The following is a 72,089-nucleotide window of genomic DNA, read 5'->3' as shown; positions in this document are numbered from 1 at the left end:
GCACCCGTCTTCGGGCGCAGGCACCCACAGGCCTTATCGGACTCGGGTGACCACGACGGGTATCGCGTGGCCGGGTATAATTCCCACCCTATGGATAACACTATGATTGTCACAATACATTGGAGTAGGCTCTGGAATGGAAACACCCATATCTGCAAGTAACTCATGTAACCAAACTATCTCAGCTGTCGTAGACGTCATAGCACAGTACTCAGCTTCAGTGGATGATCTAGATACAACAGTCTGTTTCTTGCTCCTCCAAGAAATAAGAGAAACACCCACAAATACACAATAACCTGTAGTAGACTTACGATCTATGCGATCGCTCGCCCAGTCTGCATCTGAATATGCTCGCAAAGTCAAGTAAGAAGTCGATGAAAGAAGTAGACTTTGAAAGCAAGTACCTCGAAGATATCTCAGAATACGAAGAACAGCTGCCCAATGAACTGTAGTAAGTGAACCCCCAAACTGACTAACAACATACACAGAATATGCAATATCTGGACGAGTAATAGTGAGATAAACCAAACTTCCAACAATAGTACGATATAGTGTAGGATCTGCTAAAGGAATACCATCTGTAGAAGAATAACGAGCATTAGACTCGATAAGAGAGTCGGCTGTCCGAGTTTCATTGATACGAGCACGCTCAAGAATATCCGCATATATTTGGACTAGGAGAGAAGATAACCTTGTGAGGTAGAGGCTACTTCAATCCCCAACAAATAACAGAGAATGCCTAGATCCTTCATTTCAAATTAGCTAGCTAAGTGCAACTTCAAAGATGCAATACCATCAAAATCATCACCAGTAATAATCAAGTCATCAACATACATTGACAAAAGAATGCGCCCTCCAACACTACATTTGACAAAAAGAGCCGAATCATGATTGCTAAAAGCAAAGCCGTGAGAATTTCTCAAACCAAGCTCGCGGTGCCTGTTTGAGACCGTATATTGCTTTCTTAAGCTTACAAACTTCTCCAGGTTTATGTGGAACACCAGGAGGAGGAGTCATATAAACTTCTTCCTGAAGATCTCCAATTAAGAAAACATTTTTAACATCTATTTGAGAGATATGTCATTGATGAACCGAGGCAACTGCAATAAGCATACGAACTGTAGTCATTTTTGCAACCGGAGCAAAAGTCTCCTCATAATCCATCCCATACTCCCGCGAAAACCCCTTAGCAACTAGTCTAGCTTTGCACCGCTCAATAGACCCTTCAGACTTTGTTTTAATTTTGTATACCCAACGAGAACCAATGGTACGTTTACCAGAGGGCAAAGGTACCAAATCCCATGTATCAGTCTTATGCAAAGCAGAGAGTTCTTCAGCCATTGCATTTTGCCAAAGAGGATCAACAACGACCTCTTTATAGGAAGAAGACTCAGAGTAACAATCAATAGATGTTAAGAAAGAAGTAAAAGAAGGAGAAAAAGTGGAATAAACAAAATCAGGTAACTGAGTGGACTTACAAACACGATGAGGATAACGGGAAGGTGGATGTGCAATCTCATTAGGAGGTTGGTCAGCCGTAGGGATTGGAGGGACATCACAAGTAAGAAGAACATCAGCAACATCAGGTGCAACAGGTTCAACATGACCATTAGGAGTATCACAAACATCAGAAAATGGATCAATATGGGTTAGGTTAGAGGGGGTCACATCATGAGCATTAGCAGGAATAGAAAAATAAAGTATATGCTCTAAAAATAACAACATGACGAGAGACATAAAATGTATGAGTTACTGGATCATAACACTGATAACCCTTCTGACCTTCACCATAACCAAGAAACACACACATGGCAGAACGAGGAGATAACTTGCTACGCTCACACGAGGAAGAAAAACAAAACAAATACACCCAAAGACTCTTAAGGACGAGTAGTAAGGGGCATGCCCTGTCAATTTTTGGAATAGAGACAAACTTGAACAATGAGAAGTTAGAATTCTGTTAATTAATTTTATCGCAGTGAGAACAACTTCACCCCAATACTCACTAGGAACAGAGGCATGCAATAGCTAAGAACGAGCAGTTTCAACGATGTGTCGATGCTTCCTTTCAGCAACACCATTTTGCTAAGAGGTATTTGTACACGAATATTGATGAACAGTTATATCCATAGCAAGCAATTCACGAAACCTATTTGAAGTATATTCCCCACCTAAATCACATCTAAAACACTTAATGATCGAAGAATATTGTGTTTTAACTAAGGCTCGATACTGTTGATAAACATCATAAAATTCAGAACGATGTTTCATAAGAAAAATCCAGCAAAAACGAGTGCAATCCTCAATAAAGAAAACATAGTATCGAGAACCTCCTTTTGTGGGAACAAGAGAAGGACCCCATACATCAGAATGAACTAAATCAAAAGGTTTAACTGAAATAGACAGACTTCGAGTAAAAGGTAAAGCGGGAAATTTTGCAAGTTTGCAATCACTACAATCAGAAATGTTCTTAACCTGCAAATCTCCTAATGCACCAGTAGACACTAAATATTTTAGCATAGATGCTGAAACATGACCAAGACGAAAATACCATAAGTAAAAACTAGAAGAGGAATGACTCAAACAGAAGGATGACAAGTCAGGAGTGGAAGCAACATCCGGTACTTGTAACTCCTTTACAAAATATAATGCCCCATGCCTACGACCTGTCCCAATCAGCTTATGAGATTGTACATCCTGCACGTAACAACTAATGGAAGAAAATAAAACCAACCATCTAGAATCACACAACTGACTAATAGAAGCAAGATTTGAAGTAAGCTTGGGAACATGAAGAACATTCTGAAGAGATAGATTAGGTGTGACACTAAAACCAATACCACCTAATGACATTGGCGTGCCATTAGCGGTTCAGACTGGAAGATCATATATATGCTTTAATAAAACAAAAGATGATAAGTCAGGAGACATATGACGAGAAGCTCTAGAATTTAAAATCCAAGTTGAAGAAGGCATACCTGAAGAAGAAGAAATAGGAGAAAACAAACCTTCAGAAGAGGACAAGGCATGGCTTTGCATGGCTAAGAATCTCTAAAACTGATCTGAGAGTGAGTCTAATGTAGTACTAGAAGACTTAGAAGTTAAAAGCTAAAGGGCCCTGTGGAACAAATGTGGACATAGCATGTGGGTGCATAGCAAGAAATTTCTGATACATTTTAAATTGATCAACCACATTATCACTTTTGGGCACAAAAGAAGATGAGCCACTAGAACCAGACGAGTCAGATGGCGGTATAACTGCTGCAGTGTTATACTGAAAGGACTTCTGAGGTCTCTGACTATGTTGTGACTTGTTCAATCTTACACTAATAGCTTGCAGTGAATCATCTTTTTCACTCTCCATTTTCTCAATTCAATACCAAATATAACCAAGAAAACAAATATAACCAAGAAAGCAACACCAAACAGACTAGCTAAAGAAATACGAAGAAGAAGAAGAAGAAGAAGTAACAATACCAGATCTACAATGAAAACATATGAAACAACTGGTTTGTGTAAGAAGATAATTTCCGACAGCAGCCAAACGGTCCCTTAAAGAGTATAATTTTCCTGCGGCATACAAACGAACCCTCAAGAAGAAGAAATTTCTCAGCTGAAAAACTAAACCAAACGCACCCTAGCACCTCTTTGCTTCAAAACCACCAACCAGCTCAAAACCGCCTCTTCCTTTGCACTAAAACAAATTCACCAAATCCCAAAATCAAAACGCCCAAAACCACTTTTTCAAATCTCCAAAACCACCTTTCCTTTGCACCAAATCAAATCCACCGAATCCCATAAACCAAAACTACCTTCATTTCCTACCAAATACTGCCTCTAATTCTCTTCATCAAAACTACCAACCAAATCCCAAAACCACCTTCTCCTTTTCACAAAAACAAATCCATCAAATCCCAAAATCACCCAAAACGTACCAATTTTCAAATCTCTAAAACCACCCTTCTCTCTAATACTCTCAAATGATGATGAAGCTTTCCTTCCTTTAAGATCTTAAAGGCTCTAATACAATATTGAGATCAATAAATAAAAGAAGAAGAAGGAAACACACTAATGGAGGCTTATTCATTAGTTAAACTATGTTTACAAGATAACAAATATATAGTAAAGATAAAAGACTAAAAAACCCTTAAAGGACAAATTATTAAACAACCCATAACTATAATATATTACTCTAACAATTTCATCATTACCATAAAAAAGCAGTGGAGACGGTTTTCCAAATTTCTCGTGCAATAGGTGTACGAAGATAACGTTTTATGGTATCATGAGACATAAACATTAAAAGCCACCGTTTCACTTTTTGATTTTCAGCATACCACTTATCATAACCTTTATCAGATTCAGTAGGTTGCGTAGTGGTACCCATGATGGAGCCCAATTTTTCTCATTCAGCAATATGCAATTCCATCAATTGCGACTAGATTGATATTATGGTCTTGGAAAGCAAGAACATAATCTAGTTTGGTTTTGATATAAGAAAGGGTTAGGATTTGAGATTTGAGTTTTTTTTTCTTTGAATAACACTATGGGTCTATGTTTTAGAGGTTTTCTTCCCCTTCTTTTTTTCTCATAGTAAACTTGGCACAGATACCATGCTTAAACACGAACGAAAGAAAGAAAGAGGAAAAGAAGAGAAAAAGTTTGTTTATTGTATTGTGTTTGTATGTGAGCAATTGCAATTCTTATACGAGATAGTTATCCTTAATTGAGAAAAATAACTCTAATAACAAATAATGTGATAATATATTGGTCATTTGTGAGCAAAATATCAAGAATATATCATTACCATATATTCTTGATTTTAGTAACAAATGTAAACGGTGGTAAACTATTAAATTAACAAATCAAAAAATATACTGTATATAACAATTAGTTATGAGTTGTTACGGCGTGGTACCTAATCATGTGGTTGAAACCTATAAACAATACATTTAAGGTTTGTTTGACACGTGACAAAAGTGGGTAAGAAAACGGATTTTCCTAAGAAAATCAGTTTTCTGCTGTTTGATTGGTCTTTATGAGTAAGAAAACCGAATTCTCATGAAAAAAAAAAGTGGGGAAAAAGGGTGTTTTATTTGCCCACAAAAAAGGTGGGAAAACCTAATTCCCACTCTCTCCCAAAACGCGCTCTCCCTCCTCTTCCAGTCTCTGTCTTTCTATCTCAAACTCTCATTTCTCTATTTCCATGGTCGAAGCTCCATCTCCATCTCCATCTCTCATGGCTCCAAGAACACTCAAGCTCCATTTCGCCGCGGTGAACAAGATCTAACTCTTTATCTCTGTCTACGATCTCTCTCTCTCAGGCAACTAGATTATCTCTCTCTCTCTGTCTTGCAGCATCTCTCTTGAACTAGAAAAATGGCAGATCATCTCCTCTCTGAAATTGCAAGTCTTGGAGCCCTAAATCTCGATCAATTGACGCTCAGATCAATCACCTCTCTCGTTTGTAGATGAGATTGAACCAGAAAAACCCTAAATCCCAATATATTCAAATCCTCATCCCAATCTGTAGAAACCCTCATCCTAACTTGTTTGAACTAGAAAATACCCTAATTCATGTAACCCTAATTTTTGGAGATTTATCTTCATAACAACCATCAATTAAAGATCAACATCAGGTTGGTGAATTACTCATTTCCTTTTTTTTAATCACAATTGGGAAGAAGATTCAATGGATCAAAGTGTTATCTCTTGTTGCTTCAAATTCTTCAACCAATCCTACTGAAAGTGTCAGAATGAGAGAATTAGTTGGAAGATTGGGAAGTATCACCAACTTGATGATGATCTTCTTCGTTCCAATCTAACAGCAGCAAGAAGATCACAACGAATTTTCATGACAACGAATTCTCTATAGGCACCCTCAAGGATTGGTATATAAAAGAATTGATCATGAATTTTAAAGACACCCACCATCTTCTTATAACTGCACCAAACACTTGAATACTCAATTAACATCAGAAAATGTTTGAATTTCTTACTCACATGTTCTAACGTATCAAACGGACCCTTAGTTCCTTAACATGTAGTATTAAGGGGGGGGGGGGGGGGGGGGGGGGGGGGGGGGGGGTAGTGGAGCAAGACTTTCGCGGACTCTTGAGAGTCCGCGAAAGTCTGAGGCATTCAAATCCATTCAAATCCAGACATTTGAGAGTCTACGAGACATTTGAGAGTCTACGAAAGTCTGAGGCATTCAAATCCAGACATTTGACAGTCCACGAAAGTCTGAGGCATTCAAATCCAGACATTTGAGAGTCTATGAAAGTCCGAGGCATTCGATTGTAGACAAAATATGTCCCAGACTTTGGTGGACTTCATAGTTTGATGAATTTGTGAAGGATTTGGGACAAATTTGGAAGCCAAAATGTCTTTCAAAAAACAAGAGACATTTGAAGTCCATCATGTGATCAAAAAACAATAATAATATTAAAATAATAAATGTCTACCAAATGTCCATCAATGTCCACAAATATTCACAGATGTTTACGAAAGTCGAAAAATATATTTTTGAAATGTTAGTATAAATATATTATTTCATGTGATTAAACAATAATAATAATATTAAAATAATAAATGTCTACCAAATGTCCATCAATGTCCACAAATATTCACAGATGTCTACGAAAGTCGAAAAATATATTTTTGAAATGTTAGTATAAACATATTATTTCATGTGATTAAACAATAATAATAATATTAAAATAGTAAATGTCTACCAAATGTCCACAATATTTACAGATGTCTACGAAAGTCGAAAATATATTTTTGAAATGTTAGTATAAATATATTATTTCATGTAATTAAAAAATAATAATAATATTAAAATAATAAATATCTACCAAATGTCCCAATGTCCACAAATATTCACAGATGTTTACGAAAGTCGAAAAATATATTTTTGAAATGTTAGTATTAATATATTATTTCATGTGATTAAATAATAATAATAATATTAAAATAATAAATGTCTACCAAATGTCCATCAATGTCCACAAATATTCACAGATGTCTACAAAAGTCGAAAAATATATTTTTGATTAGCACAAATATAATATGCATTACACATTTTGTCAATGGACTCAAGATCTTAAAATGTCCCCAGGACATTTTGTCTATGGATCAAATATCTTGAAATGTCTATAAAGACATTTTGTCTACAAACTCTCAATGTCTTGAAAATGTCTATGAACACATGTTGTCTATAATAACTCATCCGAAATGTCTTGAAATGTCTACGGGACATTTTGTCTGTGAAAGTCTGTGAAAGTCCCGCTCCAATACCCCGTGAGATTATTGGAAAGAAGAACTCACTTCTTGTAATGTCTACTATACATCATTTATAAATGAGGGGTTGGGCAAAAGGCCCAAAATCAGCCCAACAATATGTATCAGGCCCACTGCAGATAAAGAATGAGGGGCAGGTCCAAAAAAGTCAGGCTAGGGGTGGAATTTCCGAAACACCCTTCTTCTTTTTGAAATTTACGAAACGACCATCGAAAAATTCCCGAAAAACTCGAAAATTTCTGACAAGTAATCTGACACGCCTCCCATCAGACTGTGTACTTTCCATAAATTCACAAAATTGCCATCGAAAAATTCCCGGGAAATTCGAATTTTTTTGGAAAATAGTCTGACGCACCTGACATTAAACCTTGTACTTTCCATGAATTTACAGAATTGCCATTACAAAATTTACCAACTTGCCATTTTCGTTCTTTTTTCCAGATTTATTTCTTATTTCTTTTTTATTTTCTCCCACACATATTTCTCTCTCCAATCTCAACAAATTTCGTTCTTTTTTTCCAGATTTATTTCTGATCTCTTTCCAATCTCAACAAATTTCTTCATTTTTGGTAGTATTTCATTGATTTGTATAAAGAAATTTTCTTGTGTACCGGGAACTATTTAGTGTACTGGTCATTTTTTAGATATGTACTACACATTTTTGTACTGGGAATTTTCTTGTGTACCGGGAATTGTTCTGTGTACAAGCCATTTGGTTATGTACTAGAAATTTTTGTAGTGGGAATTTTCTTGTGTACCGGGAATTGTTCTGTGTACTCGTCATTTGGTTATGCACTAGACATTTTTGTACTGGGGAATTTTCTTGTGCACCGGGAATTGTTCTATGTACTGGTCATTTGGTTTAGTACTGGACACTTTTGAACTGGGAATTTTCTCCTGTACCGGAAATGGTTCTGTGCACTGGACATTTGGTTATGTACTTTGATGTTTTTAGAGATGAAGAAGATAAAATGTGAAACAAATAAGAGTGATGAAGAAGAAAAATAAGAACATAAAACTTTTAGAGAGAGAGACAGAAAACTTTGATGTTTATAGAGATTGAAAGAGATGAAGAAGATAAAATGTGAAACAAAATAAGAATGATGAACACCCAAAAATGAGAACATAAAACTTTTAGAGAGAGTAAGAACAGAAAATTGATGTTTTTAGAGATTGAAAGAGATGAAGAAAATAAAATGTGAAACAAAAAAGAATGATGGACATCCAAAAATAAGAAAATAAAACTTTTAGAGAGAGAAAGAAAAGAAAATTTATGTTTTTAGAGATTGAAAGAGATGAAGAAGATAAAATGTGAAAAACAAAATAAGAATGATGAAAAGAAGATTTTTGGATGTATAAATAAGAAGAAAGAAGGAGTTGAAACAAAATATAATGGGAGGGATCCAAAAAAATTGGCTGAAATTTCGTCAAAAAATGGCGCCATTTTTGAATTTTCAGAAAATCTGAATGTTTCTCTGACATGACGTCATGTACGGGGAATTAATTGATTCGCTGTCGTCCGTCAGATTGTCAGAAAACACAGAAATTTCCCGTGGAGGGGTAAAAGAGGGATAAATAAAATAAAAACCAGGAAACTGTGAGCTGTCCTGACAATTTGGACTGGGTTCTAATTTTTTTTTTGGGCTGGGGATAATGCTTATTTACCCTCCATTTTTTGGGCCTCTCCCTCAAAAATCCTTTATAAATTCCTCAACTACCATGTCATAAAATTTGAGTAAATATTCTAGCAATTTGGATTTAATGGGACCCTAATATCAATTCATAGATTACAAGAGTCATGAATATCAAAAATAGGGGAAGTTATTAGCTCTGTATAATCTCTCTCATAGATACCAAGAGAGTAGATATGCAGTTCTTTTCTGTCAAAATTTACAGCAAAGAAGAGTAGGTGTTATTATTATGGAGGTATCCCCAAAAGCTGCATTTACTTCGTTCTCTGCTTGAGTTAGACAGACCCTTCACCATCTTGGATCCCACTCCCCTATTGGCCATTACTTTGCTTTCAAGTCCTATCTTTCTTCCTTTTTCTTTTTGGCCTTTTCTCAAACTTTATACCTTCCATAAAGACAAAACCAATTTCCTGTATTCTACTCTTCTCTCTCTATCTATGCTTCTTGTCTTCTAAAAATTAATTTCCAGAACAACACAGAGGTTTTGAATCTCTGGGTTGAAAAGGGTATTCATCATTTGACATGGGTTCTCGGATTTCAATCCAAAAAACCCCAGAATCAGAAAAGAATTTCCTATCACAAATAGATTCTAAGAAGCCCATTAATCTCACCAACAAACAACCTGTGAAAGAAGAAGGTCCCATTGTTCAGAACCTGGGTATGTATGTATAATCAAAACAAATTCCCCAATATATTGATTCCTTAATTTTTACCAATATTTTTCTGCTACTGTTGCTTTTAGTTCTTTCCCTTTTTAATACTCCACCAAATAGCTTAGTTTTGAGTATTTTTCTGCAAAAAAATTGGGTTTCTATCTTATCTGTTATGTGGGTTTTGGATATTAATTACTTTGATTGCAGATTTATAATGAACTCATCTGTATTGAACATGAACATTCATTCTAAATATAGCATGACTTTAGGTAAATACTCAGTTTCAGATATCCTAAAAGAACAAAACCAATCTGAGCACTTAGATCCCGGGTTCCAAATTTTGAACCATGTTTCATATTTAAACAGTTTAGTGCTTAATATGAAACATGTCTTTCGCCGTTTTTCAGGTAGTAAAGAGGAGAGTTTCTTCGACTCTCAAGCTTGGCTAGAATCAGACTGTGATGATGATTTCCTTAGTGTTAATGGAGGTAAGGAAGATCACTATTGAATATTCGTATCAACTTCTATAATCTGTTTTGTACTCTCTCCATCCATTTCATTGTTGTTATAGTTTGAACTTGTTTTCACACAGATCTTACTCCAGCTCGTAACAGCACTTCGAACAACTCAATAGGAATTACTCAGTTTCCTAAACCTATTTTGTTGGATGGAACACTAGAATCTATAGGTGAACCTTTCCCAATTGAGAAGAAAAAAAGACTATCCGAGCTTTTTGAAGAGAGTTTCATGGGTAATGACTTATACGATTTCGATAAACAAAATAAGCCCAACACAAAGGCAGAAGTTAGAGAACCCGAACCCAATTCTCCACCTGAAATTACAAAGAGATCACCCTTTTCGAGATTAAATTCTTTATGCAGTAGTGAAAGAAGTCCTCATAGACATTCCAAACGAGCTAAAGAAAAATGGCTCAAATCTCCCCAGTGTTGTCTGCCGATGTTGCAAACTAGCCGTAGCTTCAACGGAAGGAAGATGAGGCTGAGCCCTTGACTACACCAGCTAAATGTATCTGTAAGGTGACGTAAGTGGTTTTCAATTTTTTTGTAAAGAAACATCGAACGTTTAAAAGATGATATATTGTCGTTCAGTTTACTTATCTATGAAAATTGTGTATGTGTTACGTGTTTTCTTGCATAATGGTCTTACTTGTTCTTGCTTCTTCTATTACTGCATTGATTCGATATAATGTTCTTGGATTGTATAATTCTGGGGCATTGTTCCAGACCAACTTAGCTTCATTAAATATGGATAGATCATTGACATGTTCTCTACCATGAGGTCATGTTGAATGCTACACGACCCGCCTTGTTGCTGTACGATAAACTCAAATTGAGGCATTCACACGTCTGTCTTTTATTGTTTGTTGCCACATCAACTCGATGTAAATAATGTCTTTTTTCAGGGTGATTTTGATGAAGAAGTCTATATGAAGACTCCGCCTGTTTTTCCATTAAGGGAGAGTCTTATTTTTCGTTTACAAAAATCTATATATGGCCTTAGACATGTCTCTTGTCAATGGTTATCGAAATTCTCATTTGTCCTCATTTCTAAAGGATTTCTTCAATCTAAGAGTGATTATTCACTTATTCACTCTTTACGTTCATAAAGGACTCGACTTCTATCTTCGTCCGTAAATCTGTGGACGATATCATTGTAATAGGAAATAATGAAAATGCAATTTCTTCACAAAAAATAATCTTAAGCAAATTTTTTCTTTCTTAGAGACCCTTGGTCCTTTAAAATTTTTTCTCGGACTGAGGTCTTTCGTTATCTTTTTTGACTTTTTTGAAATTTTATGTCAAATACATCATTGGCATTGTAAGAGATTATGTTCTTACAGCCTCAAAACCTTTTTCCTTCACCATCGAGCTCAAACTACGTATCTTTCTCCTTCTGATAGTAATATTTTATATGATCACTCTGTTCATCGACTTCTTGTTAGCTGACTAATCTATTTAACCGTTACATGACCTGACATTCCTTCATTGTTAACAATCTGAGTCAGTTCAGGCAACAACATCCTCCACTTTATATTGATGTTGCTCATCGAGTACTTCGTTACTTGAAAAGTAGTAACATAAAGGGCATCTTTTTGTCACCTTCTAACTTGTTAGTACTAAAAGTCGCTGAAGCTATCGAACCTATCCTAGAAATTGATCCGATTATGAAAATTAATCGAAAAGCTAAGCCAAAACTAAATATGCAAACAGAATTTAACGAGGTTCGGCTTAAAGCCTACGTCCTCGGACGAACAATAAATCTTTATTGAAGGATAGATGAAGACGACTCACACAACCCGCAAGTTCGTCCCAAGATGGTACCGTGTAGAAATTAACCTTCTATACTAAATCTTCGACGACCGAGAGATTAAACACCGCTCAAAACTATGAACAAAATTTCTCTCTCACTTGCTCTCTCTTTAGCTTTCTCTAAAGAAGAGTTGTTGTTGAGTTGTTGTGTTGATGTGTTTAACAAAGCACTCAAACCCCTATTTATATATATTATAAGCCGACTCCAATTGAATCCAAAATTGGAAACCATCTAATTTGGAAACCCAATTGAAACAGCCATCCATCTAAACCGCCTCTATCCACATTCAAAAACCGCCACAAGCCAAGCCATGAAACCGCCTCTTACAATTCTCCACCTCGTACATAATTTGATACACTTCAAATTTTGGACGAACACCAGGATACTCCTTGTAAGATATATCTGCTTCATCCCACTGCACCATATGACTATGGCTGCCTACGTACCCTTTTATAGGATCAAGCCTACCGTAGTTCTACCAATCCTTCACATAAAGTTTACCTTGTCGCCATTACGCCCTTTCGGGCAACGTAACACGAGCCGATTTGTAGCAATTCCAGGCAATGCTGAAACTTGCTATACTTCACCACTTTAGTCAACATGTCCGCGGGATTCTCATCTATGTGTACCTTCATGAGAGAAACATCACCTTCTTCTATGACATCTCGTACAAAGTGATACCTGACATCGATATGCTTAGTACGAGCATGATAAACCTGATTCTTCGCCAAGTGGATCGCACTTTAACTATCACACCATACATCTACGAACTCCTACTTAATCCCTAGATCATCCAGAAGACCCCACAACCACAATGCTTCCTTCACACCCTCGGCCATAGCCATATACTCGGCCTCCGTAGTAGATAACGCAACTGTAGATTGTAACATCGATCGCCAACTAACTGGAGCACCATGTACCCTAAATACATAACCAGTAGTAGATCGTCTTCTATCTAGATCGCCAGCATAATCCGAGTCAACATAATCGCTTACCTGACATGTGTCTCCACCAAAGCACAAACCCGTATCAGCGGTACCTTTTAAGTATCTCAAGACCCACTTCGCAGCTTCCCAATTTGTCTTCCCCGAGTTTGCCATAAACCTACTAACCACACTGACCGCCTGTGAAATATCCGGACGAGTAAACACCATAGCGTACGGTACACGATCCATATGATCCTTCTCCATTGTAGTAGTGGGAGATTGTCTTCCCGAGAGCCTGAAGTGTGGTGCCAAAGGTGTTGACACCGCCTTCGCATTCTGCATCCTGAATCGAGAAAATACTCGTTCGATGTAACCTTTCTGATTCATGTACAATTTCTTACTTGATCGCTCTCTCTTAATCTCTATTCCCAGTATCTTCTTTGCAGCGCCCATGTCTTTCATCTCAAACTCTTGACTGAGTTGATATTTCAACTTATCTATCTCCACCATGCTTCGAGAAGCAATAAGCATGTCATCCACATACAAATGGAGATAAATAAAGTCACCTTCACGAAGTTTCTTGATGTATACACAACAATCATAATCACTTCTGCGAAACCCATGCTTTAGCATGAAAAAATCAATTCGTTTGTACCATTGGCGAGGGGATTGTTTCAATCCGTAAAGAGACGTCCTCAAACAACATACTTGATTTTCTTTACCCTCAACCTTGTATCCCTCATGTTGAGCCATATAAATTTCTTCTTCCAAATCTCCGTGCAAGAAGGCGGTTTTAACATCGAGTTGTTCCAGCTCAAGATCACTGTGAGCAACAATACTCAATAGAACCTGAATATATATGTTTCACGACCGGTGAGAAAATCTCACTGTAGTCGACCCCTTCTTTCTGTGCATAACCCTTGGCCACTAGTCTTGCCTTATACCTTGTACCCTTGATTTCGGAAGAATCCTCTTTCTTCTTGTACACCTATTTACAACCAATAACAGACTTACATTCGGGCAATGGGACAACCTCCCATGTCTTGTTCTTGTGAAGAAACTCCATCTCTTCTTGCATAGCAACCAACCAACTCTCTCTTTCCTCCGCGATGATAACTTGTTTGAAGGTGACCGGCTCGTCGTCTTCCACCGAGAGTGCATATTCAATCACATTTGTCTGCCCGTAATGCCTAAGAGGTTTGTCTGACCCTAACCTCTGTAGCAGCTTATATAACCGTTTCGGCCTAGTGTATACCGAAACATCCTGCTGCTGTTGTTGTAAAACTTGTGTACCTTCTGAAGGAGTTGAAGGAGATGTCCTTCGACCAAGGTAACAATGCGAACAATTTGTCGAATAGGACAATTGATGTGGAAGATCATCAAGTCCGATTGATTTAGGGATCGTAGAGTTGTAGCTAGAGACCAACTACTATCGTCGAATTACGAAGTAATTCGGGGCTAACTTCGATCGGATCCTACAACGGGTTAGACATAAGGGTGTCAAATTGATCTAGGATATGACTAGTGGGAGTGATATATAACAATGGGAATGTCCCATAAACATATCTCATAGGCCTAAAAAGGAATTAGGCAAAGATAGTACCAATTTTGCCTTAGCCGATTCAGGCACTTCTAGGGCTCGGATTGGGCTGAAATTTTGAGGGGAGATTTATGGCATATCCAGTAGTATGCATGAAAAATTTCGTGGTGTTTTTACACCTCCTCATTAGGGAATTGAGAAAATATCAATAGTTGCTATTTTCGACTATTTCCCTAAATCTTATTCTAAAGGGTGTTTTAGGAAACCTTTGAGGAGGTGTATTCTCATTAGGGTTCTATATAAACACTTTTAGGGCATATAATGAGGTGTGGAATTTCTCTCTAAGCTTTCTTACTCTACCATATCAAGTAGAGAGGAGAAAGTGCTAATGCCCATTAACTATCTATCTAGTCAAGAAGAAAGGAGTTCTTCTTCCGACCACCATTGGTGTGCTAGCTAAACAACAAGGTGGGAGATCAAGTTGATTGCTCGTGTCCCAAGTAGAGGAGCTACGCTTGAAGCTCTTGGTCTTCTCCTAAGCAATTGGAAAGGTTCGAGGGAAAACTAGCGAATAAGGTATTTATCTTTCTAGTTTTACTTGGTATTATTATGGGCTTATGCATGTGATCCTGGGAATACTAGTGTAGACATTAGATATCTTATTTCCGCTATAAACACTAGTAGAAGGGTGTAAATCCCAACAGTGGCGTCAGAGCCTCTTGCAATTAGCCTATCTTATCTAAGTTTTGGACCAATTCCATGCTTTTCTAGATAGATTATTGTGTTTAAAAGTGTTTTGAACACAAAATTTTGATTAATTTTGAATAAGATTCAAGTATTTGTCAAAAGATTTCAAAATTTGTTCTTGAAAAGATTTTCAAAACCTAAAATTTTGATCCAAATTGGTGTAATTAAAAGAGTTGTTTTAAGTTTTTGGAAACTTGTGAAAACCAAAATTTGGAAATTTTAGAATTGTTCTAAAAGAATTTGAGATATTTAGAAGTGTTTCAAATTTTGGAAATAGCAATTTAGAATTGCAACACAAAAAAAAAGGAAACTATTGAGTTTTAGAAACTCAATAGGTCCGACCAGGAAGCTTCCAGGCCGGATCAGTAGCCTCGAGGACGCGTCTGGAAGACGCGTCTTCCAGACGCGACCAGTAGCTTAACCAGGACGCGTCTGGGACGCGTCCAATAGCTACCACCAGACGCATCCTGGAGACGCGTTTGGGGTCCTGGGTGTCTCGGACTAGGTCCGAGACACCTAGTGCTGGTCCGGTCCAGCACCAGATGCGTCTAGGACACGTCTGGTGCATGGACTAGCGTCCTGGCTCCGGCCAGGACGAGATCAGACATATTGGCCTAGGCCCAGACATGCCGGCCCTATGGGCTGTGCCTTGTCCGAGCCCTTTTGTGGGCTTGGGCCGGGACTTGTCCCGGGCTTTTTCAAGGCTTTTCGGACCACGAAAAGGGATCATTTTTCGAGTGGGAGTTTTATCCAAATTTTCTCCCGATTCCAATCCAAATATTTCCGAAATTAACCCGAGCCATTCAAGGCCCAAACAGAATTTCTCTTTAAAAATCAGATTTTAAAATCAAACCAAGACGCACCATTAGTCTAATCCTTTGATGTAGATTTAAGGTCCGTGCATGACATATGGATGTCGACAAAAGCATCTCCCGAATAAACATGCATATATAATTGTTAGCCTTGAAATATTTTATATGATTGCATGTGATGTGAATGAGGAAACTAGTATGACCATAGAATTTATTTCTTATTCTTGTTTTAAGCACAGATGGGTGCATAATTTGTAATAATTTTAATTTCAAGTTTACACGATCTGCTAATTGTTTGAGTCTTGTAATTAGAGTTTAGGGTTTATGAGTCCATTGATGAAACTCAAGGAGGAAATCCAAAGGCCAGTGGGAGAAATCAATGGAGGTTCAAAGATGGAGATCTAGACGAACTAAAAGGCGAAACGAGAAGCAAACCAAAGGAGATTAGATCTTCTAGGTTAGGGGCCATACTAGGATCCATATGTGTTTGATTTACTTTCTCGCGCGCATTTACTTAATTTTTACGCTTTATGTCGTGGATGTTAGTTAGGCTAATTAGTTCACTAAAACAAGCGCCAGACTAGCGTAAAAGTCCCTAAACGTAATTTTGAGTATAGTGCCTATCCAAATTAAGACACTCCTTGCGCCCTTGTTCGAGGAAGGTGGGTCGGCCTTCGCAGAGTACCTCCTCTACCTCGGGACATTGCGGGTAGGCCTATAGAAGAGGCCTACATGTCTAAATGGTTCTACTCAACGAGATCAGCAAGAGAGTCTTGGATACTCGAGGCAAAAGGATGGATTTTACACTAAACATGTAATCCATCAACCGAGAATCATATGGTATGATCAGTGAAAGTGTTCACTCACCTAAATCAATGGGAATTAAGGGCAGGGCCCTAGTCCGCTTAATCCTTGAGAGATGGGATCTCGGAATCGCATTATTCATCTAGGGACACGTTTTATCTTGAATAATGTGGCAAAAACTTAGGACTTTTTGCAAAAATTATCGAATGTAATACTTAGCAAAATCCTTTTTTTGTTTCATGTAGTTTTACTATGGCAAAAATCAATCTTTTCAACCTATGTTCAATCCTCGATGAGGACAAATTGAACATGGATAACTTCCTTGATTGGGAAAAGAGATTGAGCAGTGTTCTCAAGTCCAAAAACAAAGAAAGCGTACTAGATACCCCTATTCCAAGGATAACTGTGAACTCAAAGGTTGAGGAACAAAAACAGGCCAAAAGTATCCGCATGAAATCAATTTCAGTAACTTGCCTTATGTTGGCCACCATGGAGCCTAATCTTCAAAAGAGATTCAGGAAAATGGATGCGCACATAATCATCCGTCGATTAAGGGACATGCCCCGAAACAAATCACGGTTGAGGAAGTACGGGACTTCCAAGGCAATCCGGAGTGGCATTGGAATGTCTGAATCAAAGAAAGAACTTCAACTGATTCAGAAGAACAAAGGGAAAAAGGAAGGAACTCACGGTTCCGACCAAGGTATCTATGTTATCGAAGTTAACTTAACAAATACATTTGATTCTCAATCCTGGGTATTTGATACCGGATGTGGTGCTCATATCATTTCTGATGTGCAGGGCCTTAAGGGAATCAAGTATTTATCTGCAAGGGAGCTTGTCCTACGAGTAGCAAATAGAGCAACGGTTGCTGCGAAAGCTGTAGGAACATTCAGTCTACCTTTAGAAACTGGTCTAGTTTTAGAACTTCATAATTGCTATTATGTACCCTCTATTTCTAGAAACATTATCTCTGTCTCAGAATTAGACAAAGAGGGATATCACCTATTAATAAAAAACCAGCGTTGTTCTTTATATAAAGGTGAAATGTTTTATACCAGTGCTAAGTTATACAACGGTCTCTATATTACGGATATTGAGAACGAAGTCTTTAACATAGAAACCAAAAGGCTACGGTCAGATGATTCAAATCCAGGTTACCTTTAACATTGTCGTTTGGGTCACATTAACATGACACGCATGAAGAAGCTCCATAAGCATGGACTTCTAGGATCGTGTAATTTCGAATCATATGACACATGCGAATCATGTTTAATGGGTAAAATGACGAGGTCTTCTTTTAAAGGAAAAGGAGACCGAGCCAAAGAACCTTTGGAACTCATACATACGGATGTATGCGGACCAATGAGTACTCCGGCGAGAGGTAACTATGGCTACTTCATCAAGTTCACGGATGACTCCACTCGTTATGGTTACATATACTTGATGAGGCATAAGTCCGAATCGTTTGACATGTTCAAACAATTTCAGAACGAAGTAGAGAATCAACTTGGCAAGAAAATAAAAGCCATTCGATCCGATCGAGGTGGTGAATATTTGAGTCAAGAATTTGACGATCATCTTAGGAGTTGTGGTATAGTATCTCAACTCACTCCGCCGGGAACACCCCAGATGAATGGTGTTTCCGAAAGGAGAAATCGCACCTTGTTAGACATGGTTCGATCTAGGATGAGTTAAGCAAATCTTCCAAACACGTTCTAGGGTTTGCTCTAGAAACGGCTGCTTTCACACTTAACCGAGCTCCGTCAAAAGCTGTAGAAAAGACGCCATATGAGTTATGGTTTGGAAAGGTTCCAAAGTTGTCTTTTCTCAAAGTCTGGGGATGCGAACTTTATGTAAAACGTTTACAAGGAGATAAACTCGCACCCTAATCAGACAAATGTCTCTTTGTGGGTTATCCAAAAAAGACAAGGGGTTACTACTTCTACCACGAATCTGAGAACAAAGTGTTTGTTGCTCGAGATGGTGTCTTTCTTGAAAAGGAATTCCTTTCCAAACAGACAAGTGGGAGAAATGTAGATATCGATGAAATTCGATATGAGCAACAAATAAACACGAATATAAAGATATCAAGAGGTTTACCGGCTCCTATCTATCCACAAAGCATGGAAGAGGAAAATGAGGTCGAGATAGAGAAACTCGTGGAACCTCCCGCACAAGTCGAATTAAATTCGCAGGAGACATCTCAAATAGTTGAGAACACTCCAAAAGTTGCTCAGTCCCCTCGTAGATCTCAAAGGCTCCAGGAATTATCTCAGAAAACAGATGTACTACTGTTAGAAGATAATGAGCCGAGTACCTACAACCAAGCTATGACGAGCCCCGACTCTGAAAAATGGCTAAAGGCCATGAGATCGGAAATGGATTCCATGTCAGAAAATCAAGTATGGGACTTGATCGATTTACCCAATGGAGCAACTCCAATCGGATGTAAATGGGTTTTCAAAGTAAAAACTGACAAAGATGGAAACGTTAGCGTTTTCAAAGCTAGACTCGTGGCAAAAGGATACAAACAGATTCATGGTATAGATTATGATGAAACCTTTTCACCTGTCGCAATGCTTAAATCCATTCGGATCATTCTAGCAATTGCAGCTTATTATGATTATGAGATTTGACAAATGGATGTCAAAATCGCCTTCCTGAAAGGACACTTGGAAGAGGTATGTGTACATGACACAACCCGAAGGTTTTGTAGATTCCAGAAATGCTAGAAAAGTTTACAAGCTTAAGAAATCCATTTATGGACTCCAGCAAGCAAGCCGCAGTTGGAATCTTCGATTCGACGAGAAAATCAAGGAATTTGGATTTCTCAAGAATGCAGAAGAGTCTTGTGTTTACAAGAAGGTTAGTGGGAGCAACCTAGTTTTCTTAGTCCTTTATGTCGATGACATATTAATCATAGGAAACAATATTCCGATGTTGGAATCAGTTAAAGACTGTCTTCGGAAATGCTTCTCTATGAAGGACCTAGGGGAGGCAGAATACATATTAGGAATCAAGTTCTATAGAGATAGATCAAGGAGGATGATCGGACTTGGTCAAGAAATTTATATAGATAAGATTCTTCAACGGTTCGAGATGACAAACTCCAAAAGAGGATTCCTTCCCATGACACATGGCATAGTTCTTAGCAAAGATTAGTGTCCTAAGAGTCCTGATGAGCTAGCACACATGATGAAAGTACCATATGCTTCGGCAATAGGATCTATCATGTGCGCCATGATCTGCACTCGCCTAAATGTCTCATATGCCTTGAGCATGTGCAGCCGTTACCAATCAAATCCAGGCAAAACGCACTGGAATGCCACCAAGAATATTCTAAAGTACCTGAGAAGGACTAAGGATCACTTCCTGGCATATGGCGGGGAAGATACTCTAAAGGTTGTAGGCCATGTGGATGCAAGCTTTCAGACGGATAGAGATGACTTCAAATCGCAGTCTGGTTACGTCTACTGTCTGAATGGAGGAGCAGTGAGTTGGAAAAGTTCCAAGCAAAGCACAATTGCAGACTCTACCACTGAAGCAGAATACCTAGCGGTCTCGGAAGCTGTAAAGGAAGGAGTTTGGATAAAGAAGTTCATAATAGAACTTGGTGTCTTACCTGACATAGAAGAGGGAGTGACACTCTATTATGACAACAATGGAGCGATAGCCCAAGCCAAGGAACCAAGAGCACACCAAAAATCCAAGCATATCCAAAGGAAGTACCACTTGATTAGAGAAATCATAGAGAGAAAAGATGTGGTCATTTGCAAGGTTCACACGGATGACAATGTTGCAGATCCGTTGACTAAACCGTAACCTCAGCCCAAACATGATTCACACATGAGGGGCATCGGTATAAAGCGCATTGGGGAATGGCAACAAATGTAATTTGGATTCATAAAAGAGTTTATGTACCGAATTACTTGCATTCGATAACTAAAATAAAAGGAATTTTATTTTTGTCCTTAAAATTTGGTTTGGTATTTAAGAGACAGTCCGTAGATAAAGAAAGCACTCCGAGTAGGCTTGTCAGATGCGTGATCTGATGAATGAAACCCTACTAAGTGAACTTGGAGTGATTCATTATCAATTCCCTAATCCAGGTCATTGCATGGACAACAATGACTCACGAAGACTAGTATGGGAGTCGATGGGATAGCGCAGTTTCATGGGCTATAGGAATAGTGTATTTGATTCGACTACGTGAGTGCATAATAAGGATTATACGCTGGAATAACCCTCAACATGAGAAGTTCATCCAAAGAATGATGAATCGTCAAACTTCTCATAAAGACAAGATTGAAGATATTCCTCAAAACATGAGTGTCCAGCTCATCTTATGTAAGGAATGTCTGACTTTGGTTCCGTTAAACGCCGCGCCGTAAAAGGAAGTTATAAAAACGGATACTGGGAAGCACAGGATAGACATGAAGTTGAGTGTGAGCGCAAGAATGGATTATGTCCTCCTAACCATGTTAGGATACAGTGTCCTCGGGTCACTTGACGAGCAACAACTGAAAATGCATAGTCGTGCTCAAATGGATTAAAAGTTAATCATTTGTTTTGACAGTTGTACTCGATATCAAGAAAGTCTGAATGACGTGACGTATCAGATGGGATACTAAGTGACATGGGAATCGAGCATTGTACTTGTTCTAAGTCCAAGTGGGAGTCTGAAGGAGTTGAAGGAGATGTCCTTCGACCAAGGTAACAATGCGAACAATTGGTGTGGAAGATCATCAAGTCCGATTGATTTAGGGATCGTAGAGTTGTAGCTAGAGACCAACTACGATTGTCGAATTACGAAGTAATTCGCGGCTAACTTCGATCGGATCCTACAACGGGTTACACATAAGAGTGTCAAATTGATCTAGGATATGACTAGTGGGAGTGAGATATAACAATGGGAATGTCCCATAAACATATCTCATAGGCCTAAAAAGGAATTAGGCAAAGATAGTACAAAAAGGCCAAAAATAGGGTTTTTGGGCCTTAGCCGATTCGGGCGCTTCTAGGGCTCGGATTGGGCTGAAATTTTGAGGGGAGATTTCTGGAATATCCAGTAGTATGCATGAAAAATTTCGTGGTGTTTGTACACGTCCTCATTAGGGAATTGAGAAAATATCAATAGTTGCTATTTTCGACTATTTTCCTAAATCTTATTCTAAAGGGTGTTTTAGGAAACCTTTGAGGAGGTGTATTCTCATTAAGATTATATATAAACACTTTTAGGGCAGAGAATTAGGTGTGAAATTTCTCTCTAAGCTTTCTTACTCTACCATATCAAGTAGAGAGAAGAAAGTGAACTAATTCCCATTAACTATCTATCTTGTCAAGAAGAAAGGAGTTCTTCTTCCAACCACCATTGGTGTGCTAGCTAAAAAACAAGGTGGGAGATCAAGTTGATTGCTCATGTCCCAAGTAGAGGAGCTACGCTTGAAGCTCTTGATCTTCTCATAAGCAATTGGAAAGGTTCGAGGGAAAACTAGCGAATAAGGTATTTATCTTTCTAGTTTTACTTAGTATTATTATGGGCTTATGCATGTGATCCTGGGAATACTAGTGTAGATATTAGATGTCTTATTTCCGCTATAAACACTAGTAGAAGGGTGTAAATCCCAACACCTTCCCCTTGAACCTCCTCATGATCGGGTTCATCAATTTTCTCATCCTGAGTATTATCCTGATGCTCCACCTGATCATGATTCCTAGAAACCCGTTGGTCTTCGGCTTCTACTTCTACTACTTGAGCTTTAGTAGACCCAACATCACCACAACTAGGCACCGTAGCTTTCGCCATAGCTACAATGGACGACTCATCAAACACCACATCTCTGCTGATTAGAAACTTCTTGTCTTCCTACACCATAACCGATAACCCTTGACTCCTGTAGCATATCCTAAGAAAATTGCCTTCTTTGCGCTATTGTCAAGTTTGTTATCTTTAACATGATAATGGGCCGTACAACCAAAAACCTTAAGTCTCCCGTAATCTGCATGTTCACCTGACCACAACTCGTAAGGTATGCCGCCATCTAAAGAAGAATGTGGAGAGCTGTTCACAATATAACAAGCTGTAGCAACAGATTCTGCCCGCCATTCTACGCCTAATCCTGAATTGGAGCGCATACATCTAGCCTTCTCAAGTAGTGTACTGTTCAATCTCTCTGCGACTCCATTCTGCTCAGGTGTGTTTACTACTGTCCACTGCCTCACAATGTCTTCCTGATTACAAAACTCCTTGAATGCCCCATCCGTGTACTCGGTCCCATTAACCGATCTTAACATCCTCAGCTTTCGACCAAGTTTGTTCTCAACCATTACTTTCCACACCAGGAATGTGTTCAATACCTCATTCTAATGCTTCAGAAAATAAAGCCAAACAAATCTTGAATAATCATGAACAAATGTAACAAAATACCTGGAACCACCCTTGGAAACTAACTTAGTCGGTCCCCAGACATCGGTATGTACGTAGCCTAATACCTCTTTGCTCATGTGCTTGCTTGTAGAGAACGTCACCCTTGTGCCTTCCCGAACACACAATGCTCACAAAACTCCATGCAAGGCTTCTTCATGTCCTGCAACAAGCCTTTCTCGCACATTAAAGATAGACCCTTTTCCGACATATGCCCAATGCGCATATGCCAAAGCCTCGTACTAGCCGTTGGATCCCTTCCACTGATTCCTACTGTTACATCTCCCGTAATTGTTGTCCCCAAAAGTTTGTATAAATTACCGTAACGAGTACCTCTCATTACCACCAAAGAACCCTTAACGACTTTTATGGAGCCATTCCCTATAATTATCTTACAGCCGTTCCGCTCTAACATACCGAGGGAAATTAGATTTTTCTGCAAATCGGGTATGTGTCTTACGTCCGTCAATGTTCTTTTGACTATGAAACTACGGAATGGAACTTCATATGGTCGATACCAACAATCCCGAGAATAAAACTATTCCTATGGAAGTGTTGTACCAACAGTCTCCCAGTTAGGGATAAAATTGGTAAATTTATAGGTAACACCTATAAGTGTCTTTACTGTGATAGCAATGAGACAATTACGCATATTCTTCTTCACTGCCACTTTTCTCGCACTATTTGGCTTTACTTTAACATCTTTACAGATAACTTTACCAACGTCCATGATTGGATTATTTACTGGAAAACCCTGGATACGGATTATGTTGGCTAAAATCATGTGGTTTATTTGGAAAGTGAGATGTGATAAATGTTTTTCTTCGAAAGAACAATCCCCCATGCAGGTTATCAGGTTGATCAGGGATCGGCAACCAACACCACAGCGGCACACTAGAACAAAAAAGTGCAGCTCACTGCCAAGTGGCTCCCTCCAGACGCACCATTCCTCAAGATCAATGTAGATGCCTCTTTGACAACGTGCACTGAGCCGGCGGGTATTGGATGCGTTATTCATGACGAGAAAGGTGATTTTATTGCAGCTATGACCGACACTATCAGGGGACAAACCGCAGAAGAGTGTGAATGCTTGGCAATCCTATATGCCTTTCAATGGGCCTCTAATCTCAAATCTCCCACCTTCATATTGAAGGCGACAACCTCAACTTAATTAACTATCTCAACGACCAGAGACAGGCGATCGACTGGCAATCAGACAAGCATATGAAACTTATCGTATCCCACAAATCAGGCTTCGAGGAAATCAGATTCTCTCACGTTCCTAGAGCTCTCAATGAACAGGCAGACAAACTGGCGAAATGGGGGAAGAAACATAGCTTAAGGCGATCCTGGCACTCGATTACCTCCCTGAATCTCGATTTGGCTTGTTAGTTCTTTCTTGTAGTTGGTTTCTCAAAAAAAAAAGGTAAAATGACTAGTTAAGATATATTCTCAATATTACAATATATCTTTCATAGATACAATAGAGAATAATATATTTGAAAGACATATGAATAATATTATGTAATATTTTCATCATCTAACAGTAGATGTGGTTGATGTCTTCATGATCCAATGGTAGATATTAATCTCATTTACACATTAAAACATTTCATGAACATATTCATCGACGATAAGAAAAACAACGTCAAACTCTCATTTATTTATAAATATTCTTTAATGATCCATAAATAGACATAACCACCAATGATAAAGAAAATCTTATCATTTAAGTAAAAGTCTCTGCATACTCTTCTTGTAACTTCTTAAGTAATCTTCAGCCAAAATCTAACTCGCACAACTATTTACAACTACCATTAAAGTTAATCACACGTAAAATTATGAAAATCCATAGAGAGATGGCATATATAGTAATTGATTTAACCTTGTTGCATGTTTACAGAGCATACCCTAAAACGCTAAGTCACACAATTCTCTTAACGAAAAACCTAGGACATTACATTTTTTATGAGAATAGGCCCATGTCTAACTTTATTAATCAACTTAAGGTAATATGGCTCTTTCAGAAGCCAATTGATGTACAATGCAATTTGGAGGATCTACAATCTCCTTAATAGGATTGAAATCAAAATTCAAAGCATAATGTGCTAACAAATGCACTACTTTATTAGCATTACTATTCACATAAGAAAATGAGCACTCTTGCAAAGTGGAGTAATCTTGTTGCAGCTCAATCATCAATGGTCGGATTTTCCAGAGGATTTCATCTTCTACTACATTGCAAGGCTTTATTACCATCATCAAATCACCTTCTATAATGGTTCATATTGATGAAGATCTATAGAATTTCAATGCTGAGTTTGGCCGCTTTTGCTTCGGCTTCTAAAGGCGAGGTAGCCAGTGTAGCCATTGTTTTGACCAAGACAAAACCACCATTTCCATTGCTGCATACAACCGCTAATCATGCTTTTCCGTTCTTATAAGAGGCACCGAAGTTCACTTTTAGTTTGCCAACACTAGGAGGACTCCATTCTGTTATTGTGATAGGTACATCAGTACTTTTTTGGGATTCCGACTGTTGTGTGGCCATTGAAAAGTCCATTAACAGAAGTCCATTAACATACATCTCGTTGCATTAATGATTGAGTAGCTGCTTGTTGTAACACCTTCAAAGAACAACTTATTTCTTACTTTCCATAAATGCCCTGCGACATGTATTCTCAAGACAATAACCTCTTCTTCTTCCTCCCCCTTCAGCTATTTACAGAGAATGTCTCTAAATTCCATATTTTCCTCCATTCTTAAGTTCAAAGGGTCTGCCATCTATGTTTCTTAAGCAATTTGACATGTAAAATAAGACCCATGCTACACTTAAAATTTTTATGATAAGTTCGTCACCAATTATGATAAATATAAATATATATATTTTTTTGTGTTTATCTACTTGTAAATCTCTTTTATGTATATCCTTTTGTAGCCTAGTCTACAAATACAACATTAATCAATACAAGAGTCTTGACAACAAATTATTGAAACACTTCACGAGTAAGAAATAAGTTGATATACATATTAATGTACCTGCGTAACAAATTTATTAAGCATATGAGCGCCATTTCACATTATCTGTAACGAAATCATTACAACCACCTTAAAAGCCAAAGGAAATATCTTTTGACTTGTCAATAGATTTAATCTTAGAGATCATTTTTTAGGATCTTTTTAAACCCTAAACTCTGAATCTGAACTATTAATCTCACGGAAGAAGATAGCTACTCCGCTTTTGTGTTATCTTTTATCTTTTTTCGCAAACATTGACTCAAACACTTTATAAGCACCCAAACTTGCGGGTGGTCGGGCTATTTTCAGTCCATAAACATTCGCTTTTCTAATAAGCACCCTTCGACCCTCATGCATGATTTGTAAGTTTGGGTGCTTATAAAGTGTTTGAGTCAATGTTTGCGAAAAAAGATAAAAGAGAACACTTAAAATTTGGGTGCTTATAAAGTGTTCGAGTGGATGTTCATTGACCCAAGTCAAACTAAAAAGTCGTCTGCTTGTAGCACAAAGGTTGGGTGCCTTTAACCAGGCACTCCTAAAGACACTCGACTTTTGTGTTATAAGTGGACGACTCTATTAGCACCCAGACGATTATTAGAAGAATATGTTGGAACTCAACTTTTCTAACAAACACTCATTGCCTTTTATGTATAATTAATTCATTAGAGCTTTTTTCTTGGGTCAAAATTGGTTGAAAAAAACTCTTATGGATTACTTTCTAAGTTTTAGGAAGAAAAAGATAGTAGAAAATACTTAAATTTCGGGTGTTTACAAGGGTGGCCTGTGACCAAAGCCACCAAAGCGGTCGCTTTGGGCCCCAAATAACCAAGGGCCTTATGTTTTCTATTTTGTATGTAACTTTCGAAAAACTAAATATATTTTCAACCAATTTCTAACATAATTTAAGTCGTAGCTTAGTGGTAAAGTCTTTAGATCTTGAATAACAGGTCAAGGGTTCAATCCCAACCTTTGCATTGTTTAAATTTTATTCAATTTGTTTCTAATATCCATTGTACGGGGCACCAATTTTTAATTTCGTTTGGGGCCTCCGATATACTTGGCCTGGCCCTGGGTGTTTATAAAGTGTTCATATCAACATTCAGTGTCCACTATCAAACTAATATGCTGCTTGCTCGTGCATATTGGTTGGGTGCTTTTAGCACCACCTATAGTAGGTTTCTTTAAGGGTTATTTCCCAAATAGCCCCTAACTTTGTGACTAGCTTCCTGCCTAGCCCTTAATTTTATCAAAAATTTCCAGATGACCCTTTTTTTCAGTTACCGTTAGAACACCGTTAACCAGTCATCTTTTCCCTCTCCTTCATCTCATCACCTCTCTCTGCCACCTCATCTTCTCGCCAACTCATCGTCTTCACCGGCGAAGGCCGCCGGGCGGCCAATTTTTCGGCCGGCGACCTTCAAACATAAAATTTTTTATTTTTTTCTCTCTCCCCTCTCGCTCTAAAAAAATTATTTCTTAAAGAAAAAAAAAACCTCACCTCTCTCTGAACCAGATCTAGGGTCCGCGAACAGACCATTGAAGGTCTGTTAGCAGGCCATTGAAGGTCGCCGGCCGGCGACCTTCGTCGGTGAAGACGATGAGGTGTCGAGAAGATGAGGAGGCAGAGAGAGGTGATGAGATGTAGGAGAGAGAAAAGATGACTAGTTAACGGTGTTCTAACGGTTACTGAAAAAAGGGCCCATCTGGGAATTTTCGATAAAGTTAGGGGCTAGGCAGGAAGTTGGTCACAAAGTTAGGGGCTATTTGGAAAATAACTCTTTCTTTAACAGCAAACTAAGCCTGTCAATGGATATCCGAAGATTCGACATCCGATCTGCATCCGTATTCGAATTTCAAAAAAATAATCGAAATTTCGGATACGGATTCGGATATTCCTTATCGGATACGGATAGACTCATATTCGATCCGATAAATATTCATATCCGATAACTAATATAAAAAATTAATAAAAATTTAAATTTATTCATAATCATATATAAAATGGATGGTTGAGATTTATTATCTAGATTTAATGGTTAAAAATTTAAAGAACAAATTTGAAATTTTATCGGACTATAATCCGATATCCGTTAATATTATCGGATTCGGATATTGTTTTCTAATATCCGTCAGATAATTATCGAATTCGGATATTCGGATAGCTTATCGGATTCGGATACGGATATGCCTATATCCGATCCGATAAGCTACCGTTTACAGGCCCTACAACAAACTACCATTCCTATGAGCACCCAAATTTTTAACAGCAAACTATCATTCTTATAAGCACCCAAATTTTGATTCATATGTATAACGGCAATTAGTTGGGAAAACAGATACTGTTTCATTGTTAATAAAAAAAAGTAAAAGGAAAGATCAGTTTAGATACTGTTTCTAACTTTCTTTGTCCAACAAATTAGGCCCAAATTAAACGAATCTTTAAATCAAATTGGCCATAAGAAATGGACAAGGAATAATGGTGGGATCCACTTAATTCCAGTCCTACCCAAGTGGACATTAGAACTGAACCATTCTGTCAGGATAGAATACTCTCAACCGTTTTCCCACACTCTCTCTCCTATTTCTTTCTCTATAAAAAGGACTCTCAGGAGCTTCTACAAACAAAACACAAAACAAACAAGAAGCTAGAACTTAGAAGATGAGAATGGCAACCCAAAGCTTTTCATTAACAAGATGGGCAATGGTGATTCTTACATTACTAATTGTCCTCTTGGTCGACCCATATCGAGCTTATGGTTCGAGCCGTGGTTCGATCTATAGAGGTTCAAGTTACAGTCCTCAAGCTGATCCTTCACTAGTTGGTATCTGCGAGTCATCGGTAACAATACATGGTTACAAATGCCAGGAATTCAATGTAAGAATCTGAATACAGTTTCATTTCCGCTGTTAGTTGGTTTTCTTATATGAAAATGTTTCTCTTTAATTTAAAATTGATGTGACATCTTCTAGTCCACGTATTCTAATCAATTAGTATTTTTGTAAAATTTATTTATCGAGACATCATATTCTACCATTAATACGTTTGAATACGACTCTGATTAAATCTCAATATAATTTTAAAGTTCGTCTTGATATTATGTGTTATATATATGTAGTGATTTTATTTTAATGTTATGTTATTATGACTTTTTAGGTGAAAACTGAAGATGGTTACATTTTAAGTTTACAACGAATTCCAGAGGGCCGTGCAGGTGGCGGGGATTTGAAGAATAAACAACCAATTTTACTACAACATGGTTTGCTCGTGGTACGTCCATTAACTATATATATTTAGAGAAGGAGATGCGCTTTAATTAGTTATGTCGTGTAAAACTAAAGTTCCATTTGATTTCTTTCTCTGAAGAGTCTAAACATGGCACGAGACAAAAAGTATTTACTCCTCTCAGAAATAATGTTATTAGAAAGAGAACAATGTCTTTAATTCCTAAAAGAAATTATTGTCCCTTCTATTCCTATAAAAATAGGAAATAGCATATCTTTAAGTACACAAATCATATGGAAGTTTAGGCTTGAGTCTTGATGGCACTGGGGCAAGTGTTGAAGGCCCATTGTGGAAGTGTGAAAGACGTCTCCCTCAGTCAAAATTTAAGGAGAGGGAAAACATGAACGCCTTTAACAAAAACGTGGACTCCCCTAAATAGTACTTTTAAGAAAATATTTGACTCAACTTCAGTCCCTTCATAGGAGCCCTACTTCTCTGTTTTACGTCGGCCATTTTATAAGCGCACTACCTTTCACCTATTCTTTTTGTAGGTGCTTCGAGCACTTCTCAACTTTTTCTTCTTTTTCTTCTTCAATATTCATTTCGATTTTTTTTCAAAATCTTTAGATTTTTTTGTATGCCTTTTACAGAGTTTCATTTATTAGGGAAGTTATATAAGGCCTCCCAATTTTGTTAAAAGACCTCTCCATGAACCATTTTACTTGCTAAATTATCACTAAGGGGAGGCCTTTTAACAAAAATGAGAAGGCCCTATAAAATCTCCCTACTTCAAAATATTTTCATTCAGTTCTAAAACCCAGTTTTTTCTATGATTTTATCTTTTAATCTAGTGTCCGAAAAGTTTTTGAATTGAATAAATCTTTGACAAATGTTTATCATCGATTTTAGATTGATTTTGAGTGATTTGTAAATAATAATTAGTTCTTTCAAATCTGAAAATTTTGAGTGTCTTAAGGTGTTGTGCTGGTTCAATTCCGGGAGTACATTTATTCTCTAGTCCGACACAAATAAGTTTCTTAGCCAGAACGCCTATAGTATAAATTGTGGGCGTGTATAGAGACACCCAATCAACTTCAAAGCTTTAACAGTTTAATACGATGCCAACAACTGGTAGCCCAGTTGGTAAGTTTGTATACTCTGCAAGGAAGTCTCAGGTTCTAAATAAAGTAGTTTCTGTTGACTTTTGATCATTTAATTTCGTAAGACTTTAGACCATTTTCATTTCGTCGGGTTTTAGATCAGTAATATTTCGGCAGTTATCGTGCTTATCACATCGTTTCAATATATCAATGTCTTTGTAATGACTAAAAAAAGACCAATTCAATATGGTAATTGATGGTAAAGGAAAAAAAAGTCAAACACAAACAAGACACAGTTTGACGAAAAACAAGTCAGTGTATGAGGGACTGTTTGTGTCTTTGTGACAGGAAACTTTCCAATGTCCAAGATGCTTTGACCAGTGGGAGTTGACCAGACTGTCTTCCTCATCTAAGCCGTTGTAAGAATTCAATGGCTGGACGAGTGAGAAATTCAACCCTGAGGTTTTGTGTAGCTAGGATACCTAGTGAAAATTATAAGCAGACCTCATAGTTAAATGTATTTGTAAAAGAACCCTTAAAACTTTGAAATATAATATGCAGGACGGAATGTCGTGGCTTATAAATTCACCAGACGAGTCACTTGGATTTATACTGGCAGATAACGGGTTCGATGTATGGATAGCCAACACCAGAGGCACTAGATTTAGCCGTACTCATGCTACACTTGATTCTTCTCAACCGGTACTTCAAATCATTTTCCTTGAACACTTGATTATTACACTTTCAAACTCTTGACAGAACTCTCGAGATAAATGTAGGAATCTCGATACTAAAAACACAATTAAATTGCAGAATACTGTGAAATAAAGAGTCAATACAGAAGTTCGTTATCTACATCGTGATGCTTTTTATATATGTATATCTCTCTCTTAAATTTGATGAATTTGGGAAAACAGGCATATTGGAATTGGTCATGGGATGAATTGGCCCAATTCGATCTTCCAGCTACAGTGGATTTTGTTTTCAGCCAAACAGGTCAGAGAGTTGATTATATAGGGCATTCAATGGGAACATTGGTAGCATTGGCATCATTTTCACAAGGGAACCTGGTTGACAAGGTCAGATCGGCCGCTTTACTCAGTCCAGTTGCTTACTTGAGTCATATGAACACGGCACTCGGTATTCTCGCTGCCAAAGCCTTCGTCGGAGAGGTAACCCTAACCCCCCTTTTCATACCACCAAACCAAATCATCAGACCACGTTTGTTGGTAAAAAATTGGTTCACATAATTAAACTGATCGTCTGTCTAATATTCTAGGAATTACTTTGTTGTATTGTCGAGTTAACTCTAGTCTCTCACATTTGGCCCTATTCTTTTTCATCAGATCACTTCATTAGTGGGTATTTCCGAATTTAACGTAAAAGAGTAAGTTAATGTTTCGTTTATTTATTTATTTATTCATTCAATTAAATTTTATTTATTCCATTTTTGTAGTATCTAAAATTTTTGTATGAATGAGATAAATAGGGAACCAGTGGCAAGCTTTCTCAAGTCTCTATGTTCAACTCCAGGGATGGATTGTTATGACCTAATAACTGCTGTTACAGGTACTAATCATTTCCAACATCTTACTCTCCAATTGAAATAATTCATGATTGTCTCTCTATTTAAACTGTTAAATACTCCGAAATAAATCTCTGTTACGGATAAGTTTATTACACAAGTTTTTGCGAATACAAGCTAACCCAAACACGTATGTACTCGTAGGCAAGAATTGCTGCCTTAATGCTTCTACCGTTGATTTCTTCTTGAGTAACGAACCCCAATCAACGGCAACAAAGAATATGGTTCATCTTGCTCAAAGTGAGTGCCTACAAAACATTTATGTAATTTTTTCCTACTTCGTTACTAAGGTTAATTAAATATTCGAATAATTTGCAGCTATCAGAGACGGAGTAATATCGAAGTATGACTATGGAAATCCAAACTTTAACGTGGAACATTACGGGCAACCAAAGCCTCCGGTCTATAATCTTACAAATATTCCTAAGAATCTTCCGCTATTTATGAGTTATGGAGGTCAAGACTCGCTAGCTGACACGAGAGACGTGGAATCGTTGTTGGATAGTCTTAAGTTTCATGATGGAGATAAGTTAACAGTTCATTTTGTAAAGGATTATGCTCATGCTGATTTTATAATGGGTGTTTCTGCTAAGGATATGGTTTATAATGCTCTGATGGCTTTCTTCAAAAACCATTGAGACATTGAGAAGTGATGTTTAAATAATTTAGTTCATATCAAATCAAAATAAAGGAAGGTAAGCTCATCTTAGTTTGATTAAGAAATAGTAATTTTTGTCTAAATTTATATGTAATTGTGATGAATAAAATCAAGATCTTAAAGAGTTCCTAAGATTGTCACTATTATAAGTGATGTAGTCCACAGGGTGGCGTGGGCTTAATTTCATGGAATGCTTGTTACACTTTTTGCTCTGGCTTATCGAACCTCGTAGAATATATAAGATGCGAGTATTAAAAAAAAAATGCGAACATTTATTTCAAATATCACATCTGCTCTCCATACTATATGAGACTGTGTTATAAGCATATTGTTTTCTTGTAGTTTTAACTACAAATTGCACCTTACATTGCAGTAACGCAGCAGTAGGCTTTTATACCGTTGAAGCTACTCTTAAGACATAAAATTTACTAACTTCAAGAAAAAAAAAACACACTTTAACACCCAACCACGTGCCTCAGAAGTATAAATATCAAAACCATGTTAAATGAAATTGTACTTTAACAATTCAAATAATAACATTCAAGTATTGGGGTTATATATAGCTTCGCCCTTCAAAACAAATACTTAAATTTTCCAAAAAAAAAAAATACTTAAAATGGTGAAAATTCCACACTTGAATCCCCATCAACAAAGCACTGCAACTATGTGAAAATTTGATTGTTCACTTATTGTTTTTTTTTTGTTAAAAGGGATTGTTCACTTATTGTTGTTAATAAAAAAAAAAATTCTTTATTTCTACTAGGGTGCCTTTTACAGAAAAATCAGTGTTAATATCATGAAATAACTATTTAACTCCGGCAAGGAAACGGGGATACGTTATCCTAGGGGTGGGAAAAAGATCCGGAAGACCGATATCCGACCTGTTCGACCGAGATAAAAAGTGTCCATGGACACCCGATGGTCATAACGGTCAGTGTCCGACCGGCCCGAAAGAATTGGCGGACGGTCACGGTCAAAATTTTATGTCGAAGGACCGACCGTTGACCGACCGGTACGAGTGACCGAATAGGTTGACCGACTAAACTGTCCTCATTTTTACAAGTTGACCGTTGAATTTTATAGACATATAAATATATGATGATCGTTAGCTATAGTCATATAGTCCTCCGGAAGACCAAACATTAGTGAATGACTTAATTATATCTTGTCAAATGATGATCAACTGTGTTTTTTCTTTTTTATATTTACTTTTGATTTCTTGGCTAAACATTTTCATTTGTAAGTAATTTTGTTTGTGGTAATAAAAATAAAGTTCTGAATTAAGTAAATTTATTGGAAAGTCCGGACCGAGACCGTCCGGTGTCTGACTGAACCGGTAAAATAAACGGTCTTGGACGGTCAATGGACAAAGAATTCTTGAGAGTGACCGTCCGAGTCCGCCCGAGTAAATAGGTGGTCATCAACAGTTTATGTCCGGGTCGACCGGTTCGATGAAGTTAGAGTCCTACCGGTCCGGACCGATTCCCACCCCTACGTTATCCATTTCTTTCCCGCCAGTCCGCCACTCTCAGCTCAGGCGAAAAAGAAAGAGAGAAATGATTTTATCTCTCTTCTCCCCTCAGTTGCTTCTTCAGCCATCTTCATCTTCTTCCTCTCTCTTCATCTCATCTCGCCTTTCGACTTCCCCACTACGGACCCAATCTTCACCTTCACCATTACCATCTACTTCTCTATCACTAAACCCTAACACTAACCCAATCCCAATCCCCGACCCTTCTCTAACTTGCGCTCTTCAATGTCAGCACTTTGAATCGTAAGCACTCTCTCTCTCTCTCTCTCTCTCTCTCTCTCTCGCTCTACCCTATCTGAAATGATGGGTGTGTTTTGTAGGTGTTCGGGTTGTACCCATGAATGGAATCTTCATCATCCAAGAATACTCGATGAAGCTACTGATTTCTTCAAGAACCTTGGCATTTCAAATTTCACATTTGATACTTGTAGATTGGTAATTTCATATAATAACAAATAATTTGATTTATTTTCACAAAATTAAACAATGGGTTCTGATAATTTGCTTACTATTCTTTGGTAGTGGGGATGGAGATGTCGTGCTAAATTAGCTATTAGAGGTTCATCTGTAAATCCCTTAATTGGTCTTTATCAAGAGGGTACTCATAATGTTGTTGATATTCCTTTATGCCAAGGTCAGATTTTTCAAATTTGCTTGATAAGTGCGTTCTGATTGACTATAGAACTTTTTTAAGTTTCTTTTCTTCTTTGATATATTTCAGCTCATCATCCAAGCATCAATGCGGCGGTTGAACTCCTTAAACAAGGCAAGCAATTTCTTACTATGGGTTAAGAGTGAGTAAGTTTTTAGGGTTATATTCGCGTTTTAAATCCGTATAGTTTTACAGGAATTACCATGTTCGATGTGGAGCCATATGATGAAGATGAGGGAACTGGTGAATTAAGATATGTGCAGGTAAGCATTTTGAATTTTATTTACTAGTTCATGCTATTTAGATTATATCAGTTGGTAGGAGAATAGTCCCACATTGACGAAGGAAGTCTCATGACCAAATCTATAACATCTAGGGCTTCTGCACCCGTAGCCAATTGGTTTTGAGTTGGGTGACCACAATAGTAATTGGGTGTCATAGCTAAGTCCAAATGTGATAGACCTAATGCTCAAACATATTCCACTGCTCGAAGAACGCTACATGTGTGAAAAAAGTCTGACATAGACAATGGAAATATGAAATATCATGATTTGTTTGAGTACAAAACTGATGAAGTTTAGTGATTTTACGTTTATAGATGGCTGTGACGACATTTAACACATCTCTTCCGGCTAATGAACGATACCGAAATGGTTAGTACTCAATAATTAACTATCAAACTCCCAGTCATTGTGAATATATAAAATGTGATTTAGGTTTCAACTTCGTACAGGTAAAGTACAGGTTTCTTTGGTTTGGAATTCAAGAAATGAAAACTCACCCAGTTCGGAGAAGTTAAATGCATTGGCTAATGTAAGTATCATATGTTGTTCTCCTTTAATAGGTCTAAAAGCTCAATATCCTTGATTGACATTTCGGTTGTAACTTGCAGTTTTTATGGAGAAATAGTGGGTCTCGCAGTAAAGTTCATCTAATTCACTCTGTGTGGGTTAACTTTCAGACGTCGACTAACAATGTAAGTGAAAGGGTTTCACTTTGTTCAATGGAGTTATGAACATGTTTACTGTCAAGGCGGATTGTTCTGATAAAAACCTATGAAGATGGATTGTATCTTTAATAGTTGAATTCTTCCTCTTTGACTGTTCTTTACGATATTCAAGCCACATTAATGGCTTTATATTGAGTCCTTGACATGATTCAAAGTTTTTGGGAATTGGGATCTCAGTCATTTCAAGTTGTGGATAAAAGTGATACGAAAGTTCATCTTTTTATAACTATGCATATGAGACGAACATGTCTAACCTTGAGAAAGTTAGAGAATAACGTCATTGATCTACATGTGGGACGAGGAGAAGCTATGTAAAAGCACATTTGACTATTATTTAAAGGGAAAGTATTTGAATTGGTCGAAACTCAACATATTCTGTACGTTTTTTTTTCTTACTCGCTAATGTCTAGTAGCAACTCAATACAGTGTGTTTTACAAGTTTTTCGAAAGTTTCCCGACAATTAAATTTGTATTAATTATATGCAGATAATATTTGGAAATAGATGGAGACATCTATTAGGAGAAAGAGATTTTTGGGAACATGTAGGAGGAATTGATATATCCTTGGCTCCATCCAGCTTTGGTCAAGCAAATACAAGGGTACACCATATTCATCCCAACCATATCTTTATATTTCATTACTTGTATCGGATTTGAACTTTGAACTTATTTAGTAGTTGAAGTAGGATCATTCCAAAGAATTTCAACGATTGAATTTGCTTCATAATTTGCGATCGTAGTATCATGAAATGGGGTCAAAATTTGGTTGGTTCTGGGATGAACTACATTAACCTTCTTAATGAAAAGATTGAATAGTCGAAAACTCTACTTCTCAACAATCCTTATTTCAGGCTTTTGATGCTCTTCTTCAAAAATTACACAAGTATGTTCCCTATGGATCATCTGTTACAGATCTGTATGCCGGAGCGGGTGCCATTGGGTTATCAGCAGCTGTTGCTAAAAAATGCAGGCATTTTTCCAGTTCTTACTGCTCTGACTCTACAGCATCTTACTATTTAGACAAGTATGCTGAAGTTCAAAATTACAATTTCGTATTCGCAGGGCTGTTAGATGCGTTGAGATTAACAAAGAGTCGAAGCTATCTTTTGAGAAGACTGTTAGCCGCTTGCCGAAAAATTTGGATAGCCACATTAGCTGGCATCATGCAGACACTTCAATTGTTAGTATTAAATTTGATCTCAATCTTCAATTAAAATTTCTCCTTCTTAGTTCTAAGAAGTCAAAAATGACTCCAACCCGTATCTTACAAATGGTCTTTTTCCTTTTGCTGAATGTCTTTTTAGCTCTTAACACAAGTATGAATATGGTTCAGAATATACGAAGTATCTCATGATTCATTTATAACCATGCCAGGAACCTATTTCTTGGCTGGAAGGATCAGATGTAGTTATCGTAGATCCCCCTAGAAAAGGGTTGGACCCATCACTAATCGATACATTACAAAACTTAGTTTCATACCAGCGGAAAGCTAAGGCATCTGAAAGGTAAACCTAATTTATTCTTGAGACAAGGTGAGGGGCTTTTGTAATTCATACTGCATTATTAACAAACTTTTAAATATCTATCTCAGTAGTGTCAAGGAAAAAGATGAAAAGAGGCCGTGGATTTTACGTGCAAGGGAAGATTCTGTACATATAGAAAGCACGACAACTTGGGAGAAAAGTCGGTCGTTGCCTGATACTCTTATTTATATAAGCTGTGGATGGGAGAGCTTTAAGGAGGTATTTCTGGAAATAGCATAGCAACTAAAATGTCAAACTGAGAAAACATTTAACTTCGTTTGCCCCATGTCTGTCTAAAGTCTTGACTGTTCCATCTAACGAATCAAGTGCCGAACAGGATTGCAGGTCTTTGTTGTCGAATACAAAGTGGCGTTTGGAGAAAGCCCATGGTTTCAATTTCTTTCCTGGAACCGACAGGTCTCACATTCCTTTCTTCATATATATATATATATATATATATATATATATATATATATATGTATAGTTAAAATGCGACTGCTTTATTCGTATCTTCTTTCATTTTTACTCTTATAAGCATGTTATGACGGTAAGGTCTGATTTACTACATGGTTTGATACAGTAAGTAGTAATTTGTTCTGGTTATTGACCTATAAAAGTTGACATGAGAAACCTACATCTGCAGCATTGAAGTCCTGGCAGTGTTCAAACGGAGAGGAGCAAGCGTCAAGAAAAAGAAAACAGGAAAGAAGAAGAAAAAATCACAGTAGATAAATGACCAAAACTCAAGAAGATAAGAGGGTCTTTTTTGGTTCCTTAATAGATGATTGAAAATGAAATTTGCTGATTTTTGACCAAATAATGTCAGTTGAAAATGGTTTATACAGATCGAATTCCTACTATCATGTGGTTTTCTATTTCTTACATATGACAAGTAACTTCAAGTATGAAAGCTTGAAAACAAAACTGAATACACAAGGTCGACTCTATGATCATACCTTCTGCTTAGTACATTCCTTCTATTTGACTGGTGACTTTCTGACCCTCCATCATAAGCTCCCCTTGATTCTTCAATCAAATTGAAAAACTAGTCCTTTTAAAAAAACAACCTCTGTACAGATATGCGCTGCCACCGCCGTCACAAAAAGTATGAAAGAGATGTATTATCTCTAGAACTTCCTTTCGCGCGGCGTTGGTTTTATAGCAGGTACGTGCTCGTAGATTCGGATAATACACTAGTACAGACCTAGCAAGTACAGTATCACATGAGATGATTTTGATGGTAAGTGAAGAAAGAAATGAATGTAAATGTTCTCATATACTTCTTGATGAGCATATCTGAAATAATCCATGTTAAGCGGTGGAATTCGGATGATTCACTAAGGGCTGTAAGAGGTTCACTCTCTGCTGTTGTTGCAGCTTGCTCCTGTTAGCAATGAAACTATTAGGGCATCTTAACTGATGTGTCTTGAGCAAGAAATCTGAGTTCCAACTGTTTGGACTGAAATCACTGATGGACCAGATTATGGAATAATGGGAACAGTACGAGTTGAATCACAATAGAAAGGATGCATCTATAGCTGATGTAACACCCGTCTCAATACCAACCATATTGTACTTAATCTAGGAACAACCCAGACCCACTAGACTACTAGAGTAGACCACCAATATGCTCTTCTTCACCTGGCCAATCTAGGAGTTGAAGTCTGAAAGGCGTAGCCCATATGTAAAACAAAGTCTTGTGTTAAATCTTAGGTCTGGAAGTCTTCCTAAGCTATGTCGGAGTAACTTGCACGTTAAGTATCTGTTTAACAATTAACATCATTAGCAAATAAGCATTAGATCGACAAAATTACCTTTTCCTTCATCAGAATCTCAATTATTGGACGGTGGGCAACAGTAACACATAGATGCTGGAGCCATATGATGCAAAATTAGGAACATAACAATGCACAACAAGTTAAGAGCATGGATTTCCCAAATAATAGTATCGGTGATAACCTTAAGACCACTTCCTGAATATCCATTGGTCATAGTTGCAGTTGCATTCAGATTCAATATCAGGTGAGAAGTCCTCTTTTGCCAGTATCACTTTCAGGATCTTTGATCTACTTGGCGCATTCGGCAAGTTTACCATCAATCCGCGAAGAAACACTGATTAGCAAAAGCAGGATAGACTGCACAATTTGTTGTTCTTCTGGTATTATGAAAAACCAAGAATCTGATCTTCCTGTTTTTTTTTTTTAATAAAACAGGGATACACTTTAGAGTGTCTTTCTGAAATAGATTCAGAGATAATTTTATTTCTAAAAAAAAATTAATATTGTATCTCAAACAGATTAAAAGGAAAACAATATTATTTAAAAACAAGGATTAAATAAAAGATTAGAGAGAGAAAGCCGAGTCGAGTTGTCTCTTTCCTTAAGACAGTGAACACCCTGGTATTAGTACTAAAACCAGTAAGGTGTTTGTCTCCCAGGATACAACGGCTGTACCTTTCAGTATGACGACTAAGAGTACTTCGTTTTCTGAAAGCGTGCGAACTTAGAACAAGTAGTAAGAACGACAGATGAATCGACTTCTTAAACTTTAAATGCTATGTAACTGTGAATGCTAAAATTTTCGTGTTTTGTTTGCTGGATTCTGTTTGGTATTTATAGAAGTATTGGTGACACTTCAGACAGGTGCCTTAGAAAAGAATGGATGCTTCCCAACAGTCATATTTGTCTGTTGGTTTTCGGGTGCCATGTTGACCGTCAGATCTTAACGGATCTATTAAGATCTCGCGCATTGAACGCCCACCGTTAGATCATCAACGGATCTATCTTTAGAGCGCCAAATATCCTGACCGTCAGATCATATCTATGATCGTAAAATCCAAGGCTCCAATCGCTCCTCGCGACGATGCGCGCCCACGCCGCGCGTGCGCGGTTTGCGTGGTGCAAACCACGTGAGTCACCTTTCTATTCTAAAGAACATACCATAAATATATGGAAGGTTCTATAAAAGGAAATAAACCATTTCCTCTTTCATAAATGTGGTACTAACTCAAAATCCCGGTTTTGAGTTAATGGTACCCATACCAAACGATTTTGTAATAACTCACTCATACGGAATCGGATTTGGACAAAATTTGAGTCTAAATTGAAGAGCTCGACGAGATGAATCCAACGAGACGTCTTGCTCGAGATTCTAACGAATATAGGTACATCAAATTAGTCAAAAACCGGTCCAGCTTCTTTTGAGCTCGGTACCGATTCCAACACAATTATGCAAGAAGAAATTGGAGGTGACAATCTTATCTACGAGGAAGATGTCTAATGATAACTTCATCAAGGTCAAAGGGCCTATTAGTGGCAGCAAGTACAAGCACTCCTTCGTTATCACTCACGAGTATGCCATCCCACTGCATTATAAATTCATTTTTACAATTATCTGTAGCTGCATATTCTCCTTCTGTCCTTCTACGCCCCAAGATGGTATCAGCCTTTTGAGAAAAGGTACCATAAACATTAAAAAGAGCTGAAATTTTGAAAATTCGAAGTAACAAAAAGAGAAAGGAAAACGGAAATTGAAGTTTATGTTGTTCCTCCTGTTAGAATTCGAATTTATGTTCTCTCTGTGCCTTGTCTAGATTTAGACAGAGTCTCGGTTTGAATTAGAAAACTTTTTTTCTCTGATTTAAAGAGAGATAGACGATAAGTGAATAATGATTTATCAATATCCCTTCTTTCGGATTATCCGAGTTAAACAAAAATAAAAAGAAAATCGGAGGATAAGAAGAAGAATGTTTTAGTGGAGGCGAGAATAATTTTTATTTCCTTGAGACATTTTACACCCCTGTAACAGTACCAACAGTTAGGGTGCATGCCTTCGGGATACAACAACTATCTTTTTAGAGTTTTGATGGTGCTTCAATGTTCTGAAAGCGTACAACCCTTCGTAAATAATATGAGCTCCTTGATTGATGCGACTTGATCTTCTAGACACTTGAATGCTTATGACTATTTCTGAAATCAGAATTATTCCAGACACTTGAATGCTTATGACTATTTCTGAAATCAGAATTATTCCAGGCATACTTGGAATACTGAGTTCAGAAGAGGAGAACATAATAGATGTAATTCACTCGGATGCTTCTTTCTTCATAATTTTAGATATATATATATTAGAATACTTTTGAAATTAGAATTATATTCAAGACATACTTGGAATACTAATTTCAGAAGAGAAGAAGAGAGTGAATTGAACGATTTTTGGAATGAATTTGGGTTGTTTATATAGTACTGGAATAGGCACTTCATTAAGGCCACATTAATTGGTTTTTTGGGTCATATCCCTTGTTTTTTTCCGAGACACAACTCTTGAAAAGAGTTAGTTATTTAGCTGGTATTGTCGGCTGACTTTCTTATCATTGGATTTAGGTGAAATTCGCGGAGGAAACGCTCGTGAGATGGAGCTAGATCCAACCCGAAATTTGTCCAACTGATCACCTAGATAGTTGTTAGATTAGGATCTAACGAGATCCCACCCTTGTCCCGACACGGGGTTAACGACAGTAGTTGGATCCTTGCAGCTTTTAGTCGCCGCTCGAACCTACAACGACGCCTCTAACTTCGCGACCGTCAGATCTCTTCAAATCCCATTAACGCGACCGTCCAGATCTGGACGTGCTTGCTTCGCTCAGTTGGCCCCAATATAACTTGTCCTTTTTGAAGTTTTAGTTCCTAACTTAACAGATCTTCGTTCAAACTTTAAACTTGAATTTCTCATTCATCCGGAATAGGATTTGGATTCGAGTGATCCTTGACTCCAAGTTGAAGAACTCGACGAGACAAACACAATGATGGACTTCGTTTCTATGTTTGACGAGTCGGGTCGAGTCAAAATTGACTATGATTCCAATAGTTTGTAGTATTTGTGAAGAGGTATCAACCTCTTGACTAATTGAGAAAGAAAATAAAGAGAGAGAGAGAGAGAGAGAGAGCAGTCGAGAGATAGAGTTAGAGAGAAACCAAGAGGTAGATATAGAGATAAATTGAAATATAAATTCGTTGTTATATATTTAAAGTGAAAGTACAAGTGTTTATGTATAGGTATACATGAATAGATCTAGGTATGTCTGTCAGAGATACAGTATCTAAACAAGTTTATACAAGCTTATCTAACTAAATCCGAAGTAGCTGGGCTCTCGTTGGTCAAGTGGGACCGCGTCGGGTTCATGATCCGGGTGGATCCTAATACTCCCCTCCAGTTGGAGCAGTCTTCTTGAACGGATCAGCACCAAGAGGCTTCGTAAAAATGTTAGCTAGTTGGTCTTGCGTTGGTGTAAATCTTGGTGCAAAGATGTTGGCTTTAATCTTCTGAGGAATGAAGTGGCAGTCCATCTCAATATGCTATGTACATTCATGAAAACGGGGTTGTCGACAATGTGTAGTGTTACCCGGTTTTCACAATGGACCGTCATATGAGAAGAATGCTTGATACTTAGATGAAGTAATACATATTTGAGCCACTAGAGCTCACAAGTGAGAGTGGGCAAGAGCACAGTATTCTGCTCCAGTAGAAGTTTTGCAACACTTGGTTGCTTTTCGGATTTCCAAGATAAGGAGTTGGAACCAAGCATTGTAAAATATCCAGTGGTAGATCATCGTGTGGAAGGACAACCTACCCAGACGACAATAACCAGTTATGTGGAGGGAACTGCCAGAGAGGTGAAGATGTTGTCGTCCAGGGAACCTCTAAGGTACCTACGTACGCAGTGAGCTGCATTTAGGTGAACTGTACTTGGAGTCTGCAAGAATTGACTTAAATTATTTGACTGCGTAATATGTCTGGGCGGGTGGAAATGAGATAAAGGAGTCGTCCTACGAGACGACGATAGATGGCAAGGCTGGTAAGGGGTCGCCATTAGTTAGACTGAGACGAAGTTCATGTTCCATAGGAAATTGTGACGGACGAGAGGCAGTAAGATCAGAGTCCTTAATAATGTCGAGAACATATTTGCGTTGAAAAAGGAAGATGCTTTGAGATGAGCAGAAGACCTCAATTCCTAGAAAATACTGAGGGTGACACGAGTCTTTGAGAGACGATCTAAGAAAGACTTAATTATAGAAATTGCTAAATCATTGTTGCCTATGATAATTATATCATCTACATAGACGAGGACAAAAATGGAAGTAATATTTGAGCGAAATGTAAAAAGGGAATAATTAGATTTTGATTAAGAAAAACCTTTTTGAAAAAGAACGGAAAAAAAATTGGAGAACCATTGGCGAGATGCTTGTTTAAAATCGTAAAGTGATTTTTGGTAGACCTTGGACCCCCCTGATGGGAAAATCTGGGTGGAAGTTTTATAAAAAGTTCTTCATGGAGGTCCCCTTGGAAAAAGGTGTTTGTTGACATCAAGTTGATGAAGAGACCATCCTTTGATGGTCGCAAATGAGAGGAGGACCAAAAATAATAACCAAATATGCGAAGATGAGAAAGATCTAAAGGATAACTCAAGAGCCCATGAGGCGCGAGTGGATATCCAATAAAAATGCCGGCAGAGGCAAGAGGGTTCAATATAGTTTTGACTATTGGAATTATCGCGTAACATAACAAACAAATATGCGAAGATGAGAAAGATCTAGAGGATCACTCAAGAGCCTCTCATTAGGCGACAAATCATTGAGAACTGGAGTGGGAAGTTTATTTATTAAACTAACGACAGTTAATACGCATTCTCCCTAAAAAGAGAGGGGGAGATGGACTTGAAGACGAAGTGATCGGGCTACTTCAATGATGTAGCGATTTTCTTTCCAACACCCCATTTTTTAGCCTGTGTTCGAGAAACCAATGTTGTAGAATATATGGTTCATAAATTCCAAACCATTATCGAAACAAAATATTTTAATACGTGAATCAAATTGGGTGGAGACATAATTAAAAAAATTACTAACAAATTTAGGGGCATCAGATTTACAATGCATGAGAAGCAACCATGTATAACGGGAATAATCATCAACAAGTTTTAAAAAATAACAACAACCGGAATTGGAAAGTGCCGAAAAGGGGCCCCACCAATCCGCGTGAATAATCACAAAGGAATGAAGATAAAACAGAAGAACTAATGGGAAAAGGTAAACGAGACTGTTTAGGAAGGGGACAAACATCGCACGAGATTTTACTATTAAATGAAAAAGAAGGAATACATGTAACCTTAAAAATAAAATACTTAAAACGAGAAAGAGTGAAGGGTGACCTAAACGCCAACGCCAAGCATCGTAAGAAACACTAAACTACAAATTAAAAAAATATTAGGCTCCGTGCTAAGGATGTAGAGAATATCATGAAGATTACCATGCCCAATCGTTGTCCTCGTTTCTCGGTCCTGAAAAACACAAGAGTCAGAATCAAACAAAGCAGTACAATGGAGGGAAGAAGAAATTTGAGAGACAGAAATATGATTAAATTGAAAAGATGGTAGATGAAGGACATCTTTTTAAAAAAATGTATTAGAGAGATACACCAAGCCAATGTGGAGAACTCGAACCCGTGAGCCATCGGCTAATTTAACAAAGTAGTTAGGTGGTGCCGGAAAATAATGAGAAAACGTGAGAAGACCGACCATATAGGTTGGCAACCCGAATCGATGACCCAAGGTGATAGAAAAAAAACATGCCCATGAGGTTGATATGTTGCACTGGGGGTGCCTATAGACATGGCTCTAGTGGACTGCTTCTTCGAGGTCGTCTGGGCCTTGGTTTATCTGAGCGATCAAACCGGGAATGACCTCCATCATTAGAAGCGACAGCAAGAAAGGCGGCCTCGGAGGCGAACTTGGTGGAGGAGACAATATTATGTTGAATTTCTTCTTGTTTAACAAGAGAATGAATTCGTAAAATGTAAAGGAAGGGGTCCGTTAATAAGGTTTGGCTAAAATAGTCGAGAATCGATCGTGGAGACCTTGGAGAAATTCCATCGCTCGATCGTGATTTGAGCGGTCAATAATAGATTTGTAATGTCTACAAATGCAAGGATCCCCAATCAGGAGACTGTAACTCATCCTGAAGAGACTTGAGATTGGAGAAATATGTAGAGATATGAGAACCCTCTTACTTTAGGGAGGAATTAGCTCTCTTAAGTTGGAGACTTTAGGAGCATTAGTTTGATAAAATCGACCGGGGAGATTTTTCTGGATGTCAGAATCATTCTCATCATAGAGGATGGAAGACCGAAGAGATGAGTCAACAGAGTTAATGAGCCAACTCGAAACTAAATCAAGGCATCATTCCCATAGATGCAAATCATTGGGGTTGGTGGGTTTTAAAAGTGTCCCATAAACGAAGCCAAGTTTGTCTTTGGCTCTTAGAGCATTTGTCATTCCTCGAGACCAGGAAGAATAGTTGTCACCACTGAAGAGAGTAGTGAGCAAAGTAGTGGTAGGAGAATCAAAATGATGCACATCAAAAGGACCAGTAGGATTGGTGATAGTAGGTGCATTAGTCCCAGTAGAAATGTCGGTAGTGGTCATAATGGATTAAAAAATGCTCTTATACCATGTGAAGAGGTATTAACCTCTTGATTAATGGAGAAAGAGGGGACCGAGAGAGAGAGAGAGAGCAACAAATATATAGAGTTAGAGAGAAACCGAGAGGTAGAGATAGAGATAACAAGAAAGATAAATTCTCTCTGTTATATATTTTAAGTGAAAGTACAAGTGTTCATATATAGGTTTACATGAATGAATCTGGATATATCTAAACAAGTTTATACAAGTTTATGTAACTAGATCCTTAGTAGCCGGACTCTCAGTTGGCCGAGTGGTACTGGCTCGGGTCCATGATCCTGGTGGATCCTAGTAATATTCACCTCATCTACAAAAATAACAGTAGGAGCAAGTTTACTTGCCAGTGAGAAAACAACGTTTGAATAGTTAAGACACTCACTCCGACATACAAAGAGATGACAACAGTTTAAGAAACTAGAAAAACAAAAGAGGTATTGTTAGATTATCAACGTTAGAAATGATGGTAGTAGTTGAAACACTGATTAAGTTTGCGCCGGATTCAGTTGCGACAGCTTTAGTAAGCACAGTCTTCCAGTTCCAAGGGGTCCAAATAGAAGTATGCCTTTGCACGGCTGCACAAAAATTATTGTCAACTTTGAGCCTCACAACCCTCAGAGTAAGAATATCAGAAAACTAAATCACCTCCTATTTATAGTAAGACAACTCTAATAGGGAATGAATCGTAAGGAAAATCATATATAATGGACTAAATGGGCAAACCTTTGTTAGGTGGCCCTTTCTGGATAACTCAGGCCTTCGCAAAGGAAGCATTTCTTTCAATATATCCTTAACGTTCTCAAGAACTCCAATGTATTAAAAAATTACTCCAATGTCATTAGGTGGTATTAAATCACTCAAAAGCTATCTATCGCATTGATTCAATTGCACATGTAAATTTCAATCAATGGTCAAATCAAGAATTTGGATACTATATCTTTAGAAAGACGGGGATAATGATAATAAGAGAATCACCCTGAGCGATTTCTTCATAAAGTTGGATTCATCCTGTACACTGTAGATATGCTAGACCATATTGGATGATGCGAAAAGGTAAAAGTATGTTCGTGTCAAAATACTTCAAAAAAAAACTTAAAATGTGGGGATACTTCTCAGGCGACAAAACAAACTCTGTGTGTTTATCATCAACAATTTGGTTTTGCACAAGATGGTGACTTAGAGCCCATCCGACTACTTTCTTTGTAACTAGCATGATCGGATATATTATCTAAAGAGTGGAACATTATAAACAGAATTTCATGTCATAACTTACTTTTGTTTGCAAGTGTTTGATCTTTCACACATAGTATTTTAAGTTCTTTACACTCAAGCCCAGGGGGCTCGAGAACCTATACATGAGTCGCACTGCACTCGGTAAGGTATTAATTAAAAAAAATGGAAATAGAAGAAATAAAAAAAAAGTCTTTTACCATATGTAAGTGGCTTAATTCCTCATTTTTGTAAGGGTTTCCACATCTTTATCCAACCGTTCTTTCAAGTAACAAGAAGTTCATTATCTTGCAAAAAGGGTCATAGATAAGATGCGATATGCAACGACATTAGTAAGGGCTAACAAGCTAGAATAATGATGAGACATGAAAATGTCCCATCTGAATCTCTTAACTAAGGCTAGTTAGTCCAATTCGAGCAGTTACTCTGATGAATTGTTTGTTTCTCTTGTCTAGGTGTCTTCTATGGAATTAAGCGCGAAAAATAGCTAAAATCGGGAGAAAGACATACTAGGGGCATTTTGTTCATTTATAGAGTTTGGTGATTTGTCCATATCGGATGAGAGGTGGAGCCTAAGACGAACCCAATGGCGAAAGCGGAGGTCAAAATCGGAGTCCGGATAAGAAAGTTAGCCCAAGTCAAAGATTAGAGTCAAGGATGATGACCAAATCGGCTAGCTGACACATGGTGTCAAATCTGACGGTGAGGAGAAATTTTCGGTACACTGGTGGGCACGAGTAAGTCATTTTTGGGATGTCAACCAAGGTATGATTCCGTACGGTGCGGCTTAAAAAAACCAATTGCCCGCAAGGATCTAGGGGGTCAGCTTCAGATTTCCAACACATGAATCCAATGCGATATATTTCCCTATCTCGCGAAGCACCGTAACATATAAGAATGGCCAGCTATGTACACGTGATTGGCAACTAAACTTGTGCTGATCCTTCCTTTAATATCTGTTTCCCTCTTTTCTGGTTTGTGTGAGTTTTAAAAAAAAACAAAATATATAGAAAGAGAGGGAAAGTTACTTAAAGAGGGAAGGCAAGATTGAGGGATATTTCTGAGATCAAGAAGGAAGCCGAGAGATTGAGATTGAAGGCTGGAAAGGAAAGAGAGATTTGTGGGAGAATAATGAAGATTTTGTCTTGCATTGAGAAAGAAGATAACAAAGAGAGATTCGATCAATGAGTTAATGGTGGAAAGATTTAGAGAGAAAATATGGTTTTCTTTGCTGTTCCAGTAGAGGGAGAAATCGAGTTATCTCTATTGATCTATTTACAGAGAGAGATGGTTGGAGAAGGAAAGAATCCTTATAGATATTTGATTGAAAAAATCGGTTGGCTGAATATATTTTCTAGAGAGAGAGATTTCTTTCTCTTAAAATAAAATAACAGAGAGAGACAGCCACAGAGATTTGGAATTTTGGGTTTTTCTTCTTCTATCTCTATAAAACAGGGAGCTCTTCATCAGACAAGGTATCTCGGTTTTGCGGGGTCATCTCTTCTCGAGCTCAACTACTAAAGATCAGAGAGAGAGAGAGAGAGCATTTTTCATCACCTTCTCTTGTTCCTGTTCTTATTGTATTGAGAGAAAGAAAACAGAATTTGAGAGAGAGTTTGAATCAGAGAGACTTGTAGAGAGAGAGAGAGAGATATTACAGAGAGAGAGAGAGAGAGATTATGATTGTATCTTTCGGTCTCTAATCATTTATATAATCATCTTCTCTTCCATTCATCTAGTGTTTAGAATTGAAAAGTAAAAGAAAGAAGAAGTAAAAAATAGTAGAGAGAGAGAAAATCAGAGGAGGAAGAAGACCACGTTTGGGTCAATAATCTCTCTGGAAAATAATTTTCCCAGAGAGAAAATACTTCCGAGAAGACGAGAAACTTTTTTCCTTAGGGGCGTGGTTGGTTGCAACAGAGAAAATCAGCAAGAAAAGTTAAATTCCTTTTCCTCTTTTCTCTTAATTCTTCATACTTATGTTAAATACTTTAATCGAGGTTTTAACGAAAACATTTTCCGGAATTCGAGTAGTTCATTACCTTGACTTTTGAGTTATAAAAAGAGATTTAAATCGTTTAATTATTGGTTCTTAAACTAATTGTATATGGTGAATTCAGAAATCCTAGGTCTCTCCCCCATTTGAGTTCCTTGTATCATTTGTATTTATTTTCATTTCCGTTATTTTATTTTAATATTTTATTCATTTTAAAACCAAAATCAAAACATTTGAAAAATCTTATTACTTCCTAGTTTTAGAATAAGTTTAACCTAGTCTCTGAGGAACGAACCGGTCTTACCTGAACTATTACTTGACGCCCGTGCACTTTCGAGTGTAGACCTATTTAGGAAACTTTCTAGGCCCATCAAATAACGAAATGCTTCTAGCGTGTTAACGGTGATTATGTTCTGGGGCGGATCTAGACTCATTAACAGGGGAGGCTAAGAAATAAGGGTTAATTCCCAAATGACCCCCTACTTTATGACCAGCATCCCGCGTAGTCCCTAGTTTATCGAAAATACCCAGATGACTCTCTTTATCTGTTACCGTCAAATGTCCGTTAAATCTCTCTCCTCCATCTCATCACCTCTCTCTGCCACGTCATCCCTCTCGCCACCTCATCATCTTCTCCGATAAGGTCGTCGACCGATGAAAATTTTTGGCGACCAGCCGGCTACCTTTGAAGGTCTGAGAAAACCCAGATCTCGAAGGTCTAAGTTTTTCTACACCTCGAAGATCTGGGAAAATCAGACCTTCGAAGGTCTGGGTTTTTCAGACCGGCGAAGGGCTCCCCCTTCACCGACCAGAATATAGAGAGAGTGTGAGAATAGAGAGGAAGAGAGAGAAAATGAGAGGGAGAAAGAGAAAAGGAGAGGAGGATAGAGAAGAAAGAGGAAGGAGAAGAGGAAGAAAGAAAGAAAAAAAATATATATATATATATATATATATATATATATATATATTTAAGTATGAAGGTACCGGTCGCTGGAAATTTTGGTCGGTCGGCGACCTTATCGGAGAAGATGATGAGGTGGCGAGAGGGATGACGTGGCATAGAGAGGTGATGAGATGAAGGAGAAGAGTTAACATGCGTTTGACGGTAACGGAAAAAGTGAGCCATCTAGATATTTTCAATAAAGTAGGGGGCTACGCGGGAAGCTGGTCATAAAGTAGGGGGTCATTTGAGAAATAATCCAAAAAATAACAATGACCATGCATGTAGAAAATTACAACTGAACTCAAATAACTAAAAGACATACAAAAGTCTAAAGAAAAAAAGACTAAAAGACATAGTCAACAACCCTTGGTTGGAGTAGTAAGAGGTATAGTCTTCCATTCTAGAGGTCAAGGATTTGAGACACGATGAACAATTCAAAAAAAAAAAACTAAAAAGAATACAGAAATCTAATTTTTTTTTTTAATAAAAACATATAATTGTTATTAAGTTTTCTTGATGGTTAATGGTCTATGTATAGTTTTTCGTCCGTCTTTTTACGCACAATGATTTATATAAATCTTAAAAAAGAATGAACAAATAAAAAGAAGTGTTTTTATTAGTGTGAGATTATAAAGTTTAAATACTGTAAATAAAGAGAAATTTGGTCAAAACTTCTTATTAATTTTTTGTTTTGGTGAATAAAGATCACTCAGTATAACTTGTCTTTTTAACTCAAAAAATTTAAAATTACGTTTTCGGTCTGAGTTTTTGTTAAATAAACTTTTTATTTTATTTACTTCGTGTGAAGATTATATTATTGAGGAGCGAGGAAAAACAAGATAACTGGTGTTTTTTTTTAATGTAGGTTAGTCTAAAATTTGAAATAAATTGAAGTGATGAAATGCAGTTTAGCATTGAGATGTTCAAATTATTAGTACATTTAAGTAGTTATAGATTTTGTTCAAGTGAAAAACGTGGGATTTAAGTTGTGCCTTAATTGACAAGTTATAGATTAAAAAGGTGAAAATCTTTCCATCCATTTGAAATTCACATCAACTATAAACGTGAATGGTACACAAAGTCGATGGTGAAAATCAAAAGCCAAGACATTGAGGTTTGTTCACCTTAACCTTAGTTCACCAACCCAATCGCACCTACAGTTTAATTTGTTTTACATGTGTAACAATGATTTACTAAACTTATAGGACTTAAGTTACCTTCCAATACATACAAAGTGTACTTCGAAAAGTAACAATATCAACAACTAGGGTGCACTCGGGGGCGAGTCCACATAGGGTCAGTGGGGGCATGGGGGCACGAACAGTACCAACAACTAGGGTGCACTCGGGGCGAGTCCACATAAGGTCAGTGGGGGCACGTACCTCCATGACCCTAATGTGACTCGTATGTGTTAAATTGCACTTGTCACTATATTATGTATCTATAGTTTCACATTTTAAAAAGAATTCTTTTCTAACTCAATGGGTGAAACGTTTGGATTACATTGTGGAGGTCTTGGGATCGACCTACACACAACACCTTTTTTTTTTCTTGAAGTTCCACTACTTACACTTTTTTTCTACAATGTCTACTATTTACGTTAGTCGAAAGTATTGTTTGGTTTAAGATGATTGCTTATTAAAAATACTTTATAAAGTGCATATTTGGTCTAAAATTGGTTCTTATTAATTGAACTAATTCAATTTTGGCCTCCTCAACGTGACCAACTTAATAAAACGACTTCGTAGAGATGATGAATTATCTAAATAACTCCCTTAATTTTGATTATGTATGATTTTTTAGTGACTTGTATTTTGGACTTCAAGATTGTTTTTACACGTTTGTTATGGTAAACATGTTATCAGAAAGAAAAGTTTATCTTTATTTTTTTTTTCCAATACGATCACTTGCTCTTCATCATCTCCATCGTTTTCTTAATCTTCACCACTATCTCTTCATCCCTTCCTTTGTTTTTTATTTTAATATTTTTTGGGAATGCAGTTGTGATGCCGCGGAAAGTCTACGGTGACAATTCGTGGTGGTTCAACATTCTCTAAGGGAGTTTCTTTTACGTTTCTTGTATTAATGCGGGGTTTTTCTTCCCTCTGAAATTCAAAGTTTCTATAGCCCTGCTCCCGAGCTTCTGCTTTTAAGCCCAAGTTGTATGCATCTTGAATAGTCCATAAAATTAACTAACCTTACCTTTTCTCTCAAACTACATCTCAAGCTAAATTTTAATCCGTTCAGAAATCGATCTATAAGAACATTATCAGGTTCTGTAACGTTTTCCATACTGTTTCTTTGAGCCAATTTTGAGAACTCCATGTAATATTCACCCACTGAACGCAACCCTTGTCTACACTTCTTTTATATCCTGAATAACTGTTGTTGATAATCAGGAGGTAAGAACCACTCCCTCAAGTTCTCTTTCATAGACGACCAACTCTGAATTGGAGCCTTTCTTTGTGTCATCCTTAAGAGTTGTAATTGATCCCACCAATCTGCGACACTCCCTCTAAGTCTATAAGCAAAGATTTTAACTATCTGCTCATTAGGAATAGTAGTCCATATATTGACTTGTCGTTCAACCTTATCTAGCCAATCGAAGAACTCTTCCATAGTTAAATACCCATCGAAAATTGGTATCTATTCGTTGATCTTGTACTCACTATACTCTTTACGTAGGTGCACTTGAACTGAAAAACTGTTACCACGATAATACTTCTCCATATTGAATGATTGATAAAACAAAATAGGGAATAATAATAATAATGTGATTCTCTACGAACAAAAATATTATAATACTAAAATAACTAGATATTAATATATCGAAGATACTTGGAATATCTCCTGAAAATCTCCCTGTATCAAGTTAGGAGAAAGATCCCAAACCATATTGATGAGAAAATTAGAGATTACTTGTTGGACATCAAAATTACCATGGATATCTAAACTATAAATAAAATTTTGTTGAAAATTTGTTTATTGATTCTAGCCTGATCGCATACTATGGAACTATAACAAAAAAGTGCTCCCACTCATAAAATTTTCTGGCCTCGCCACTATAGACACTTGAATATTATAGCTTCACTCAGATACTTCTCTCTTCAGAATTCTAGACAAACCAGAATATTTCTAAAATTAGAATTATATTTCAGACACACCAGAATATTGATTTCAAAAGAGAAGGGAAGAAGATAAATGCTGAATTCACTCGGAGACTTCTTTCTTCAGAATTCTAGATATACTAAAATATTTCTAAAAACAAGATTTCTATTTTGGACACACCAGAATACTGATTTTAGAAGAGAAGAGGAAAAGAAAATGAATTGGATCAAGAATGGAATGATTTTGGGTTGTTTATATAGGAATTGAATAGGTACATGTGTCTTTTGGGGTTAAGGGGCGCAGCTGTTCAGAACTAGGGACTAAACTTGAAGTCTGGATCAAGTTTAGAGTCGGTTGAAATCTGGGACGTTGGATCCACCTAAAAAGCGCGGACAGAACGACAAGCGTTGGATTAATACCGAAATGTGCCCGACAGATCAAAACCCACCCGTTAGTTGAAGCTAGGCGTTAGCCTCCTGCCCGAAGCGGGAATGTCTCGGGCCGTTAGATCTTAGGCTTTCCGCGGAGTGAACGCGAGCCGTCCAGATCTGGTCGTGTTCGCTTCGCTCAAATGGCCCTCAATCTGACTTGTCCGATTTGACGCTTCAGTCCCTAATTTGACCGATCTTTGTCCAAACTTTAGACTTGAATTTCTCATTCACCAGGAATTGATTTTGAGTGATTCTTGACTCTAAGTTGAAGAGCTCGACGAGACGAACACAATGGAGCATTCTGTTTTTGAGGTTGACGAGTCGAGTCGAGCCAAAATGGGCTCTGATTCCAACAATCCCCCACATGAATGAAAATTCGAGGTTTACTATGATATATTCAAACATACTATACTAACATACTGACACTAAGAGGGTGTTTGATTTTTAGCACTTACAAGTGATATCACTTACTAAGTGATAATCACTTACTAAGTGATATCACTTGTAAGTGCTATGGTGTTTGTTTTTCAATCACTTCTAAGCACTTGATTTTTATTTTTATATTAATTCTAAATGTCATAAAAATGAAAAATTATCTATTTTGACCTTAAAGTATTTACATATTAGCATTTCATACTAATTCATTATGCTCGCGAGTTTGGATACAAGAGAATTACAGTTTATGAATACTTTGTGTTGAAAATACTAACCTCAAATAATTAAAAATTATGAAGGAGAAAGAACTTACGTTGCATGATGGAGTTTGAGTAGTTCCGTGATTCATGAAGGAAGAGATGTGAAAATTTTTAGGAGAAAAGCTTAGATGAAAGATGAGTGAAGAAGGAAAAAAGTCATCGCTAAAGTCATAAAAAGATTATTTTACTTAACAATTGTTTAAGATTTTCTTTTTAGTTATAATTATATTGGTAATTATTATATTCGGGGAGGACAAAAATGTGTTTGTTAGCACTTAGTAAGTAAGGGCAAACAATAAGCTCCAAGTTGGAGCTTACTTTTTTGTGCTTACTTTGACCCTACTTACAAGTGATATTCACTTATTAAGTGAAAAATCAAACGGCCTAAAATTGCCGACCCACACTTCTTAAGTGAAAAAAACTTAATAAGTGCAAAAATCGAACACCCTCTAAGTCTTTCGACTTTGAACCTTTCCTAGTGAATAACTACAAGATCTACAAGGACGGCAGTGAACATTTCGTCTTGAACTCAGTCCTGGGAATTGTAAACGAATATAGCTATTACACAGCTACTCCCTTACCTACTTAGGTTCTCGGTTGAGTTCATTTTGGCCCTCAACAATTCTGATTTCGTGTGTGCTTCAGAGAAGTCGGCTTAGACGACCTTCCCATTGAACCAGCATCAAATCAAACATATATAGGTTATCTGTAATAAGGTATCCTGCTATACCTCACCTTAGAATCAAGTTCTTAGTTTTCGGATTCATTAAAAGCTTAATGCTTAGCCACTCACTGCAGGCAACATTGTTTTCATCCTAGGAATGAGTAAGAGATAAAAATCTCTTACAATGTTATTGTCGAGGCAGGATTTAGCCTCATTTGCGTTTTGAAACCTAGATCGTGGGATCTCCAGTCATCTAGGTAGGGTTTCACCATGCCTTTACTCATTTACTTTAGGCGTTTTGCCCCATTCCCCTTGATGATGCAATTTCAACTCTCTTGTTTACCCTTGTTCTATACGAATCCGCCAGGTAACTTAGGATTTAACGTAATGTTAATTTATGCATTCCTTGTGAGCAATTGTTTTACGGTGCTAGTCTATTTATTTTTAATTCTCTAGACTTGCCGTATTAGTGCATACACAATAACTGCTTAGGTTTATTGCGTGCACTGGCTTCAATCACAAATAAATATCCTTCAGGAAGTTCACCTACTTTGTTTGCTTTCTCCAGAGCAATGAATCCGTCAAGGCCTTTAAGATTACAATGTCCATTCCAGCTATGAACGTCTGCCCTTTGAGGAATTTTGTGATACCGTAGCCCTTAGTGATTTTTCAAATCTATTGTTAAACTTTGTATCTGAGATTCAAGTGTTGTCAACATAACTTGATTTCTTCGTTTATGATATTTACAACCAAATTATACGAGTCTACTTAGATACCTAAGAACTATGTGTTACTCAGATAACTCTTTTTCGAATTTGTTTAAATTCAAGTGTTTATGCTTATTCTGGTCCTTGAGTGGTTATTCTACCATCCTTAGTCCAAACATGTACTTTAGATTATCAATAATGAGTAACGATTCAATCTGGAAGAACATTGGGATCATATCTTCTCAAACACTTCATTCATAACTAGTATCGTATGTTATCTTGAATAGATGATTCACGGTTGGATCTCGTTACTTAGCTTAGGGTTAGAAAGATAAGTTCTTTCCATTTGTGTTTTTTCCAGACTTCTTGAGTGAGTAAGTTCTTATTTAGATATTCACCTCATTGCTTATATTCACACAATTGATTTCATAATCTTGTCACGACTTAGTGAATATAATTATAGTTTTTAGTTCAATGAAACCTTATCGACAAAACATTCATTTTGGCTAAATTTGGTTTCCGAGGTATTCCATAATTTCTCTCTTCTTACGTCTTTGTGATGTTATATCTTTAGGAGAATTTGGAGACCTTTAAGTCATTTATTTCTTTATAATTGATTTTTCGGTTCCTTCTCGGTTCCCCCCACATTTCAAGAGTGTTTTCTCTTATTCATCAACTTGGATGGAAACTTACAAAATTCCATATTGGGTAATACCATCCAGATACTTAATAATATCTGTCCCCACAGTTCTAAGATAACCGTTTAATTCTCCTTTCTGAAAAACTATTTTCTTACACAACTCCTTCAATGTAGCGTTTTTAATTTTGTTTCATAAAATAATAATTTATGATCATTAGAACCTTCAAAATTTAGCATAAGGTTAGTTTCTCTTTAAACTCTTTTCTTAAGTTATATGTTTTAACTTATATACTTGATTGATAGGTTCAAAACTGTCACATGATAACCAAAGTTATCATTCCATATTTTCTCCTTCTATGGCTCTAGATTCCGTTTGCCCTCTTGAACAAAAAATCTTATTAAGACCCTTGAATTTACTATTCGAGTCACGTCTAGAACGAACGGTGTAATATTCAACTTTTATGTCTTATAAACCCTAATTCCCTTATCTATCTAAGGAGACTAGGTTGCCCATGAGGATTTATGAAAGATCATTCTGTAATATACAGAACTAGGGACCTATTTACGAAGACTTGAGGATTTATTGATAACATCCACTGATCCCGAGACCTTTCAGTAAAGGTTCTTTCTGTAAATTTTTCTGTTAACATATCTAAGGATCCTTTTGTTATTCTCAAACAGATTTAAGGACCTTCCTAAAAAATATTATACAGATTTTACATTTTCTGTCAACATATTATACAGATTTAAGGATCCTTTCTCGAAGACAAGTTTAATTTCAGAATTTTACATTTTCTGTCAACTTTGTATTCGAGACCGTTTCACAGAATTTTCATTATCTCAGACCGATGAATTCTCTCGAACACTTCATCGTCTTGTAACTCTTTATATGACGAGAACATTCTGTCGTCGACCTTGTCTAACCATTTAGATGTGACGCCCAGTGTTCCGAATCACGGTTGGCCAGGTAGTTTATAAAAGAAACTCGGTCTCAGACTCACTAAAACCAGTTTCAAATATAAACCCAATCCAAAACTCTCACCACGGGTAACAAATCAAGAACTAACACAGTGAAAAAATCAACAGAAGAGACTGAAATTGGGCAGAGTCTCCTCCATAAATCGAACAAATGGAACCTTAAAAACCTGTCAAACATTCATACATTTTTCATAAACTTCAACATTTCAATAGCATCAAATAAAAAGTGACAGTATGCATACTATTTAGATGTGTACAATTACCAACAAGTGAGAGAACGATCCTAACTATTCTAGATAGATGATACATATATAATATTAACGTATGATAAAATCGTAAGTTAAAAATATAATAGAAATTATATCGACCTTACATAATGTGAGCCAACGAAGTAAACTATGTCACTCCGGGTCACCAGCACCTGCAACTGAAAAAAAACAAATAGGAATGAGATAACCCGAAGGTCGCTCAGTAGGATACTCGTTCAGTAGGATACCTAGACATCCTACCTGCACCACACACATCAACAGTTTCATATATCAGTAGTTATAGGCGATATGTATACACAGAAATATCATTATGCGCACGAAGCAAAGCAATATAGCAAGATAATTCTTCTAGCTTACCAAGATCGTGACTGAATACGCTCTCAATCGGGGTCACCTACTATTCGCCTAGGAAGAACCGGTAGGCCTTTGTTAATGCGTAGGCAGGTGGCGCCTTATCAAACATTTGAATACTGCAGTGTACACATGGATCCACGTAATACCATGGTTAGAGCTTCCGTAATTCTCCCTTCGTCATCATCTCCCATGGGCTGGCTTGTGATCTCAATACGCATCGAATAATAAATCTCACCCAATGATACTCTTAGAATATGTCACGACTTATCAAGACGACTATAAGAGTATCATTGCTTAGCAGAGCCATATACCCACGGTAATACAATTATCTCGTCTTGAGGCGCGTCCTACCTCCGACCATAATTGATGCTTCATCACAAGGTAATTCATTAATCATTCGAAGAATACCCAAACATATGCATGAACCTATAATAATATTAAATGATTTGAGTGACTCCCAAAGCTACAAGAACAAAGCGCTCCTAACAGATAACATCCGTCAAAGGAGAAGATCGTTATTTTGTCTCAAGGTATGGTAAACCCTATTTAACGCCAAGCTTTTACATGTTTCCACTTTCAGGTATAAGTATTTTCTTATTAAGAAAACTCGGGTAAACACCCTCTTGTAGTTCGGTCAAAATATTATAAGTATTTTCTTATTAAGAAAACTCGGGTAAACACCCTCTTGTAGTTCGGTCAAAATATTATAAGTATCAACCACAAGTTATTACAGAATTCAAACCACGCACACTAGTGGCTTGGCAGAATAAATAAACAAACATGGCACTGGTCAGTCCCTAAATCACTTCAAGAGTCGGAATACCCCAACTCCCAATCTCTCTCGGTTGCCATTCTTGGTAAACTGGAATGGTTGTTACCAAACGGCTAGCCACACGAACCGAGTGTAACCCTTAACATGAATTCATGGCTAATCCATAACAGAAAAATAAATAAGGGAACCAACCAATGCCCGATGTCAAACAATCATTACACGTAACACAGATGAAGCGATTCCGCCTCCATGTCATACACGTAGATCAAGCGATTCCACCACCACGTGTTCACAATTCATATAAAAGGACCACACAGCTCAAACGATTCCGTCACCACGTGATTATTTTTCAGAAAAAACAATTTGTTTTGTAAAGAGAACCATCCATAACATAGAACACACCACATAGCTTCATATCATAATTTGATTTAGAGAAAGATAAAAAGAAGATAATAACTGAATATATATATATAAAAAATAGTGAAACGGGGAATACCCGTGCTCAGAGTAAGATTCATAGGATCCTACCTTTTCTTGTGCCTCCAATGGTGCCTCTGACTAAGCTCATCTTCTTTCGAACACCCCGCAGCACTACAACAGTCTTACTGAAATATAAACGGTCATTTGACAATTACATGACTATCAAGCGTCCTCTAGCAAAGCAAGAATGCATAAAATGAATGAAACCATACTATAAATGTCCAATCGGCACTATGGAGTTCACTGAGACGTTCCACCGAATAACTGAAATGCATACAAATCAACCAACCAACTTCCCATAAACTCTATTTTACATTTTTCGAGTCTTCATAAGCCGACAAACCAAATAACAAACCCTATAATATGAGTCTATCACTCAAACTGTCAATTTATGTGAAATATGACAAAGTTCGGGTAACCATCTCTATTCCAATCCATTTTCAAAACTAGTCCAAATATGATATTCGAATCGTAAAATAATTCGGCACCAACTGATGTGGCGTGAAAATGCCACATTTAGGTCACTTAACTTCGATGAGTTAGTTCCTTCCGAGTATTATAAATAATATTTTATGTACTTTTCTTGTTAGGTATCATATTTGGAGATAAACATGTAAATCGGAGTAAAGGGAACGAATTGTAACTATCATTTCATGTGCCCAAAACATGAGAAAACATTTCAATCAAATCAAATTACAAGTGGAAGTAATGACGAGTCCAACGGTGAAAACGGAAGTCAATTTGGAGTTCGGACGGGGAAGATATGAAAGAAAGAAGCCAAGGTCTTTTCTTGAAGGCACTCTCCTTTGTTTCTAATTGGAAATCAAAGTCAAGCCCAAAGACAAACCAAAAGCCCACAAAGAAAAAGAAGAAGAAAGAAAGGAGTAGAGATTTTAGAGGCACCTCTTTGGTCCAAGTCAAAATGGTCTAAGACTTAGTCAAGTTTGACTAAGTCTTGGGTTTGTGTATACACAAGTTAGAGAAAGGGGTGAAGGGATCTTATCTACTACTCATCTTCTCTAACAAGTTTGAGTAAGGGAAAAAGAGGAGGGTTTGGTTCTTCATCATCAACTTCTAGGGTTTCAAGACAAGAGTTTGAGAGAGAGGAAGCTTGAGAGAGAAGGGGATGCCGGTTCTAGCTTGGCCGGCCAACATGGCTCGGCCGGCCAAAGCTAGGACCGGCTGGAACAGCGAGAGCACGAGCTGCTGGGAGCTTCTCACGAAGGAAGGCAGCTGCTGTTCAGACGCCATGACGTGCACGAACAACTGCTCTGGCACGGCTGCAAGGGCAGCAGCTCGGGTCTTCAACAGGCCGGCACGAGATGCACATACACAGCTCGGGACGACCGACCAGTAACTCGGGACGTGCGCAACAAGCTACTAAACACGGGACAACACCCACCTTGGCCGGAATCTGAGTTTTTCTTGGTCGGAATGTGCTTACTTTTAGCCGGATTTTCTTGTGCTTTCCGACCATCATTTTGGTCGAAAATGTTAGGGCTTTTACTCCCCACATCAAGACCTTGCTTCCCAAGTTGTTTGATTTCACTTTGGGCTAAAATTTCTAGAGAGAGAAAGCTAGGGTTAAGCTTTAATGGTTGTTGGCTCTAAATGAAGAAGATGATGCTGATTACTATGGAGAACCCTGGTTTTTGCTAAAGGGAGATCGGCTGCACCTAAACGGTCATTTTTTCCCGACGATCTTAGCCTCGCACCACATCGAGAAAGGGGGAGTTTCTCTTCATCTTCTTGTCATTTATTACTCATTAATCATGTTTAGCTAACTTTAGTGTGTTGATTATGGGATGAAATGTGATGAATTTATTTTTATATTTAATATGATTTGATGTTTTGATTATAGATTGATGTTCATTTATCTCGATTATCGTTTCCATCGTATTTTCATGTGTCTTGTCAAACACTTCGCATAGTTAATAGATGAAACGAAATATCCGATATTGATCGTAGTCTAAGTCATAATTTCATGTGTATTGTCATGCACTTCTTATAGTTAAGCGACTAGACAACACTTTCGATGACTCGGGATTAACCGATTAAGAAGTTTGTTTGACTAAGTATGATCCCCGGATATACGTAGTACTTAGAGACATCTACTTTAGGAGTCGAACATCGATTATACTTTGGAACATTAGATCGGACTACACATAGTCGTAGGTTTATCATATCGGATTCTCGATTCGACACCTCCCTCACTTATTTGTTGTCTCCCGACTCTCGTTTCTCCGACTTTGCTCTCGAATCTCTCTCGTCCGTTTTACTTATATTGTTTAGTTAGTTTTGCTTGCTTTCTTGTTTTGTTACTCATTCAATCTAAAACCCCCCATTTATCTTTGTTCCTTTCCTTTTTAGTCTAAGTTAGCTAGTGATACCTAAACCGGCGAACGAGACTCCTTAGTTATCCGAATCACCTTCCTATCCTTGGATCGACTCCGGTTTTACCGGTTATTACTTGATACTTCCGCTTGGGTGTGCAACCTTTTCGGGTGCATCAACAACCCGTCTATAGTTGGACACCCCAAAATAGTTCATAATATCGTAAACATGATCCTGAACATAAATCACTCGAATAAACTAAGGAATAACTGCTTCAAATTATGAACCCAAATAAAATTCGATCCAACTATACAGTTATCGAAATAACTATCATAAACCCAGGGTCGGCCCTGACATTTGTGAGGTCCGAAGCGAATTAAATAATTGTGGCCCCTACTTGTACATGTATATCAGGGTGTAATTTTTCAAAAATCCCTCGGCCAAAAATCTTTTTGTTCAAATGATTTATCAACTTTTTTAGGTTTCAATTATGTATAAAGACAAGTCTACATTAGTTTGTACATAAGAAATTTTGCGTTAAGGTCACACATGTTAAGCAAGAATTACAACTGTTTTGCACGTGATTTTTAACAGGTTAATTTAGATGGGCATATCATAAGCACGAAAAAAAAAGTTGATGCACTTTTACTGAGACCAACTAAAATATCAGCACAATTTTCTATATACATAACATATACAGAGAAAATACAAATATCTTGAATATTTGTATTAATTAAAAAATTCTAACACTATCAATTTTATTTTTTAAAATTGGATCAATGACATCCAAATTTTTCTAGTTAAAAAGTAGGGATATTTAGCATTTGGGTCAAGAAAAAGTATTGGAATTAGCGTTTCGGTCAAGAGTTTGTCCGTTATAGGGTCTGGGTCATAGACTAACTCTTGACCCAGTTGACTACTGACGATCATTAACAACCGTTAATTTCTTACCCAAATACTAATGCTGGTACTTTACAGTGACCCTAAAACTAAATATCTCAGAAGTAAATTATCAAAATACAAACATATTGATCAATCTAACAAAACTTCAATGTAATTCAAAAACATAAATGTTCATCGAATTCAATATTTCGATCATAGAGGGAACATGTTTTATTCGACATTAATGCGCGTCCTCAAATCATTGCGTCTTTTCGATGGAAGATTGTTGTACCAGTGCATCGAAATATGATATTCATTCCTTACAAATTCTCTAGATCACTCTCTTTTTGTTCTCACGACTCTTGTCTTTCTTATCGTGCTACTCTTTATACTTTCCAAAATATTTTTCACAAATATGAAATGGACTTAATTTTCTTTCTCAGCATTTGATACAGTTGCCCTCTAAGAATCTCATTAGATGAGTTCTTACGACTATTTCCTTGATGCATTGAAGGGGCCTCTGCTAAATAGTAGGTCCATTAAATTGACCTTTGTTAACACAACTTATTTTTCGACCAGTGGTAGGTCGACGGTGTCCATGGCTCTCTACTGGCGGGTTCGTCGGTCAGGGTTCGTGTCATTCGCGACGCTAACGATGGTGGAAGAGCTATCTATATCATTCTAACAAAGGTATTTGAAAATTCTTGTGTTTTCGTTAATGAGATTTTTATTTCGATGTCTTACACAGAGTTCAGATTATCTATATCATTCTAACCAAGACTATATGTATTAATCTCTAATAAATTTTTTAAGAGATACGATATTTCATTTAACTCGGAATTTAAAATCTTTATTCAAAAGTTTCCACTTAAATTTCGAGAAAAGGGGAAAGAAATAAAGGAGGGAAAGATAAAAGAGAGTGGGATGCATTTATATATATATATATATATATATATATATATATATATATATATATATCAGAAAGAAGAGATAAAGAGATCTACCATCATATGATCGACTAATACTTCTTTTCTACTAAATGACGTGAAGATAATGTGGAGTATAAAAAGAATTTATAGGTAAATAGTGAAAAAAACTGTATAAAAAGAATAAATTTCATTTTAAAGTTAATGTAATAAAAAATTAGGAACAAAATTAATTGCTCCACATAAAGGGGTCAAATTTAAAATTTGTACTAATATAGGGCCCACATATTGCCTTTCACGTGGATTTGAATTGTCCCTTTCAAATCCACGTGAAAGGCAGTCGAATTGGGCCCCATGTGTATCGTTAGAAGTCTTTGAAGTTGCCCTATTTTATCATTATAGTTTCGTACTAGGCCCTGACTTGTTTACTAAATTCTGTAGGCGCCCATCAAAGATTACAGCTGTGTGGCCCTTATATTTGGTGGCCCAGATAAACCCATCAAATTCAGAGAAAATAGAAAATTTTGAACCGCTATACATGTAGAACAAGCCGAATAGAATTACATAGAAAAAGTTTCAATAAATTCCGACTACAAACAACTTAAAATCCGACAAAAATCGATTGTGAACTTTAAAATCTCCCAAATGCTACGGCACTGCTCATTCTTTCATCTCTGTTTATAAATGGGATGAGTTCGTGGCAGCAATGTGTACACTGGTGAGCACATGTGGTGGGTTTTAAAAACAATAAAATCTATTATATTAAAACAGGTCAGTCGGTTATTCAGGAGATAAGTCTGACCGTCCATTTTATTTTAGTGATTTGGTTGGGAACACATCCGACGGATGATATAATTTTTTTTATGTAAATAGATTACAAAAAGAAGGGTATCTATGTAAATCAACTAAAATTAGTTAGAGTAACTACTCCCCATGTAAATAGATTACAAAAAGAAGGGTATCTATGTAAATCAACTAAAATTAGTTAGAGGATGAGAAATTAGTGGGGAGAAAATCTCGCTTCCACATCCTTGATCGGTTTTTTTATGAAAAACTTCCCAAAGTAACTACTTTGAAAAATATATAAATAGGACTCTTGCCAGACTGATATCTTTTCACTGTAAGAAAAAAACAATCTCTCACATCTATTTATAGTTCAGGCTTCAATGAAATATTATTTTCTTTTTTAAATGTAATTCTCTTTTTTTAAATGTACAATGAAATATTATTTTTCTTTTTTAAATGTAATTCTCTTTTATTAAATGTAAATAGCTTAGTATTTGATTGCTCCTCTTGGTTGTTTAATATATAATTTTATTATTTTCTCTAAATGTAAAATGACTATTCAACTGTTACAATATTCTTAACACACGACGGCGCAGCCAAAAGGGATCTACCGCGTTCGTAGGACGCGGTGGGAACCTAGTATTATTAAAAGCGAAACATTTGATAGACCCATTTCCAATTCACACTTATTGTCCACCACCCTTTTGGTTTAAGGGTTGGACACCCTCTTAAGTCTATGAGGTTCGTGAGCTCGAGTCTCGATGGAAGCAGTTGCCATCAAGATTTATCCTATATAATTTAGGCTATAAATAACGTAATAATTTGTCGGGCTTTAGGCCTCTTTGTTGTCGGGTTTTAAGCCTATTTCATTATCAATTTGAATTAGGCGGTTATCGTGCTTATTACATCTCCATGTACATCAATGCCTTGTAACAACTAACGCAGATCATAGTCGAATTTAAAAAAAAAATTCACACTTATTAACCAATCAAATTAAGAATCCACATGCTCACCACCCACCCAGCATACCCACTTTTAAAATCTTTGACCATAAACTCTTTTCTTTTTAACTATTAGTATTTATCAAATAGAGGAGAAAATGAAAAATCAAGCTTCGGTTTTTGAGGAGAGAGAGACTCTCCTTTTTTCCCCAAACCAAAACCTAAAACTGCTATCTTCTAGTGCATATCCAACACGATCTCGCCATTAAATCTCACATGCAAACACAGATATCAAACACCAACTACCACATATAAACATCCACCCACAAAATTAAATGATCAGCCAATCACAGATATGCATAAAGGCTTGATTTCATCTAATCATACCCACAGTCAATAACCCTAAAAGAGTATCAGCATAGACATCTCCAATCAATCAGAGAAGAAGAAGATAAGCAAGGAAGGCTCAAGAGATGCTGTAAATACCCACTGTATTGGCCAAAAACGGCATCTGGGCTCAAAGGAGACGGAATTCGTGTTGGGCCTTCCTTATGCGCCCGCCTTCATGCAACATGGAGTGTGCGCCTCTAGCAACCCAACGAGCCTGGCATAGAAGCCCGTCGAGAGTTCCTCACTAGCAAGCCCAACACGCTTAGTAGGCCCAGTCATTCTGGCATGCTCGCCATGCCCACTCTTCTAGTGGGACAACCCTAGTCTGACTTGTCAACTCACTCAGACTTCGTAGGGTCACGCCACCACGTGGCTAGCAGTTAAAGAACAAGTCACCTCAATCCCTAACATTTCGCTATACATTGAGGTCATGGTAGAAGACCGAGTCTTGCGCTACTTTGAGGGAGTAGCAGACCTCTTCTACCAGTAACAAGCGGACTAAGACAACAGGCATCATAGGGCTACGACGCCCCATCCAGAGATCAACGGCTACGAAGACACTCTAATGAGATCCCACTATTCCGGATCTAACTAACCCGCGTCCATGGGCGGTTATCCTTCCCTAAGTTCTATAAATAGAGGAGGCCTCATTCTCAGAAGGGATCATCGGACTCTCACTCGAAATTATTCACTTACTCTCAACTTAGCGTTCCAGAAACCCTTTTGCTCCGATCACATCGATCATTCACCACTAAAGCTCCGACTAGAATCCATCTACTCCGGTGACATCTTATCTAAGTTAGTCAAAGAAGGAGGTTCCGGCCAGAAGTGTCTACGATACTTCACCAAATCTTATTGGAGGCTCTCTGTTCCTCTTCTACCTTTCTAGTCTATCCTACCGTGACCAGAAGCCTACTCTGTCATCACCAGAAGTCTGCTCTACCATCACTAGAAGTCTACTCTGCCGTGACCAGAAGTCTACTCTGCCTAACCAGAAGTCTACTCTACCGTCCGAGTAGACCAGAAGCTATCCGACTCATCTTTCCGTAGAACTGAGCTCCGGCCACTCTACGAGTCGCGCCACCTCCGATACTACCACGACTCCACTATCATTAGTAACTCTACTTTCGATTTATTCATTTACATTATCGAACTAAGGTACTGACTTGACCGTCGGAGGGTCCTTGGCCGACACCATCTCCGGTGCCCCCTTGGACTTCACGGCATCTACCCGACTACCAGACCCGACCTTCTGCCCATCAACCTGTCTATTTGGAGGCCCGAAGCCTAGTTGCTGGTGCCAACCTAACGATCTCTCTAACCGTGTGGCTTTCTACCCGTCCACACCCACTAAAGAGAATCACCCAGTTATCCTCTTCAGATCTAAATACTTCGGCCAGAGGAAAGTCTTTCTGAATATTAACTCTTTTATTTTATCGTCTTTTCATCTCTTTCTACTTCCGTTGAATCTATACGAACCATAGATCTGTTGTTCACAGATCTGGTTATTGCACTTCTTGTACCAGTAGAGACCATTCATCTCATCTATGTATCAATTTGTAGTCTTTTTATTACAACATATTACACCCCACTGTTATAAATTTGGAGTCTTTACCTTCAACTTATTAACACCAAATCTTGCCTCATAGATACTCATTTAATCGGAATTGAATGTCTTTTTATTTCCTTTGTTGATGGTTAGCTCTGTATCGTTAGAGGGCGATCTTAGAGCTCAACATATGGTGGTTTTTTTCATCCCTTTCATGGTAACTGATGAACTAACCTTAGGTGCACACATCTCTTCGACCACAACTGAATACAATTTCAACCTTCGATCTCATCCTATCGTCTTCCATTATTGCACCCAAATAGCTTTCACCTCCTGGAATCATATTAGATTTATGTGGATCCATCGATTGACTTTGTGGATCATGAGTTCATACCGTTTATCCTATAAGAGGTTCAATATAAGTATTAACTTACCTTTTGATCCTGAACGACACCATACTTCGCATTTTAATCTCCATACTCGTCGTGAAGACTATGTTACCTATCTTCCAACCCACGTTTTGATGAGTACTTGTGTATTTGGTGATATTATAGGTGTAACTCTGAATCCAAGTTCTGTAACATGTTCACTTCCACCCTTTTACGCAATTTTATTGTGTACTTATGTCGGATTAGCAGGATATTCATACTCGGGCTATGACGGCGATCCCATTTCCCAGGTGTCTGAACTATTTCTACATTGTAGATTTCGATCGGATATGGTCCTCTGTACATGGAGAATACTGGCGGGATACCCCCAGAATCATCCTAGGATTCCATCTTGCAGACACCCTCGTTTCTTCCAGAAATGTTGGTGTATGCTTAATCCATCTTAAGTGTTACAAGAAGTTAGATTCAAGCTTCATCTAAATAGATACCAGACGAACTCTCAAGTTTAAATATTGTATCTTACTCAAGAAGAGCTGCCAGCCTTGCAAGCTACAGAATGAAGACTGCTCTACAAACATAAGTTATAATTTGCACTTCTTCAGTTCTAATATTTTTTTGTATTTCTTTAATTATTGTATTTATGTTTTTCTTCTTAGTTTATTGTAAAGACTTCTTAATATTAATGTATTCCCTTTCAACAACAACGAAAAAAAAACTATTAGTATTTATCTTCTCAAACTAAGTTATATAAAAGCAACCATTTATAAGTTATTTCTTATGACTTCTAGAAAAAATGTCATAACTCATGTAATTACTACTACACTATATAAAATGTTTTGACTCAAAAAAATATAGCAAATGCGTTAGCGGTTGACACCCATTCATCATAGTACTTGTATGGGAAAATATCCGCCCCACGAGGTGCCCGCAGAATTTATGAACAACCGCTTCGTAAGGATAAAATCCGCGAAGCTTGATAAGGAGGCCTGGTAACGGCCCAAGACGCTAGCATCCATACCCGCTTAACACTAAGCGTATCTGACACGTGTCGCGCGATAACCACATCCTAGTACTAAGCTATCTGACGGCTAGAAGGTTATCGCACAATCCATAACTGCACTAATGGTGAATATTCTGTATCTTCCACTTGAAGACGGGCGTTACCGGCCAGTAGCTTAACGCACACGCGACACGTATCTCTCTGGAGTAATGACACGAAATAACTACGTCGGTTACTAGCTGGTCGTCATCAAGGCAATCCCTCTCCAGCACTATAAATACAAGAAGCAACACTCAGAGAAAGGCATCCAATATTCGGCAATAGTACTCGAGCAGCCTAATCCATTCTCTCTACTCACTTGCTCTCTCATAAGCATCTCAAAGATCTTCTGATCCTCTCAAAGTCTCTGACTCATTGTCTTAGAAGTTGGGAGATAGGAGTCTGATAATCACAAATCAAACGACAACTAACTAACTGTATTAACACCATACGACCACCACCTTGTTGCATAAGAGCTCTCTGGTTTGATATATTTCCCATCCAACAGTATGGAGCTGACGGTATCACCCATTCAGCAGTAACTAGCTGGCCGTATCACCATCCTAATACCACCACCTCCTTACCGCATCATCCATCCAACGATCCTCACCATCCGATCCACTTACGACCAGCACCCTATTGCGGATCCCTTTACGACCAGCGAGTTAACGACAATACTTCATTACCATCACCCTCCTAATTACCGCAAGTAAATCACTATCGTGGAGATCTGTTCCGACAACTTCACGAGCCGCGACACCTAAGCACTCCGACGACGGTTACCCTTCTGTTGCCCACTTTGACTTTCTTATTTATATTTGATCGAGTATCTGACTTGACCGTCGGAGCCCCCTTAGGCCGGCACCATCCCGGTGTCCCAGAGGCTTCACGATCTCTTCTCTCTTTTTGTGTGCAGGTTCTTTTCGACACGTAGCCGGTCCCCGAAACATCCAACCCGATCCGACAAGACTTTTGACCGTCGACCCGTTGACTGTCAGACTTTCCGACCCGTAGACATTTTACCGTCTACAATTTGGCGCTAGAAGGAGGGGGGCCAGCCACTAAATACCGAAAAGACAAGTACCATGGAAGGAGACATGTCCAACGCTTCCGTGGATTTCTCATCACAACTCGCTGCACTCACTACCCAGATGCAAGAAAACGCCGAGAGATTGAGAGCTTTGGAGGAGGAGAACACTACTGTCCGAGCAGAGAACATGCTACTGCAAGAAAGAATTACCGAGTTGGTGGTTCCAAGGAGACAAAGTTTGGGGGACAATCGGCCACCTCCCAGCGGTTCTGAAGTAGGAGGACCATCTAATCGCCCAACACCCCCTTACAACACTACTGCAGGCTTCACCACAAGCCAAGTAGGGACAGGATCCGCAAGTGCTCCATTCATAGCTCCAACACATACCTTTCAACAAACTCTCACTCAACAGCAGACCATGGCTGCTCCTCTTTACTCATCTTCTACTATTGCTATGCCTACTATCTTCCCTATGCCTACTCAGCCCACCATGGCTTCTAATCCCTTATTGTTTTCACATACAGGTACCCCTTTAGAGCAAGCTTTAGCAAAGAGGCTAGCTGAAATGGAGGCCCTGATCACTAGAATTCCAGGAGTCCCGACCCCCTTCAAGAAGAGTCTTCCTCAAAGCTATGCCGATTCTCCGTTCGTCGATGCAATTGCCCTGGTAGAGATGCCCAGAAAGTTTACTTTTCCCAACATGAAGATGTATGACGGCACCTCTGATCCGGACGATCACATAGCCTCTTACAAACAGAGGATGTTTACTGCTGCGATTCCAAGGGACTTGCGGGAAGCGTGTATGTGCAAGAGTTTTGGGTCTAGTCTGATTGGCCCAGCTCTGCAATGGTACACCAACCTGCCCCATAACTCAATTGCTTCTTTTGCCCAGCTCACAGACACCTTTGTCGAGCAATTTGCAAGCAGTAAGAAGCTGGAGAAACTCTCTAGTGATCTCTACCGAATCCAACAACGAAGAGGTGAACCCCTAAGGGAGTATGTGGGACGATTTAATCGGGAGAAGGTGTCAATTCCTTACTGCAACCAAGAGACGGCAGTTGATGCATTCAGGAAAGGTTTACTGCCAGATGGGGAGTTGTACAAAGAACTCACCAAATTCAATTGCACAATAATGGAGGATGTTCTTTCCAGAGCCTGGGTTGAAATTAGGTGGGAAGAAGACGAAGCCCACAGGAACAGATACTATTCACAAGAAGATAGGTCAAGAGACCGTCACTCCAGAAGATACGAACGACGGTCAGAAGCCAGGAGCAATGATCCGTACCCAACCAGACGACCAATTCCAAGGGAGAACAGGAGGCCATTCAACCCTCCACCTAATCGTCAAAACGAGAAACCACAAGGACCCATCCGTACCAAGATTCCAGAATACAACCTCAACATTGAACCAAGTGAGGTGATTGCTGTAATGAAGGGGATGGGTAACACGGTAAGGTGGCCAGGGAAGACAAAGACGCCAAGCGACAAGAGGGATACTTCCAAGTGGTGTGAATTTCACTCGGACCATGGGCACACTACTGCAGAATGCATTGCCCTCAGGCTTGAAGTTGTTGAGCTCCTAAAGAGGGGTCACCTCACCGACTTACTGACAGATAAAGGCAAGAAAACCATGTCCCAAGGAGACGCCTGACCCAAAGAGCCAGAGGAGCCGATTCCAACATTGACTTGCAACATGATCACTGGGGGCTCGGAAGTGAGTGGAGTAAGCCACTCGGCAGCCAAAAGAAGTGCACGAATCATAGCCAATCCAACTGCCCACTCGACAGAGGCGTCGACCATAACTTTCACCAACCAAACCATCAGCTTCGTTGACAACGAAGTCTCAGGGCTCGTCATCCCTCATCATGACGCTCTTGTCCTCTCTCTCACTATTGCAAATGTGTTAGTTAAACGCATACTAATTGATAACGGATCCTCCACTAATGTCTTGTTTCTTCATGCCTTGCTAGGAATGGGACTAGAAGAATCGAGCATCTGCCGACGTTCTACTGTCCTTATAGGATTTAGTGGAGAACAGAAGTATACCTTAGGAGAAATCGTGTTACCGGTATATGCAGGAGGAGTTAACCTTAGCACCACTTTTGTGGTACTGGACTGCCCATCAGCTTATAACATGATCCTTGGAAGACCTTGGATCCATGAGATGAGGGCAGTACCATCAACATACCACCAAGTATTGAGGTTTCCAACACCTTGGGGAGTACGGAAAATCAAAGGAGACCAAGGAGCTTCCAGGAACTGCTACAAGAACACAATGAAGGCTCCCAAGAAGCCCTTGTAGCAATTACAGAACAAAATGCACATTAACTCAAACCTTAACCAACCGAACATGGAGGAGTTAGACGAAGTCCAAATTAACCCCAACATCCCAGAGCACAAAGTCCAAATTGGAGCACAGCTAGCTCCTACTCTCAGAGAAAAACTCATTGAATTCCTAACCAATAACTCTGATTGTTTTGCTTGGTCTCATGCAGATATGACAGGGATAGACCCC

At 37.9% G+C, this 72,089-nt stretch overlaps 3 protein-coding genes and 1 pseudogene across 4 annotated transcripts; 3 read left to right on the top strand and 1 right to left on the bottom strand.

The window, feature by feature from the left end:
• Nucleotides 1-9,021: 9,021 nt before the first annotated feature.
• On the top strand, nt 9,022-10,787 carry LOC147567438 (uncharacterized protein At3g27210-like). 2 transcript variants are annotated; one of them, XM_086654089.1, is made up of 3 exons: nt 9,022-9,651; nt 10,054-10,134; nt 10,239-10,787. In XM_086654089.1, the coding sequence occupies exons 1-3, from the start codon at nt 9,516-9,518 to the stop codon at nt 10,655-10,657; spliced, it is 636 nt and encodes a 211-aa protein (XP_086510215.1). In that variant the 5' UTR covers nt 9,022-9,515; the 3' UTR covers nt 10,658-10,787. The 2 variants fall into 2 exon arrangements, with proteins under 2 accessions (XP_086510215.1, XP_086510216.1); XM_086654090.1 differs by lacking the exon at nt 9,022-9,651 and adding an exon at nt 9,692-9,915.
• Nucleotides 10,788-28,789: 18,002 nt separating this feature from the next.
• LOC147567437 (triacylglycerol lipase 2-like) lies at nt 28,790-32,968 on the top strand. The gene is made up of 8 exons (XM_086669513.1): nt 28,790-29,126; nt 29,406-29,519; nt 31,136-31,276; nt 31,492-31,746; nt 31,921-31,961; nt 32,064-32,143; nt 32,304-32,399; nt 32,478-32,968. Exons 1-8 carry the CDS (start codon nt 28,911-28,913, stop codon nt 32,795-32,797), a joined length of 1,263 nt encoding a protein of 420 aa, XP_086525639.1. The 5' UTR covers nt 28,790-28,910; the 3' UTR covers nt 32,798-32,968.
• A 1,347-nt stretch (nt 32,969-34,315) lies between these two features.
• LOC147567436 (S-adenosyl-L-methionine-dependent methyltransferases superfamily protein) lies at nt 34,316-38,485 on the top strand. Its single transcript, XM_086654088.1, has 15 exons — nt 34,316-34,591; nt 34,669-34,783; nt 34,871-34,982; nt 35,070-35,114; nt 35,196-35,263; nt 35,599-35,653; nt 35,734-35,813; nt 35,893-35,976; nt 36,496-36,609; nt 36,861-36,979; nt 37,072-37,189; nt 37,384-37,514; nt 37,601-37,751; nt 37,870-37,949; nt 38,176-38,485. Exons 1-15 carry the CDS (start codon nt 34,374-34,376, stop codon nt 38,258-38,260), a joined length of 1,575 nt encoding a protein of 524 aa, XP_086510214.1. The 5' UTR covers nt 34,316-34,373; the 3' UTR covers nt 38,261-38,485.
• Nucleotides 38,486-38,751: 266 nt separating this feature from the next.
• LOC147567435 (outer mitochondrial transmembrane helix translocase-like) lies at nt 38,752-52,535 on the bottom strand (annotated as a pseudogene).
• Nucleotides 52,536-72,089: the final 19,554 nt, after the last annotated feature.

The sequence above is a fragment of the Eschscholzia californica genome, unplaced genomic scaffold, assembly GCF_041429995.1.
Source record: "Eschscholzia californica isolate CP2 unplaced genomic scaffold, dmEscCali1.0.p SCAF_1, whole genome shotgun sequence".
Lineage (NCBI taxonomy): Eukaryota > Viridiplantae > Streptophyta > Magnoliopsida > Ranunculales > Papaveraceae > Eschscholzia > Eschscholzia californica.
Note: the sequence above shows the minus strand (reverse complement) of the source record. Positions and strands in the feature narration are given on the sequence as shown.

What these genes read in the sequence shown, in the direction of transcription:
- LOC147567437 (XM_086669513.1), top strand. Translation starts at nt 28,911, where the DNA reads ATGAGAATGGCAACCCAAAGCTTTTCATTAACAAGATGGGCAATGGTG. An exon ending in CCAAAGCCTTCGTCGGAGAG is followed by an intron (nt 31,747 to 31,920) that starts GTAACCCTAACC and finishes CTTTTTCATCAG; the next exon opens with ATCACTTCATTAGTGGGTAT. An exon ending in TCCGAATTTAACGTAAAAGA is followed by an intron (nt 31,962 to 32,063) that starts GTAAGTTAATGT and finishes TGAGATAAATAG; the next exon opens with GGAACCAGTGGCAAGCTTTC.
- LOC147567436 (XM_086654088.1), top strand. Translation starts at nt 34,374, where the DNA reads ATGATTTTATCTCTCTTCTCCCCTCAGTTGCTTCTTCAGCCATCTTCA. An exon ending in GGTTGAACTCCTTAAACAAG is followed by an intron (nt 35,115 to 35,195) that starts GCAAGCAATTTC and finishes ATAGTTTTACAG; the next exon opens with GAATTACCATGTTCGATGTG. An exon ending in GCTGTTGCTAAAAAATGCAG is followed by an intron (nt 36,980 to 37,071) that starts GCATTTTTCCAG and finishes TCGTATTCGCAG; the next exon opens with GGCTGTTAGATGCGTTGAGA.
- LOC147567438 (XM_086654089.1), top strand. Translation starts at nt 9,516, where the DNA reads ATGGGTTCTCGGATTTCAATCCAAAAAACCCCAGAATCAGAAAAGAAT. An exon ending in TCCCATTGTTCAGAACCTGG is followed by an intron (nt 9,652 to 10,053) that starts GTATGTATGTAT and finishes GCCGTTTTTCAG; the next exon opens with GTAGTAAAGAGGAGAGTTTC. An exon ending in TTTCCTTAGTGTTAATGGAG is followed by an intron (nt 10,135 to 10,238) that starts GTAAGGAAGATC and finishes GTTTTCACACAG; the next exon opens with ATCTTACTCCAGCTCGTAAC.